This window comes from Bufo gargarizans, chromosome 11 (genome assembly GCF_014858855.1).
Source record: "Bufo gargarizans isolate SCDJY-AF-19 chromosome 11, ASM1485885v1, whole genome shotgun sequence".
In the NCBI taxonomy this organism is placed as follows: domain Eukaryota; kingdom Metazoa; phylum Chordata; class Amphibia; order Anura; family Bufonidae; genus Bufo; species Bufo gargarizans.
In genome coordinates, this window is record NC_058090.1 from 41,126,860 (window position 1) to 41,198,948 (window position 72,089).

General features: G+C 45.1%; 3 protein-coding genes across 4 annotated transcripts in view; 2 read left to right on the forward strand and 1 right to left on the reverse strand.

The window, feature by feature from the left end:
• The first annotated feature begins 4,105 nt into the window (after nucleotides 1–4,105).
• On the forward strand, nucleotides 4,106–11,794 carry LOC122921276 (uncharacterized protein K02A2.6-like). Its single transcript, XM_044271255.1, has 2 exons — nucleotides 4,106–5,617; nucleotides 9,098–11,794. The coding sequence occupies exons 1-2, from the start codon at nucleotides 4,106–4,108 to the stop codon at nucleotides 11,792–11,794; spliced, it is 4,209 nt and encodes a 1,402-aa protein (XP_044127190.1).
• A 15,099-nt stretch (nucleotides 11,795–26,893) lies between these two features.
• On the reverse strand, nucleotides 26,894–54,569 carry TRAPPC6B (trafficking protein particle complex subunit 6B). Of its 2 annotated transcripts, XR_006387079.1 has the most exons (7): nucleotides 54,380–54,569; nucleotides 51,445–51,512; nucleotides 47,697–47,814; nucleotides 46,025–46,108; nucleotides 43,133–43,226; nucleotides 39,171–39,539; nucleotides 26,894–26,930 (listed from the first exon to the last, which is right to left on the reverse strand). XR_006387079.1 is itself a non-coding variant. In XM_044272418.1 (6 exons), the coding sequence occupies exons 1-6, from the start codon at nucleotides 54,473–54,475 to the stop codon at nucleotides 39,508–39,510; spliced, it is 492 nt and encodes a 163-aa protein (XP_044128353.1). In that variant the 5' UTR covers nucleotides 54,476–54,569; the 3' UTR covers nucleotides 38,625–39,507. The 2 variants fall into 2 exon arrangements, 1 of the variants encoding a protein (XP_044128353.1); XM_044272418.1 differs by lacking the exon at nucleotides 26,894–26,930 and having other exon boundaries at nucleotides 38,625–39,539.
• An 11,069-nt stretch (nucleotides 54,570–65,638) lies between these two features.
• LOC122921629 (pinin-like) overlaps nucleotides 65,639–72,089 on the forward strand; it is an 11,843-nt gene continuing 5,392 nt past the window's right edge. The window contains exons 1-2 of the mRNA XM_044271757.1: nucleotides 65,639–65,802; nucleotides 71,689–71,766. Of these exons, the coding sequence (XP_044127692.1) occupies nucleotides 65,690–65,802; nucleotides 71,689–71,766 (191 nt within the window). The 5' untranslated portion in view covers nucleotides 65,639–65,689. The remainder of the gene's footprint in view (nucleotides 65,803–71,688; nucleotides 71,767–72,089) is intronic.

The window sequence follows — 72,089 nt, forward strand, 5'->3', positions numbered from 1 at the left end:
TTTAAATGTATGGATGACATTAGCAGCTACACATTTATAAACTGCAGACATTAGGTTTCTGTTACCCTTTAATGCAATTAATGTAAAGAAACTAAGCCTTACAAGTGGATTCCAGGAAACCAGTCTGACAGTCTTTTTAGGGAGTGTTATACATAGGGAGTGTCAAGGAGGGAGAAGGAAATAATCTCCAGGTCTAAACTTTCCTTTTGAATTTTTTAAATCTTTTAAAGGGCATCTGTCAGCAGATTTGTACCTATGACACTGGCTGACCTATTACATGTGCACTTGGCAGCTGAAGGCATCTGTATTGGTCCCATGTTCATATGTGCCTGCATTGCTGAGAAAAATTATGGTTTATTATATGAAAATGAGCCTCTAGGAGCAACGAGGGCGTTGCCATTACACCTAAAGATGGTGCTCTCTCTGCAACTGCAGCGCCTGCTGCACTTTGATTGACAGGACCAGACAGTGTAAACATCATCATGCCTGGCCCTGTCCCTGGCCACAGGGACAGAGGCTGGAGTATTAGGCAGAAGCATGGAGGCAGTAGCATGGTGAGTAGCGCGGCGTCCATGCCCACACCGGAGAGCAGGGTACTGGTGGCCATGGCCAGCTGTCCTAGCAGCAGGTATGTGCACCCCTCTTACTCTTGCAGTTGACAAATCCTTATTGGGGCAGCAGGCTCAAAATTTAAAAGCACTGTTACTCACCTTACCGATCCTCCGTCACCCGGGTCCTCACTGGTCTCTGCCTCCTGATCCTGTCTCAACTCACAGGATCTTTGCGCAGCCAATCATCAGCTTCTACTGGTCATCCCTGAGTGGGCCTTTCCAGGCATTTCCTCTGGGACAGGACAGGACCAAGAAGATGAGCAGGGGCTGCTGTGGAACGGGAGTGTCGGGGATATCGGTGAGGTGAGTATTGGTGCTTTTCTTTATTTTTTTATCCAGTATGAGCCTGCAGCCACGATTCTTTTCCCACAGAAACCCCCCATTAATATTGAGCGAAACTCTAGATAAATTTGTAGTGAGAAGTGCCACCATGTTTTGGCCTCAACTTGAGATTTTTCATAGTAATATCAGCAGCGTCCCTTACGATAGTGCTACACAGCAACTTTTTGTTGGGAGTCGGGAGATTGGCCATGATCTTGTTTCCCATAGGCAAACATTGAGGTTGCTTCACAGTCAAGCCATTACTTTGTCTTTATTTTACTGTGCAGGGGACCAAAAGGTGCCGCGGAGCTTTGAAAGGGTTTTCCTACAGTTCCCCAGACAAGGTGATAAATATGTGGCCATAGGGGACCCCATAAATCATTAGAACAGGGATACTGAGGTGAGACTGATATGATTAAATGGTGAGGAGGTGTTTAAATGGATCTGTAGTCAAGCATGCATGCTGCCTTTCCCATCATAGTCCCTGGGACTGACAGAAATAGCCAAGCACAGTGCTTTCAGTCACTCAGTCCCATAGACTTTGAATACAGAGCCAACAGGCATGCAACCAGCGCCATAATCGGCGTGAGGAGACTTATAGCCCATACATGTTCCTCTTCCTAAAATTACAGAGGAGCATGTGTGACCTATAAGTCTCCTCACGCCAATTAAGGCATGCTCTCCCCAAAGAGTGATAGTACCCCTCAAATCCTGACTTAGGCCTTTCACCCAGTTAAGCCAGAACTCTGCACTGATGAGAGGCAATCACCCCGAAACAGCTGTCTGCAGATGAGAGGCTGGCTTACTTAATATCAGAGTCATGTCTTAAGGCCTATTTAAAGGGTCGAACATTAACTTATTGTCATGCCCTGCTCAGGTCATGTGCGGAGGTCTACTAGGTTAGCAGCACAGCACGTGTATAGCCTTTTGTTATTGTTTTGGAGTTGAGCTGTATCCGCCTCCCTTCAGGTGCACTGGGTGGGGTCGTTGGTATGAGTTTAAATTACACCCACTCCCAGTGTCCTGTGCGGGTTATAGCTTCTGTCTAGCTCGAAGGAAGGATTTGCTGTTCCTGCTCAGTATAAGATAAGTTTTTTTTTTTTTTTTTGTGATTGTCTGTTTAGGCTGTTAGAGAGACGCCTGCCCCCTCCAGGTCCTGAGGGAGCAGGCTGCCTCTTTCCCCCTTTCACCATCTTAGGGATTTTAGGGAATCTTCAGCCTAGGCACGGGGACATGTTCATTCCCACCTTCAGGGTCTGAACGTGGGCATAGCAGTCTAGGGAGAGCTGGTAGGGATTTGTCAGGAGGTGACCTTCATCCCCAGCTTCTTGCCTAGACACTTATAAAATGAACATAGGTAGATCAAAAGATAGTACGGCACTACTCCGGCTCTCCTTCACACATATTAAAGGAACATTCCCTATGTTGGTGACACCGGGGCTCGCAAACAGACTTCAGTGGTGCTCAGTCTAAGTCAGGTCCAACGAGTGTACATATATCAAGATGAAAGACGGCACCAAAAAAAGTCCAGTTCTTAGTTTATTATTCCACATTGGCATGAAAACACACAAGCAGACGGTAGGTGTGCAGGACACCACACAGGCACCATGAGGCGACGGCCGTTTCGCGTAGATCACGCTTCCTCGGGCCTCCTAACATGGTGACGTTAATACGTCACTTTTATGCATCAGCGCCGCCGAAGCAGACATGCGCATCAGCAGCACTACTGGTAACATATCAAATACATAAAAACATAACCCTAACAATAAGGTGCAATACTACAACAATGCCTATAAAAAGACACTTAAGTCATGCCGAGACAGAGGGGATATGATAGAAACTTTTAAATACATAAAGGGAATCAACAAGGTAAAAGAGGAGAGAATATTTAAAAGAAGAAAAACTGCTACAAGAGGACATAGTTTTAAATTAGAGGGGCAAAGGTTTAAAAGTAATATCAGGAAGTATTACTTTACTGAGAGAGTAGTAGATGCATGGAATAGCCTTCCTGCAGAAGTGGCAGCTGCAAATACAGTGAAGGAGTTTAAGCATGCATGGGATAGGCATAAGGCCATCCTTCATATAAGATAGGGCCAGGGGCTATCCATAGTATTTAGTATATTGGGCAGACTAGATGGGCCAAATGGTTCTTATCTGCCGACACATTCTATGCTTCTATTACGGTCATTCAGACTTAAAGGGCCCATGGTATTGGCTTTAATGATCCAACTAGCTTCTTTACGTAATAATTGAGTATGTCTATCACCCCCTGTTGGTAAGAAGGGTACTATTTCCAGGCCTGAGAAGGTGAGAACCCTGGGGTCACCTCCATGTGTCTCTCTAACATGTTTAATTAACTGTGAACATCCTTTACCAGATGTCACCAAATTGAAATGCTCTCTTATCCTTTCAAATAATGGTCTAATGGTTTTGCCAATGTAGAAGCAACCACAGGGACACATAATCAAGTACACCAAAAACCTGCTTCGGCATGTGTCCTTCAGATAGGAGGGAATATCTTTAAGGAGTGGGCGGAGAAGCCAATCTAGGTATTCAGATAGGGGAGCTGTGGCAGAACCATGACCAGCCACAATGAGCCGCACAGGTGGGCGGTCCAAACTCTTGTGGATTTTGGGTAAAAAATACCAGGATGGTTTAGATGGGGACACCGGGATGGCTTAGATCTCGACAAGATATTATTGTAAAACCAGCAGACAAGGGGGGCAATGTGGTCCTCATGACTAGGGATTTTTATGTCTGAGAAGCCAAAAGGCAATTGGAGGACAAGAATGTCTATGAGAAATTGAACAAAGATCCTACCTGTGATGTTGTGATAGATCACTGTGACCTTTACCCTTTTTCTCCTGATGCATGATGGGGGAGGAGGAGCTGTACCAGGAAGTCAGACAGTGTGTGTGAGGGGAACTGGAAGCAGACACATGAGGCTGAGAAGGGATTACATCTGATAAGGACAGAAGCTGTTGGAATAAGACTCCTCCATGTAAGAATGCCATAATGTTCTGAGTAATAAACCTTGCTCTGGTTAAGTAGTACATCGGCCTGTGTGCGTAACTTGCTGAGCAGATACCGGCAGCATTGCCAGCAGCACCTGAGAGACACAGAGTGTCCAGGGGACATAACAGTGGCGACGAGGATTGTGGATTTTAGCACACATGGCCTTCATAGGGTTTATTCAACCATTTGATCCTGCAGCTGAGTCATGGATCTCCTGGGTGGAGAGGCTGGAACAGTATATGGAAGCGAATAATGTGACTGTTGAAAAGAGAAGTGCAGTTTTTCTCACTGCATTGGGTCAAGCTGCATATGGAACCCTTAGAGACCTTGTTTCTCCAGACAAGCCAGCCTCTAAGTCCCTGCCTGAGTTAATTCAGACGCTACATACACACTACAACCCGAAGCCGTTGGAAATCGCGGAGCGGTTTAAATTCTACGGTAGAAGGCAGCAGGCCGGGGAGGATATAAAGACATATATCATTGCTTTACGTAAACTGGCTGCCACTTGTCAGTTTGGAGACTACCTACAGACGGCTCTCCGTGACATGTTCGTCATGGGACTCTGCGACCCAGCCATACAGAAACGTTTACTCACAGAACCCGACTTGACTCTGACGAAAGCCACTGACCTTGCTACGGTCATGGAGTTGGCAACACGGGACGCCACCCTACTGAAGGCACCACCTACAACTCCTGCAAGCCAGGGTGAGGAAATATTCCACACTGCTATCACTCAACGCTCGAGACGCCCGTCCCCTGCCACTCAGCTTAAACCTCGCCACCCTAATTCTTCTGTCTCTGGGACCCCGACTTGCTACCGTTGTGGTAACACTACTCACAGTGCGCCTGCTTGCAAGTTCAAGGATGTCGTTTGTTTTCGCTGTGGGAAGACTGGTCATATTGGGCGCGTTTGCCGCAGCTCTCGCTCCCCGAACACTACCACTAAAGATAGACGTAAACAGACATTCCGTGTGGATATGGACAATAACGGTTTTAGCTCTGATGAGGAGACATGTGTCCAGCATGTTGGACTGTTTCGAGTAGCTGGGAGTACTCCAGCGATTAAAGTGGATGTCACACTCAATGGCTGTCCTGTCTCCATGGATGTTGATACAGGGGCAGCTGTGTCTGTCATTTCATGGACTGATTTAAAGGCATCGGGTCTGTCCCTGCCGCTAAAACCTACAAAGCTCACGCTACAAACCTACAGCAAGGAACTACTACAGCCCTTGGGTTATGTAAAGCCCCTTGTTACATTAGGCAACCACAGTCAAAGTCTACGCCTTTATGTTGTAAGGAATGGAGGTCCTCCGCTGTATAGAAGGGACTGGATCAAAGCCCTGGGCATGCCTCCTTTTACCATTGGCCAATGTACATTGCTTTCTAAAGTAGACCATTGGGTGGAATCCCTGAAGTCACGTTTTAAAGAGGTTTTTGAGGACTCTTTGGGCACCGTAAAAGGAAAGATGGCCCACCTCCTCTTGAAGCCTGGTGCTACACCTCGTTTTTGTAAGGCAAGATCAGTACCTTTTGCCTTGCGGAAAAAAGTGGAAGCAGAGCTGGACCACCTATTGGCTGAAAAGATCTTCTTAGTTGTACTGACACCTCAGCACACGTCTCGAGTGGCTTTTGTAGGTGCTCGTCTCCTGGTGCCTCCTTCCACCCGCGGAGTGAGATTATGGCTTTAAATGAGTTTTTCAGAGACAGCACACCAATGTAGTTTGCAATTCAATCTTTATTTTACCAGTGGTATATTCTCAAGTTATTTCATGACATTTATTGCTGTTTGCAACTGTTTCGGGCCCATTCGGTGCCCTTTGTCAAGCTATAAATGCAAGAAATAAACACAAGACGATATTAAAAACAAAAGGAAGAAAAATTCATATCTTCATAATTCAGAATTAATATACACACATATATACGTATACACAAACGTACACACACGTATACATATATATACACATACATCTCAATTCACTTGAACCATATTGTGTCATTACTCCTTAATAGATGGGAATTTCATTCATATATAATCGTTCATAATTCATATCCTTCAAAGGACTATAGTTCATATTTCAGTACTAGGTTACTAGCATGATAACACAACTGTATGGGAATTGCCCGCATACATCAATTCATAAAGAGGGGTTGCGGGGGAGGGGGTAAATTCCCTGCACGTATGTGCATCAGAATCAAACACAAACATGATTCAAGCGAAATTCATGAGAACAGTTCATAATTCATAACAAAATTCATGAGAAATCACAGTTCATAATTCATAACAGATAAGACATGATTGGACAACAGCACGTGATACATGATTCGACGGCAACCTGGTTGAGGCACAATTTAGGTAGTACATGATTCGGGTGGGATATATCAAGTTAGGGTAGAATATATACACAAAGAAAGGCTCCATGGGAGGCAATAATAGTGGCTAATTAGATTCATAATTAAACACATGATGACAGTATCAGATAGCAGGTTGTGTCCTTACACATTATATTCCTATGAGCATTTCAATGGGAAAGAGAGGGGCGGGCATACATGATCCAATAAGGTACAATGCAATGTGGGACAGCAGAGACATGTGGCACAAGCGAAAGCCGTAAGAACACCAGTTATGTGTGTCATCTATCTGCAGCGCAGGGTAAGTGGGAGTGGGGCTGGCGTACTCAGAAGCAGAGTTACATACCTGATTGACCGGTCCTCATGTTTCCACGGCGTGCGGTAGCTGCAGTGCACGCCGTGGTGTGTTTTATTCAGAGGTCCCGGCGGATATCCGGCTATTGCCGGCACATGAGGGGCGGGTCCAAGGTAGTGAGACCGGCCCTAGGGAGGAGGAGTGAAGAGACTTCAGGTTCGGAGGTTCCTGGCGCATGCGCAATGTTGCCCTGTGTGTGCTGCGCCATTTTAGTTACTGGCACTAGGATGGGAGAGAGCATAGCATATTTGCAGCGCTGCCATAGGTTCCCTATTATGATTTAGGATAAAAAGGGACTGGATCCACTAATGGATAATGACTTCACATAGGTGTATGTGGTAATCCTAAAACAATCATTAAGGAACACGATTTTCTGTGGTGCCACAGGTCTCTGTGTATCGAACATGTACATTTTCATTTCAATCTATAACTACAGGTATACTATACCCAGAGTGAGTGATGTATAAGTGAGGACTAAGGAGGTCTAAAGTAGACGTTCTATATGGGCCCCGAGGGGATTTGTGGTAAGTGATGATCCTATTAAAAAGAAAAAGGCACATGGGTTAATCATTCAAGAAAATAAATTGGTTTACGCATATTTATAATCCTTATTTAAGCCTCCAGAGCCCCATGTCCCCAGACGGCGGATCCATTGCATCTCCCTCAAGTGCAGCATTTCATCACGATTCCCCCCTCTCCTGGGAGTCGGGACCCAATCTATGACCTGGAAACGTAGTTGACTGGGCGTATGCTTGTGTTCATGGAAATGGTGTACTAAGGGGGCATCCTTTTTGTTAGTACGGATATTGGATTTATGTTGACTGATTCTGTCTTTTATTTTTTGAGTGGTCTCGCCCACATATCCCAGGCCACAAGGGCATTTAATCAAATAAATGACATAGTTTGTCATGCATGAAAAGTGGCCCTTGATGTAGTACTTTTTACCTGACGAGGGATGGGTAAAGGAATTTCCTTTTGTGACATTGCCACACTGCGCACATCCCAAACAAGGGTAGGTGCCCAGGTTGGGGGATCCCGTGATGGTGCGTTGTGCATCCATTTTTGCGGACCCAAAATCGGATCTCACTATTTGATCACGAATTATTGGTGGGCGTTTGTAAGACATCAGGGGTTTGGAATGGAAAATGCTGGGAATACTCCTTTGTAGGATCTGCCAGTGTTTGTATATGATTTTTTTAATGGAGGTACTCCAAGTGGAATAGGTTGTTACACAAGGAATTCTACCATCCTGTTTTGTACCAACTCTAGTTTTAGATCTTAGTAGATCTTCTCTTTTTACATCATTAATTCGTTCTGCGTGACCCTTCAGTATTTGTGCTGGAAAGCCACGAGCTGCGAACTTCTGGTTCATTTCTGTGAGTCTTTTTTCCGCCATTGTGGGGTTGGAAACAATTCTTTTTACCCTCATTAATTGTGAGAGTGGGAGTGAATTAATTAAACCGGGTGGGTGGTAGCTTTCATATAATAAAAGGGAATTTCTGTCTGTGGGTTTTGTGAACAGATCGTAATGTAGGTGACTATCTTCTACCTGAAGGAGGACGTCTAGGAACGGGATTCCAGTTTGGCTGGTCTCAAGGGAGAGGGCAATGGATCCCACCGCTGCGTTCAGGTCCCCATGGAAAATCTGTAGATCTTCTAGTGATCCCTGCCACAAACAAAAGATGTCATCAATATAACGTAACCAAATCTTAACACATTTGTCGAATAGTGGATGGGTGTAAACAAATTGTTCCTCAAAAGCATTCATATAAATGACCGCGAATGTCGGTGCCACATTACATCCCATAGCGGTCCCTGCTATCTGTAGAAAAAAGTCATCTTCAAACAGAAAATAATTATTTTTCAAAACAAAATTCAATAGGTCCTGAATGAACCGGTTTTCCCTAGGTGAATATTCCTGGTGTTGTACCAGGACCTCCATGACCGTCCGAATGCCATCTTCCGTGGGGATGTTTGTATATAAACTGGAGACATCCATGGTAACCAGAGTAAAGTCAGTTCCGTGGATATCTAGGCCTTTAGTCTTATTAATGAAGTCTGTGGTGTCCAGAATAAAGGATTTCCCTAATTGGGCATAAGGGCGCAACAGTTTATCTAAAAGGATGGCCGCTGGTTGAAAAACGGAGTCGCACCCTGATACTATGGGACGGCCGGGGTTTTTTTTGAGATTTTTGTGGATCTTAGGTAAGATGTAAAATACAGGGGTTCTCGGGTGTTCAAGCACAAGGAATTTGGCTAGTTTGTCTGAAATTATTTTTTCTTCCTTTGCTTGTGATATTAGATTACTTAGAATTGTTTTTATTTCGGTTATTGGATCATAGTTGATCCGTCGGTAGGTCTTTCTATCATCGAGTTGTCTAAGAATCTCTCCCCTATAATCCTCTCTGTTTAAGATTACTATTCCTGAGCCCTATTGGCTGAAAAGATCATAACGAAAGTGGATAGAAGTGAATGGGCATCACCAATTGTGCCTGTCAAGAAAAAGAATGGAGACATTAGGATTTGTGGTGATTTCAGGGTAGCTCTGAACAACCAACTTCTTGTGGATCAATACCCATTGCCTCGACTTGAAGATTTATTTGGCTCACTGGCTGGGGGGCAAAAGTTTACAAAAATAGACTTAAAGCAAGCTTACCTGCAACTGCAAGTACACCCAGATTCACGCCATCTGTTGACCATTAACACTCATAAAGGATTATTCCAGTATAACCGCATGGTTTTTGGCATAGCCCCAGCTCCAGCCATCTGGCAGCGGATCATGGATGAGGTACTGGCAGGAATACCTTTCACCCAATGTCTACTGGATGACATGCTCATCACTGGTCCCACTGATGAAGAACACAGAAAGAATGTTGAAGCTGTGCTAGGGAGACTCCAAAAGTATGGTTTACGTGTCAATCTGTCAAAATGCGAATTTCTCAAGTCTCAACTGGAGTTTTGTGCCCACACGGTGGACCGTCATGGGTTACACACTACTGAAGAAAAGGTTAAAGCCCTTACCCATGCCCCTACCCCCCGGAATGTCACCCAGCTCAGGTCCTACCTTGGCCTCCTAAATTACTACCACCGTTTCTTGCCGAACCTAGCGCACCAGCTCTACCCATTACATCGCTTACTGGATGCAAGAGCTAAATGGATATGGACAGACAAATGTGAAGAAGCTTTTCGGCTTTCTAAAGAACTCATTCTGTCTTCTCGAGTTCTGGTCCACTATGATTTAAAGAAACCCGTCATCCTGGCTTGTGATGCCTCGCCTTATGGACTGGGTGCAGTGCTTTCCCATGTCATGCCGGATGGCACGGAGCGCCCTATTTCTTTAGCCTCCAGGTCTTTAACCTCAGTAGAACAAAACTACTCCCAGATTGACAAGGAAGCTTTGGCCATTGTATGGGCCACAAAAAAATTTCACGCGTACGTCTATGGTCGGGAGTTCACACTTATCACTGACCACAAACCTCTGTTGTCAATACTGAACCCTCAGAAAGGAATTTCTACAACAACCGCATCTCGCTTACAAAGGTACGCTTTATTTTTAGGAGCTTATGCTTATTCGATCAGATACCGCTCCCATGATACCCATGGCAATGCAGATGCATTTTCCAGATTGCCACTAAGAGATGACCACCCACTAAGAGAGGTACGTGTAGTGGAAGTACACAGGCCACAATCTTGCATGTCCACCTCCCTGATTGCCAGACATACAGCCACAGATCCTTTCCTGTCTCAGATATTCTCTTATGTTCAGACTGGATGGCCAGGGAGTGTTTCAGGTGACTTTCGTCCGTACTTTGCCAGAAAATGTGAGCTTGTGACTAATGCTGGTTGCCTACAATGGGGCAATAGAGTGATTGTACCCCAGTACTTGCAATCAACCATGCTAAGGATACTGCATGAAGGCCATCCTGGTGTGGTGCGCATGAAGCAGCGGGCCCGGAGCTATGTTTGGTGGCCACAAATGGATACAGCAATTGAAGATTATGTTGCTCAATGTCCTGGGTGCTGTCAAGCCCAGCGACCCCAAAAGAGAGGAACCCTGCAACCTTGGCCATGGCCAACAGAACCGTGGTCCAGACTCCATCTTGATTTTGCTGGCCCCATCCAGGGTAAAATGTATTTGATCGTGGTAGATGCACATTCAAAATGGCCGGAGGTTTTTCAAATGCCTTCTATTACCTCAGCTGCTACCATTCTAGTCTTAAGGAAGCTCTTTGCTCAATTTGGCTTGCCTACAGCCATAGTCTCCGACAATGGAACTCAATTTACATCGCATGAGTTTCAATCCTTCCTTAGTGGTTTGGGTGTCCAACACTACAAAACAGCTCCTTATCATCCAGCTTCAAATGGGCTGGCAGAACGATTTGTGCAGTCATTTAAGAAGCACTTACTGTCCACTCTGGACCAGGTTGGACTGTCAGAAGAGAAGCTGCTGGAATTCTTGATCATGTACCGTAACACGAAACACGCTACTACTGGGCTGTCACCGGCTTTTCTTATGTTTGGCAGGCATCTCCGCACCAAACTTGATTTAGTTCGTCTGCAGGAGCAGTCACCAACACCTCCTCCGCCGGGCCGTCTGGGATTCCGTGCCGGTGATCTTGTATGGTCTCAGAATTACAGAGCTTTGCCTCCTTGGCTTCCTGGCGTTATTGATGGAACTCTTGGCAGAAGAATGTACCTTGTCCGCCTGGAGGAAGGCATTTGTGTTCGGCGACACCTTTCACAATTGAGGAAACGCATTTGCCGGCCACTAGTGACAAAACCGACCCTTCTTTCTGACCACCCACCAGAGTCTACTCTGAACTCTGCTGGTGACATATGGCATGGTGTCTGGCATGATCCCACAAGTTTACACCCAAACCCTGAACCGGTTGGTGACCATATTCCTGAGGAGCCCGGACATGTGCCTGAAGTTACAGAGACTGATTTGTCTGTGGGACGCCCACTGACATCTCCAGTACCTTTGACTGACTTTATTCCTCCCGGTGCTGTACCTCTGCGTAGGTCTACCCGTCAAAGACGTCAAACGCCTCGCTGGCAAAGTGCTGAAATATTACGGGACACATTGGAGGTCAGGGAACAGAGACAAAGGGCTCATGAAGTGCTGCGGAAATCACAGAACTGAATTGGAGATACTACTTGCTGAACTGATCTCGCTTGCCTTGTTATGTTATGTGTTCAACATTTTGTTCTCTTGTTATGTTTTTTTTTTTTTTTTTTGGGGGAGGAAAGGAGGTGTGATGTTGTGATAGATCACTGTGACCTTTACCCTTTTTCTCCTGATGCATGATGGGGGAGGAGGAGCTGTACCAGGTAGTCAGACAGTGTGTGTGAGGGGAACTGGAAGCAGACACATGAGGCTGAGAAGGGATTACATCTGATAAGGACAGAAGCTGTTGGAATAAGACTCCTCCATGTAAGAATGCCATAATGTTCTGAGTAATAAACCTTGCTCTGGTTAAGTAGTACATCGGCCTGTGTGCGTAACTTGCTGAGCAGATACCGGCAGCATTGCCAGCAGCACCTGAGAGACCCATAAAATATGTGATTTATTACAGGGTATGTTGCGCAGGTATGTGGAGTTAGACATCCTCTCTAGGAGGACGGGTGAGAGATTGCTCCCGGTGTCCCCATCTTGCGTTTGGGCATAGCCATACCTTAAAAGATAGGTTGGTTAGGAGCAGATATTCAGAAAAAAGGCCAGACACATAGCTGAAGGAATATGTACCTAGGGACAACCGTAAATGCGGGAATTGTTCATTTTCTAGATATAATCCCCAGCATGGGGTAGTATGTTTTGGAAGCTTGCAGCATAGGGTTAACCATCTTGATAATGTGACCCGATGGTCGATACTAGGTTGGCAAAACCATTAGACCATTATTTGAAAGAATAAGAGAGCATTTCAATTTGGTGACATCTGGTAAAGGATGTCCACGGTTAATTAAACATGTTAGAGAGACACATGGAGGCGACCCCAGGGTTCTAACCTCCTCAGGCCTGGAAATAGTACCCTTCTTACCAACAGGGGGTGATAGACATACTCAATTATTACGTAAAGAAGCTAGTTGGATCATTAAAGCCAATGCCATGGGCCCTTTAAGTCTGAATGACCGTAATGACTTAAGTGTCTTTTTTATAGGCATTGTTGTAGTATTGCACCTTATTGTTAGGTTTAAGTTTTTATGTATTTGATATGTTACCGGTAGTGCTGCTGATGTGCATGTCTGCTTCGACGGCGCTGATGCATAAAATTGCTGTCACCACACGTTAGGAGGCCCGAGGAAGCGTGATCTACACGAAACGGCCGTCGCCTCATGGTGCCTGTGTGGTGTCCTGCACCCCAACCGTCTTGCTTGTGTGTTTTTATGCCAATGTGGAATAATAAACTAAGAATTTGACTTTTTTGGGGGAGTGTCGTCTTTCATCTTGATATATGTATTAGGGATCGACCGATTATCGGTTTTATCGATATTATCGGCCGATATTCAGGATTTTGAACGTTATCGGTATCGACATCTATTTTGCCGAAATTGTATGGGGAACAAGGATCGCGCTGCTGTCAGCGCTCTCCGTGTTCCCTCAGCAGCACAGGGGAGAAGGAAGCAGTGTCTCCTCCCCCCTGTGCTGCTGCTGCCGCTGCCACCAATGAGAGGAGGGAGGACAAGAGTAGGGGAGGGGCTGTGGCCACCGCCACCAATGAAGATACCTCTCTCATTAATTTATATACAGGAGGCGGGAGCTGGCTGCAGAATCACATAGCCGGCTCCCGACCTCTATGACAAGTAGCTGCGATCTGCGGTAGTTAACCCCTCAGGTGCCGCGGATCGCAGCTAACGCTCATGGAGGTCGGGAGCCGGCTATGTGATTCTGCAGCCAGCTCCCGCCTCCTGTATATGAATGCCCCCCCAAACCCCAGTATTAAATCATTGGTAGCGCAGTGCGCCCCCTCTCCCCCCAACCCCAGTATTAAAGACATTGGTGGCACAGTGCGCCCCCCCCCCCCACCCAAGCCCCCCAGTATTAATCATTGGTGGCAGTGGCCACAGGGTCCCCTCTCCCCTCCTCCTCAGTGGAAGTTCTGATCGGAGCTCCAGCAGTGTAAGCCTGGGGTTTCGATCAGTTACCATGGCAGCCAGGACGCTATTGAAGTCCTGGCTGCCATAGTCACCTCCATGCTGTGTTCACAGAGCACAGAGCAGCAGGGAGAGTGTGAGGTCCTATTCACCCTGATAGAGATCTATCAGGGTGAATAGGACAAGGGTTCTAGTCCCTAAGGGGATTAATAGTTAAAAAAAAATAAAAAAAACACACCAAAATATTAATTATAAATGAAAAAGAAAGATTTACAAGAACAAAAACTACACGTTAACAATAAACATATTCATTTTCAGCAGATTTGTGTAGGAAAGTTTTTTTAAAAATGAAAATTCACAAAATATAGGTATAAATTATCGGCTATCGGCCTGAAAGTTCATAGATTATCGGTATAGGCCCTAAAAAATCAATATCGGTCGATCCCTGATATGTATTAACTTATAGTATAGCGGCCTTACATTTGGTGGCATCAGAGGCAGAACTCGTTAAGAGCTCATTTGCGAACCCTTCTTCCCTTGCATGATACACACAAAAAAGTTTGTCAGTATGAACCAGTCATAGGATGTTGATTGATGTCTTGTAACAATTCGTTGCACAATGCTGATTAAAATTTGGATCCACCCAGACAGGTGATTTCCAGTTTTACATGACTAAAACCCATTTACTGGATACTGAAGAGTAATTCTTAATTAGTTTGTAATTTGTTTCCTTTTAATTTTTTAAGACCCCATGTTTTAAAGGGAACCCGTCACCACCATAATACTTCCCCAACTGTCCACAGTACCTCACAGCTCTACTCATCATGTCTCCAATTATGTCTTTAGTCATCCGAAAAAGTTTGACGAAAAACAACTTTAGTCACTCTGCGTGGTGTACGCAAATGGACTGCTTGAAGTCACAGGGGGGCTGCGGTCTTGAAGCTCCAAATCAAGCTAGCCATGCCCCTGTCATGCCTCTTTCCATCTGAATGATGCCTCAGTGCCTATTTTCTTCAGAAGAGATGCACCTGGACTTCCAGCTCCAGCACTGGAATGTAAGGCGGTGGTGTGAGGAGCTCCGCTTCACCCTCTCCCTAAAACCTGCATGAAAACCCCCCAGCTACCTCTGAAAGTTGTGTATTTCCATGCCCCTTTTACAAACCGGATTCCAAAAAAGTTGGGACACTAAACAAATTGTGAATAAAAACTGAATGCAATGATGTGGAGATGGCAAATGTCAATATTTTATTTGTAATAGAACGTAGATGACAGATCAAATGTTTAATCCGAGTAAATGTATCATTTTAAAGGAAAAATACATTGATTAAAATTTTCACGGTGTCAACAAATCCCCAAAAAGTTGGGACAAGTAGCAATAATAGGCTGGAAAAAGTAAATTTGAGCATAACGAAGAGCTGGAAGACCAATTAACACTAATTAGGTCAATTGGCAACATGATTGGGTATAAAAAGAGCTTCTCAGAGTGGCAGTGTCTCTCAGAAGCCAAGATGGGTAGAGGATCACCAATTCCCACAATGTTGCACAAAAGATAGTGGAGCAATATCAGAAAGGTGTTACCCAGCGAAAAATTGCAAAGACTTTGCATCTATCATCATCAACTGTGCATAACATCATCCGAAGATTCAGAGAATCTGGAACAATCTCTGTGCGTAAGGATCAAGGCCATAAAACCATACTGGATGCCCGTGATCTCCGGGCCCTTAAACGACACTGCACCACAAACAGGAATGCTACTGTAAAGGACATCACAGAATGGGTTCAGGAATACTTCCAGAAACCATTGTCAGTGAACACAATCCACCGTGCCATCCGCCGTTGCCAGCTGAAACTCTACAGTGCAAAGAAGAAGCCATTTCTAAGCAAGATCCACAAGCTCAGGCGTTTTCACTGCGCCAGGGATCATTTAAAATGGAGTGTGGCAAAATGGAAGACTGTTCTGTGGTCAGACGAGTCATTATTCGAAGTTCTTTTTGGAAATCTGGGACGCCATGTCATCCGGACCAAAGAGGACAAGGACAACCCAAGTTGTTATCAACGCTCAGTTCAGAAGCCTGCATCTCTGATGGTATGGGGTTGCATGAGTGTGTGTGGCATGGGCAGCTTGCATGTCTAGAAAGGCACCATCAATGCAGAAAAATATATTCAGGTTCTAGAACAAGATATGCTCCCATCCAGACGTCATCTCTTTCAGGGAAGACCCTGCATTTTTCAACAAGATAATGCCAGACCACATTCTGCATCAATCACAACATCATGGCTGCGTAGGAGAAGGATCCGGGTACTGAAATGGCCAGTCTGCAGTCCAGATCTTTCACCTATAGAGAACATTTGGCGCATCATAAAGAGGAAGGTGCAACAAAGAAGGCCCAAGACGATTGAACAGTTAGAGGCCTGTATTAGACAAGAATGGGAGAGCATTCCTATTTCTAAACTTGAGAAACTGGTCTCCTCGGTCCCCAGACGTCTGTTGAGTGTTGTAAGAAGAAGGGGAAATGCCACACAGTGGTGAAAATGGCCTTGTCCCAACTTTTTGGGGATTTGTTGACACCATGAAATTCTGATTCAACATATTTTTCCCTTAAAATGGTACAATGGTAAAGTTTCAACTTTTGTTCCGTGATTTATGCTCTATTCTGAATAAAATATTAGAAGTTGGCACCTCCACATCATTGCATTCAGTTTTTATTCACGATTTGTATAGTGTCCCAACTTTTTTGGAATCCGGTTTGTATATCGGTGGCCCGTCCATGGAGAGATACCTGCTGAGAAGTAGCGGAAGACCGGCTAACGAGCAGGCAAGGTCTGAGTGCAGTGAAGGTAAAATGGCGCCGGACGAGCGCGTGGATGCAGGCAAGCCCGAGACGCACTCCCAAGACATGTTTTCAGAAGAACCAGGGTTGACAACTCCGGAAAGCCTGGGCACTATGCTGGATTATAAAAGCCTGGCTGTTGAAGTAGCGAAACATCTTGCCCCAGACATTAAGGACTCTCTCATTACAGTGGTGACAGCCTCACTGCAGGAGATAAGAGATGAGATAGAGACACACTCCTCCAGAATAGGAGAAATGGAGCAAAGAATTGTTAGCCTGGAGGAAGAAGCAACAGGGGCATACAATGTGATAAGGAAATAAACACAAGATAACAACACATTGCGCGACCGCGTGGAGGACTTGGAAAATAGGTCCCGCAGAAACAATGTAAGGATCTTGGGGATTCCAGAGACCATTAAACCTACCCAGCTTCAGGCACTATGCGAGAAAGAAATCCCAACTGCCCTCAACCTCACAGGTCTCAAAAGGGTGGAAAGAGCACATAGTGTGGGCCCTACTCGACCTGCACCATCATACCAGGCAAATGAGACGCATTCAACGGGGAACAAACCCAGACAGGTCATTGTCAAATTCCTGGACTATAACCATAAAGAGGAGATCTTGAGAGCATTTCGCTCCAGAAAAAAAAATAAACTAGAATTGTATGGGGAAAAGCTCCTGATTTTTGCAGATTACTCCACTGAAGTGGCAAAGAAAAGAAGGGAGTACAGTGTAATACAGATGTAGCAGGGGTAACACACACACTCTTAACTCAAATTTCTTCACTCATCGCGTTATCTTGAAACAAAAGCCATTGAAAAGCAATTGCTTAACGCATTTAGTTGCATTTAGTTTAGATAACATGTCTTATAAAGCATGTGTGTTAACCCTGCTACATCAGTATGCGCCACGATATATATGCCCAAAAAATAAAGTTTTTGGAGATAGAGATAGAGAGATAGAGAGAGATAGAGAGAGAGAGATAGAGAGAGAGAGAGAGATAGAGAGAGAGATAGAGATAGAGATAGAGAGAGAGAGAGAGAGAGAGAGAGATATTCCGACTACAAGGGGGCTCCGTACCCCTGAGAAAAGATCAATGGTTCTCCAACACCTAAAAAGATTGAAAGCAGACATTGCATTACTGCAAGAGACCCATCTTGGGGAGGAGGACTGGAAAAGGATGGGTAAACTTTCGGTGGTGTCAGTTCATGGTTCTCCAGCCCAGGGGCGTCGCTAGGTTAAAAGATTCGGGGCCTGGGCCCCGGATGTTTTGTCCCATGCCCTGAATGTCCTGCCTGCCTGCTAGATACAACTGTATTGCCGTACACAGAACGGCAATACAATTGAATCTAATACACTGGGAAGATATGAAGGACCTGTGGTGACATCACAGGTCATGTGATCAGCAAAACAGGCTGTGATAGGATGACCTGGATGATGTCACCATCATGTGACCAGTGCAGGATTGGACCGGAGTGAAGAGGAGAAGGAGCCTAATGGTGATGTCTGTACACGAGGAGAGGTAAGTGAAGGGAGAGGCAGATGCTGAGAGTTGTAGTTATTTAACTGGGATGTACAGTACAGACCAAAAGTTTGGACACACCTTCTCATTCAAAGAGTTTTCTTTTTTTTCATGACTATGAAAATTGTAGATTCACACTAAAGGCATCAAAACTATGAATTAACACATGTGGAATTATATACATAACAAAAAAGTGTGAAACAACTGAAAATACAGACGTGGACAAAATTGTTGGTACCCTTTGGTCAATGAAAGAAAAAGTCACAATGGTCACAGAAATAACTTTAATCTGACAAAAGTAATAATAAATTAAAATTCTATAAATGTTAACCAATGAAAGTCAGACATTGTTTTTCAACCATGCTTCAACAGAATTATGTAAAAAAATAAACTCATGAAACAGGCATGGACAAAAATGATGGTACCCCTAGAAAACACAGAACATAATGTGACCAAAGGGACATGTTAATTCAAGGTGTGTCCACTAATTAGCATCACAGGTGTCTACAACCTTGTAATCAGCCATTGGGCCTATATATATGGCTCCAGGTAATCACTGTGTTGTTTGGTGATATGGTGTGTACCACACTCGACATGGACCAGAGGAAGCAAAGGAAAGAGCTGTCTCAAGAGATCAGAAAGAAAATTATAGACAAGCATGTTAAAGGTAAAGGCTATAAGACCATCTCCAAGCAACTAGATGTTCCTGTGAGTACAGTTGCACATATTATTCATAAGTTTAAGATCCATGGGACTGTAGCCAACCTCCCTGGACGTGGCCGCAGGAGGAAAATTGATGACAAATCTAAGAGACGGATAATCCGAATGGTAACAAAAGAGCCTAGAAAGACTTCTAAAGAGATTCAAGGTGAACTTCATGCTCAAGGAACATCAGTGTCAGATCGCACCATCCGTCGTTGTTTGAGCCAAAGTGGACTACATGGGAGACGACCAAGGAGGACACCATTGTTGAAAACGAATCATAAAAAAGCAAGACTGGAATATGCCAAACTACATGTTGACAAGCCACAAAGCTTCTGGGAGAATGTCCTGTGGACAGATGAGACAAAAATCGAAGTTTTTGCCAAGGCACATCAGCTGTATGTTCACAGACGAAAAAATGAAGCATATCAAGAAAAGAACACTGTCCCTACTGTGAAACATGGAGGAGGCTCTGTTATGTTCTGGGGCTGCTTTGCTGCGTCTGGCACAGGGTGTCTTGAATCTGTGCAGGGTACAATGAAATCTCAAGACTATCAAGGAATTCTAGAGAGAAATGTACTAGCCAGTGTCAGAAAGCTTGGTCTCAGTCGCAGGTCATGGGTCTTGCAACAGGACAATGACCCAAAACACACCGCTAAAAACACCCAAGAATGGCTAAGAGGAAAAAATTGGACTATTCTAAAGTGGCCTTCTATGAGCCCTGACCTCAATCCTATTGAGCATCTTTGGAAGGAGCTGAAACATGCAGTCTGGAAAAGGCACCCTTCAAACCGGACACAACTGGAGCAGTTTGCTCATGAGGAGTGGGCCAAAATACCTGCTGAGAGGTGCAGATGTCTCATTGACAGTTACAGGAAGCGTTTGATTGCAGTGATTGCCTCAAAAGGTTGCGCAACAAAATATTAAGTTAGGGGTACCATCATTTTTGTCCATGCCTGTTTCATGAGTTTATTTTTTTACATAATTCTGTTGAAGCATGGTTGAAAAACAATGTCTGACTTTCATTGGTTAACATTTATAGAATTTTAATTTATTATTACTTTTGTCAGATTAAAGTTATTTCTGTGACCATTGTGACTTTTTCTTTCATTGACCAAAGGGTACCAACAATTTTGTCCACGTCTGTATGTCATATTCTAGGTTCTTCAAAGTAGCCACCTTTTGCTTTGATTACTGCTTTGCACACTCTTGGCATTCTCTTGATGAGCTTCAAGAGGTAGTCACCTGAAATGGTTTTCACTTCACAGGTGTGCCCTGTCAGGTTTAATAAGTGGGATTTCTTGCCTTATAAGGCTACTTTCACACTAGCGTTCGGGTGTCCGCTTGTGAGCTCCGTTTGAAGGGGCTCACAAGCGGACCCGAACGCATCCGTCCAGCACTAATGCATTCTGAGTGGACGTGGATCCGCTCAGAATGCATCAGTCTGGCAGCGTTCAGCCTCCGCTCCGCTCAGCAGGCGCACACCTGAACGCTGCTTGCAGCGTTCGGGTGTCCGCCTGGCCGTGCGGATCCGTCCAGACTTACAATGTAAGTCAATGGGGACGGATCCATTTGAAGATGACACAATATGGCTCAATCTTCAAACGGATCCGTCCCCCATTGACTTTCAATGTAAAAGTCTGGACGGATCCGTTCAGGCTACTTTGACACTTAGAAAATTTTTAACAATATAATGCAGACGGATCCGTTCTGAACGGAGCCACCGTCTGCATTATATGAGCGGATCCGTCTCAGAAGGATCCGCTCTGAACGCTAGTGTGAAAGTAGCCTAAATGGGGTTGGGACCATCAGTTGCGTTGTGGAGAAGTCAGGTGGATACACAGCTGATAGTCTTACTGAATAGACTGTTAGAATTTGTATTATGGCAAGAAAAAAACAGCTAAGTAAAGAAAAACTAGTGGCCATCATTACTTTAAGAAATGAAGGTCAGTCAGTCCGAAAAATTGGGAAAACTTTAAAAGTGTCCCTAAGTGCAGTCACAAAAACCATCAAGCGCTACAAAGAAACTGGCTCACATGCGGACCGCCCCAGGAAAGGAAGACCAAGAGTCACCTCTGCTGCGGAGGATAAGTTCATCCGAGTCACCAGCCTCAGAAATCGCAGGTTAACAGCAGCTCAGATTAGAGACCAGGTCAATGCCACCCAGAGTTCTAGCAGCAGACACATCTCTAGAACAACTGTTAAGAGTGTGCAAAGCAGTAATCAAAGCAAAAGGTGGCTACTTTGAAGAACCTAGAATATGACATATTTTCAGTAGTTTCACACTTTTTTGTTATGTATATAATTCCACATGTGTTAGTTCATAGTTTTGATGCCTTCAGTGTGAATCTACAATTTTCATAGTCATGAAAATAAAGAAAACTCTTTGAATGAGAAGGTGTGTCCAAACTTTTGGTCTGTACTGTATGTTAGGGCTGAAGGGAGGGATGTTATTGACATGGAACTGTGTGCTTGAGGTGGCTGGGGGAGGGAGTGATGTTATTTACATGGGACTGTATGTTGAAAGTGGATGGTGGGGGGGAATGATGTTTATGTACATGGGACTTATTGTTTAGGCTACGTTCACACTTGCGTTTGGGGATCCGCTTGTGAGATCCGTTTCAAAGCTCTCACAAACAGCCCCAAATGCATCAGTTTAACCCCAATGCATTCTGAATGGATGCAGATCCATTCAGAATGCATTCGTTTGGCTCCGTACGGCCCCCCGTTCCGTTTTGGAGGCGGACCCCAAAATGCTGCAAGCAGCGTTTTAGTGTCCGCCTGGCCGTGCGGAGCCAAACGGATCCGTCCTGACTTACATTGTAAGTCAATGGGGACGGATCCCTTTGCATTGACACAAAATGGTGCAATTGTAAACGGATCCGTCCCCCATTGACTTTCAATGTAAGTCAGGACGGATCCGTATTGGGACTTAGGATCCGTCCTGTACAAGTACAGGATCGATCCGCACAAATGCAAGTGTGAAAGTAGCCTTAGGAGGTGATGTTTACATGGGATTATGCGTTGGAGGCGGCTGATGTTATTTACATGGGACTGTATGCGGTCTTATTACTACTGGGGGCTCTATAGGAGGGTCTTATAGATCCGCCTTATTTCTACTAAGCGCACTATGGGAGCTTTATTACCACTGGGGGAACAATAGGGGGTCTTATTTCTACTGGGGACTCTGTGAGGGTATTATTAATATGGGAGGGCTCTTCTAATAATGGGGGCATTGTTGAGGAGCATTATCACGGTTGGGGCAGTGTTACTAATGAGGGCATTCTAGAAGGGAATTACTATTGGTGGGACTATGAGGAGCACTATTACTATGGGGGGCAGTAATGTTTCTTCAGGATAGTATTTGGGGGTATTGGGGGGGGGCAGGGGCGTAACTAAAGGCTCATGGGCCCCGGTGCAAGAGTTCAGCTTGGGCCCCCCTTCCCTCAGTGCTTTGTGTGTCTTCTTATGCGGCACAAGTGTCTTTGGGCCCCTTCAGGCTCCTGGGCCCGGTAGCGACTGCTACCTCTGCACCCCCTATAGCTACACCCCGGCGGGGGGGGGGGGGGGGGGGGGGGGCACAGCAAGCAGCAGGATAACACCGTGGGGACTCCAGTTGGGGGACAATGATAGAATGTGAGGAAGCTAAGATGTCTGTGTGTCACACTCTGCAGAGACGAGTGGAGAAGATGATGAGAGAGAAGATGATGACAGAGAGGAGACGTCACCTGGAGGCCCTGGATGTGACAGGTAAGTGCTGCTGTATAGCGAGTACAGCAAAGTGCGGGGGGGCAACATATTTATTGGGGCTTGTGCCCCGGATCTTTTCAGACCCTAGCAACGCCCCTGCTCCAGCCAAAGGTAGATCGGCAGAGGTAATCACTTTAATCAATAAATCTCTGCCGCATAGGGTTTCATCAGTAACACCAGCCGATGAGGGTCGTTTATTACATATGACTATTGACACACCATGTGGCCTGATAAAGGTCCTTAACGTTTATGGTCCTACTAATGATAATGGAGATTTATTTTTGAAACTAGAAACTTGGATGGCAAATCAGACAACAGGAGTAAAAGATAGTAGGAGGAGATTTCAATTCAGTGATGGATCCAGACATTGATAGAAGCAGAGATACAGTGGCACAGAAACACGACAGACAGGTCAAGATGGTAATCGGAGTTCATTTATACACAAGGCTAATAGACTCATGGAGATATCTACACCCAGAGGGAAGGGAATATTCTTTTTACTCACATGCTCATTCCTCTTGGTCTAGGTTAGACTATTTGCTGGTACAGCATCCCTTAATGTCCGGGGTCATTTCCTCTGAGATGAAAGATATTGTCATATCGGATTATGCCCCTTTAGTGCTGACACTGGCAGAAACTCAAAGAAGGGGAAATGATATCCTATGGAGGTTTCCGGCTCACTTAGCTAAGGATGAGGAATTTGCTCTACTTCTGAGGGGTTGGTGGGGGGAATTTAATATGGATAATATAGGGCACAAAGAGGACATAAACTTGTTTTGGGACACTGCGAAAGTTGTTCTCAGGTGGCGGATAATCTCATATGTTGCAAGGAGAAAGAAAGAATTGTGGCACAAATATATGCAGACTAGTCGATTACTCGGAAGAGCGTACGCTGACTATGTGAGATCCCCCTAATCAGCTCACCTCCAAACCTGAAAACAGAATTTATATAGACAAGATTGGGAGACCACACTGAACAGATATGGTAATAAATCTGGGAGACTATTAGCGGTCTGGCTAGAGATGGGCCCCCAGTCTCTCATATTGGGGCTTTGGTGGATGAAAAGGGCATTACAACAACAGAGACAAAAAAAATCACAGCCATATTATTGAAGAAAATCACATAAATAAGATCAAAACACATCTGTGCCCGTCTACCAAGCGCCAAGGTGGTCTCAGTTCAGGCAGGTCCTACGCTAAACCTACCTAAGCCATTGGAGCGCAGACGCTGCACATATGGTGTGCTGCTCCTAGTCACCTCCATGTGCTTTTTTTTGTCTATGTAGTATTTGCTTGAGGGAGTGGCACTTTCAAGTGTGAATGCGCACCTATTTTATCTTGGGGGTAGCATTCCTCTGCACTTTTGCCCTTCCTATCCAATAGAGCGCCTTGATTAGGTGGTACATATAAGTGTGCTTGCTCCTCCTCCCATCGGTTGCTTGATGCACAAGGCGGTGACTAGGAGCAGCACACCATATGTGCGGCGTCTGCGCTCCTGAACATAGAAGCCCAAAGGCTTAGGTAGGTTTAGCGTTGGAACCGCCTGACCTGAGACCACCTTGGCGCTTGGTAGGCGGGCTCAGATGTGTTTTGAGCAAAATATATTGGCTAAGTGTCTCAGATTTTATCATATCAGAGTGAGGACTTTGTCCATATATAATGCTTGCATCTACTTTATCGAGTGCATTATTATCTTATTTCTGTGATTTTCTTCATTACAACAACAGACCCTCAGTCTATAAATCAGATTGTACACAGATTTTCCCAACCCTATTCCACAGCACACAATATTAGACCAAATATCTATACCTAGGGTGTCAAATGAACAACTGGCTGCATTGAATGCCCCAGTTTCGGAGGAGGACGTTTTGGAGGCCATTGGATCCTTAAAACCATGCAAAGCACCAGGTCCAGATGGACAAACAGGGGAATTTTATAGAATCTTAAAAGACCAGATAGGGACTACCCTAACGACAATATTTAACTCTGCGTTAGGGGAGGGAGGCTTTCCAAAGTCCTCTTTGTTGGCTTACATAAAACTCTTGTTAAAACCTGGCAAAAACGAGTTACACCCAGAGTCTTATAGACCTATATCATTAATTAATGTTGATGCTAAGCTATTGTCAAAGATCATGGCTGTTAGATTAGGATCTATTATGCTTTCCTTAATAGACCCTGTACAAGTGGGCTTTACCCAAGGCAGAGCTGCCATGACCAACAAACGAACAGTCTTGGCGTTTCTAGGTAGAGTCTAGCACTGGCCTCGACAGGGAGAAGCACCAGCCCTGTTGACGTTGAATGTAGTAAAGGCATTTGATAATGTCAGGTGGAGTTGGTTGGGGTCAGTACTGGACAGGATGGGGTTTGAAGGCCCTTTCAGAAAATTGTTGGGACATATTTATAGGCAGCCACAAGCGCGGATTCATACTGGAGGTCATCTGTCAGCCCCTTTTGACTTACAAAAAGGCACCAGACAAGGTTGCCCTCTATCACCTTTGTTGTTTAACATAGCCATTGAACCTTTGGCCCGTTACCCCAAGCACATCCCTAAAATATTTGCTCAACTGACAGAACTTGGTAGGTACTCGGGATACAAAGTGAACTTATCTGACTGTGAGTTATTCGATTAAGGGGGTAATACTGGCAGCGGCACCAAATGCACAAGATTCATGGGATTGCACTAAGGGATCATATTAAGTACCTAGGAATAATGATAGGTCGTTCCCTGCTTCCCTCCCTATATAACCTAAATTATAAACCCCTATTGGAAAAGATATTCTCGGATTTGAAAGGATAGAATCAACTTCCGCTTAATTTGGTAGGGAAAGGTCATCTAGTAAAGATGTCATGTTTTGCTAGGCTTTTATACTCATTACAAACAATCCCAGTATTGATGAAACACAAGGACATAACATTAAACTCACACTCCATATCAAAATATAGAGAAGGTAATCAGTGGCGCTACACCGCACCTATAATTATTTTGGATGCCAATACCGAGGAGTGATGCCTCACGGTGGTGCTCAGCCTGTAGCAGCAGTGAGTATGCAAAATATCTTCAAACGAAGGAGAAAAACAAAACGAGCGGCACTCACCGATTGTAGAAAGGTACACTTTATTCCATGGCAGGAGGTAGGTGCATACGGTGCAAACACAGCATTAAGCAACAGCCGTTTCGCTATGTTAACCACACAGAGAGGGGGAACTTCTGAGAAGAGAAACAAAGTGGATCCTACGCACAGATGCAATGGGTCCCTTGGGATTAAATGAAAAAATAGACATGAGCGTATTTCTGTAATGAATTATTCCTGTATGTATTGGAATTTCGTATTTGTATTGTTTTATTGGTTTATGTTTTTGCACATGCACTATTGATGGGGTCCCGCTATCTATCAAGAATCCCTGCCCTCCGTTGTGGAATCTCAAGTGTTGATTAGGTAAGTAATTACTGCGATGATGCGGCTTCCTGTGCACATTTGAAAGTGCTGTGACCCCGCCAATAGTGGAAAGCCAGAAGAAGAGCGCACACACACGCGCGAAACGGCTGTTGCTTAATGCTGTGTTTGCACCGTATGCACCCACCTCCTGCCATGGAATAAAGTGTACCTTTCTACAATCGGTGAGTGCCGCTCGTTTTGTTTTTCTCCTTCGTTTGAAGATATTAAACTCACACTTCGTTTCTTTCATATGGGCTGGAAAGAGACCTAGGATTGCCTGAGACAAACTTATGAGACCCAAGTTTGAGGGGGGAGTGAACTTCCATAATGTGAGGGGATATAATTTGGCTTGTTTATTACGTCATATTTTAGACTGGAAAAAGAACACCAGTTACTACTCCAACTTGCCATTGGAGAGAAGTATGGGATATCCATGGGAACTAATGACTTTGGTACACTCCAGAATTCCTGATCTTCCACCAGAAGTGAGACGCTCTATCCTTCTTAGATATACACCTATTACCTGGAAAATTCTACGAAAAGTATTTAATCTCTCCTTTCAGTGCTCTAAGCACTTACCCTTATGGGTATCACTGGATTTTAGGGAAGGCATGACGAGTCGTCTGTACCAAAGCTGGAGGGAAAAAGGAATTAATATAGTAGGGCACTTGTTACATGATAAGGAACCCAAGTGGTTAACACTGGAAGAACTATGTAGTAAGTATGGTCTCCAAGACCCTCAATACTTTCCCTACCATCAAATTCGGCACTGTTGCAGGACAAAATTGAGGGATATCTCCAGGGAGGCCCCCTTAAATGCTTTTGACACTCTTCTTTCCTCAGACTCCAAATATTCGGTTTCGGATCTATACTCCTTCCTTAGAGGCAGGTTGCTTCCAGGAAATATCCACAATATTTAAAGGTTGGGCACAACAGTTGGGGGAACTAGAGGTGGGAAAAGAGATTATAAGCGGATGATCAGATTTTAGAAAACATATCATATATGAAAATTGGAGAGAAACTCAGTTAAAAATCATGCATAGGGCAATTTACGCTTTTAATTTACCTCCTTCGGTCTCCATGCCAGACAAACAAAATGCCCAAAATGTTCCGAACAAAATTCCGATCTATACCCTGGCCTATGGGGGTGCCAATCATTGACAGCCTTATGGAAGTTAGTCTACTCTATAATCCAAAACGCCTGTACCCTGGTGAAACCTATAGATTGTAAGATGGTACTGTTTCACACATGTGGAGGGAAACCCGATGCCACAGTGGGTCAATCTACTCATCTGCCTTCGGTGGCACACACTATTATCATAGCAGCCAAAAATGCATCTAAACAAACTGGCTAATAAACACTTATTTAGGCCACATTCATATCAGTAACATAAGAACTGAGCTATAATGAGTGTTTATAAGGTCAGAGATAAGCAGCCCGTCAGCTCCCTGAATGACAGAGCATAGAGAAAATTCAGAACAAGCTACTAGATAAACTCAAAGCTGAGCAGGGAAAACAGCTCAATATTTTTTTTTTTTTAATAACTTTCTTTATTTGGATGTAAAAGGCAAAAAGCATACATTTAAGAAATCACATTGTATGCAGTATACAACTATGTCTCAGACATATTACATCATGTACATCCTTTTATAGCATATGATTACATTTGATAAAGATAATAATGTCAGTTCTTATACCCCCCAACACAGGTTGCTCATGTTGATCCTAAACATCACCTCTGAAGACCTTCTACCTCATGATTCTATATGTGACTTCTCTCCTATACCTCAAGTAGTCCTAGTGTGCCCGTAACTTTTGCTTCCAGATACCACTTGGTTTGCACAAAGGGGGACATCAATTCTTTGATTTCCTCTTTCAGCTCAATATTTTTAACACAGACAAATTGAAAAAATGATTAAAATTAGTACAATGCAACAATAAAAAATAAAAAAAATGGACATCAAAAGGTGCACATAGCCTTTAATTCACTTTACATTTTGTTTAATTACACCCCCTTTCAATTACTGACTTTTTTAAACAGGGGATAACATTTACCATCACCAGGGTAGGACTAGTGGTGGTGTTTTGTACTCCACATAAATGTCATACAAAACCTGTGGTGGCAAATAATATTATATGTTTTTATATTTTTTATTGTGGTCATAGTTAAAGGAGAACAGCAACTACCTGCCATGCACTGCAGCGCTGATCAGGGTATGCTCAAACCCAGAAGCTTGTGCAGTTATCTGATCTGTATGCACAGCGATTAAGCATCACAGGGATAAAAAAAATAAAAAAAAAAGTCTGCCTTCTCAATGGGGAGCCTCGCTTTTCTTGGAAAATGGGCTCCCTACCCCTGCAGCCGCATGACCTCCACGAAGCTACTAATTCTGGAAGGACAATCAGAAACCTCCAGAATTAAATGCAGATCGCCCAGAATATGGGCAGCTAACAAGTTGTCAAAATGATTCTTATTTACATTCAGTGTAAAAACCCAATAAATCATAATTACCCTGCCGCTCAGCACTTATGCTCAAATGCTCTACCACTGTTCTTTGTTCCAGGAGCAGTCATGTACTTTACTTACTGGCATCACTGCTGCAGGCTGTGATTGGCTGCAGTTTTTAAAAAGATCGCTCCTGGAATGTAAATGAAGACTTGTGAGGAACCACCAAACCATTAACAATGATGTGACAGGGTATATTATTAGGATATAATATTATATTTTATCTTCAGCTGAATCTCTGTAGGAATGGAGTCCATGAGGAGACATAAAGTACAGAGAGGAGGTGGGGATGTGGATAATGAGCAGCAGCTCTTGTATGGAGTCTCCATTACCACAGCCCCACATTACCACAGTCTGTCCTGTCCGTCCTCTGTACTTCATGTCTCCTCATGAACTCCATTCCTACAGAGATTCATTATCCCTGACAAGCAGAGCAGAGAGGAGGATGAGGCAGCTCTTTAGCTCAGTGTTGTGAAGTATCTAGTGCTGTGTGTGATTAGGACACATTTTGTGTGTACTAATAGGGCGGCCGCCATTTTGTTTCCCTGAAGATTGCTCCGTAGACAAAACGAGCCATTATAACTAATGAAAGATATTTTGAAAAATATTTATTATAAAGTAATATTTAAGTATTTCCTTAATTCCTGGAGAACCCCTTTAATAAGAGAAATAGACCCGTCAACTCAACTTGCTGATTATTTCGAAGAAGAAGCAGGACATTTATTTTTTTCTACTTCCATACTGTAAAAAAAAAAGTTGAACAAATGAAAGTTCTATGAAACATGAATATATTTTATAACAATTGTAGAGCTACATACCGTAGATAGTATTATGCAAAAGTGGGGATTTAATTTAATTTAAAGGGAACCTGTCACCAGGATTTTGTGTATAGAGCTGAGGACATGGGTTGCTAGATCACCACTAGCACATCCCCAATATCCAGTCCCCATAGCTCTGTGTGCTTTTATTGTGTAAAAAAATCAATTTGATATGTATGCAAATTAACCTGAGATGAGTCAGAGCTTGACAATATGACTCTTCTCTGGTCACACATGTAAGATATGACTCTTATGTTAATTTGCATATGTATCAAATCTTTTTTTTTTAAACAAAAAAAGCACACAGAGCTATGGGGACTGGGTATTGCGGATGTGCTAGCGGCCATCTAGCAGCCCATGTCCTCAGCTCTATACACAAAATCCCGGTGACAGGTTCCCTTTAATCTGTTCTGTGGTTATTTCAAGATTATCTCAGAAGCCTGTGTGACTTGTGTCTCTCTCACACACACGTATGTTACACAATGAAATATATTTATGGTTTCACTGCGTCACAAATATTGAAAGTAAGAAAACGATCTGCCAGTATTTCATTACAACTAAAGAGGTACCGTAATTAAAACTAAATCTCTGAATTTACAGTAAAATAAAACACGTTTTACAAGCTTCTGTCTTCGCTGAAGGGAACCTGCCACCTCGCCTGACACATTGTATTCAGCATGAAATAACAATTCTGGAGTTTTATTTGTATTTATTTTTACCTAAAAGGCTTTTTTTGTTTATTTTGTGAAGACCATCATTTTTACATCTTTGTACTTTTTGTTGTACACATGGAAGGGGTTTGAGCTCACCAACAAGGGGAATCAAGTCGCTGGAAGAAAAATCAGACAAAGCTAAAGGGAGGATAAAACATATAAAGGAGGAGGAGAGGGTACATAAAAAAATGTGATAAAACAATTTTAGACATATTTGTCTTTTTTTTTTTACACAAAAAACAGGAAATATTTGGTGGCAAAAAGGTTAGTCTAAACTGCTAAAGGTAGGTCACATAGTGGCTTTTTTTTTGTTTCTGCTGATCCACACGGTTGAGCCATGTTGAGAATAGAGGTTTTCTACACTTAAGCTAAAACATATTAGAGCAACTTCAAATCACGGTTTATTAAGTTGTTCTTCTGACTGATCATAAAAGAAAAAAAAATGGATCCTGTATTTTAAGCATCCGCTATGCACATTTGACATCCATTTTATCAATTTCTGTCTGAGATCAGTTATTTTAGACCAGTGATGCCCAACCTGCGGCCCGCGAAGCCGTGTCATGCAGCCCGCACAGTGACCGGACTTTATCAGCGCAGGGCGCGCTGCGAACGGCACAGGCAGCAAAGCGATGCTGCCTGTGCCCGCAATTTCCCCGCCCAGCGCCGCCTCCTAGCTAATTTAATCACTGCACTTGCCTCTGTATAATTGAAGAGAAGCGCCGTAATCTCGCACAGGCGCACTGGCAGAGGCATCGAAGTGCACATGCACCGTCTTCCTGGCCTCTGCCAGTGCGCCTGTGCGAGATTACGGCGCTTCTCTTCAATTATACAGAGGCAAGTGCAGTGATTAAATTAGCTAGGAAGCGGCTCTGGGTGGGGAGGGGATATCTGTGGACGACACTGAAGGGGGAGGGGATATCTGTGGACGACACTGAAGGGGGAGGGGATATCTGTGGACAACACTGAAGGGGGAGGGGATATCTGTGGACGACACTGAAGGGGGAGGGGATATCTGTGGACGACACTGAAGGGGGAGGGGATATCTGTGGACGACACTGAAGGGGGAGGGGATATCTGTGGACGACACTGAAGGGGGGGGGGGATATCTGTGGACGACACTGAAGGGGGATCTAGGGAGGGCTTTGGGGATGTTGGGGTGTTTGGGTGGGAGCTCTGGAAAGGGCGGGAGGTCCGATAGGTATGTGGGAGATCCGGGAGGGGGGGCCCATAATTTTTTTTTGCTATGGGGCCCAGTCATTTCTAGCTACGCCCCTGATTGTTAAGATTGGGCGGGCACTGGAGATAGAGCGCCCTGCTGTAGGAGAAGCCGGCGGGAGATTAATGGAGGAGGGGCCAGCTCCTGGTGGTGTCGGGCACACGGCGTAAGTATGGCGGTGGAGGATCTGACTGAAGCCTAAAGACCAGACATGGAGGTAGACCTGCAGAAGAAGGTGACAGCGCAGTATGTGATGTATACATGTGTGTAATGTATGTAGTGCAGTGTGTGATCATCACATACATTACACACATGTATACATCACATGCCCCCTCACAGTAATAATGCCAAGATATGTGCCCTCTTCACATACGTAATGCTCACACATGCCCCCTCACAGTAGTTATGCCCAGATATGTGCCCTCTTCACAGTAGTTATGCCCTGATATGTGTCCTCCTCACAGTACTTATACCCTGATATGTGCCCCCTCACAGTAGTTATACCCAGATATATGCCCCCTCACAGTAGTTATGCTCACTCGTGCCCCCTCACAGTAGTTATGCCCGGATATGTGCCCTCCTCACAGCAGTTATACCCAGATATGTGCCCTCCTCAGCAGTTATACCCAGATATGTGCCCTCCTCACAGCAGTTATACCCAGATATGTGCCCTCCTCACAGCAGTTATACCCAGATATGTGCCCTCCTCACAGCAGTTATACCCAGATATGTGCCCTCCTCACAGCAGTTATACCCAGATATGTGCCCTCCTCACAGCAGTTATACCCAGATATGTGCCCTCCTCACAGCAGTTATACCCAGATATGTGCCCTCCTCACAGCAGTTATACCCAGATATGTGCCCTCCTCACAGCAGTTATACCCAGATATGTGCCCTCCTCACAGCAGTTATACCCAGATATGTGCCCTCCTCACAGCAGTTATACCCAGATATGTGCCCTCCTCACAGTAGTTATACCCTGATATGTGCCCTCCTAACAGTAGTTATGCACAGATGTGCCCCCTCACAGTAGTTATGCCAGATATGTGCCCTCTTCACAGTAGTAATGCTCACACGTGCCCCCTCACAGCGTTTGCATTTCTTTCTGGCAAAGCTACCTGGTTCCGGCCCGCAAAATCTATACCAAGTCTAGTGCGGCCCTCAGACGAAAAATGGTTGGGTACCACTGTTTTAGATGGAAAAAAGCCCAGCAAAAGTCTTCCTCACCCCAATGAAAGAAACATACAGTCTGCACAGGCGAGTAAAGCACACCAAAAACATACCAAGCAGACAAATCACGAGGAGTTCTAGAAGGAAATGTAACACAGACATCAGCGACAGTCAGACATACACTTTATTTTGTCTTCGGCTTCATTTAGAATTTAAGTTTTCAGTGAGAAAGAATACAATAGGCCGATATTTGATATGTTGCTTTTAATATTCTCAAATTTGATAAAAATAAATATATACAGATTGAGTTATCATGATTTCTAGGATCCTTTTCCCAATATCTACTTCATGTATTCGTACATTTGAAACACACCTTCTGTTAAAATTAAAAATAAAACATGCATATAATAAGGTACAGCATAATACTGGCACAATTTACATTTTCAAATATGATAAAATCATGCAAAGGTGTACAAATGGTAGGACTCAGACTGTTTTCTATAGTTTTTCTACTGCTCAAAGAGGTCAGGCCCTCCTTATAGATTTTAATGAGCCTCTGTCGGCAGTTTTGTACCTATGACACTGGCTGACCTGTTACATGTGCACTTGGCAGCTGAAGACATCGGTGTTGGTCCCATGTTCATATGTGCCCGCATTGCTGAGAAAGATGTTTGAATATATGCAAATGAGCCTCTAGGAGCAAAGGGGGCGTTACCATTACACCTAGATGCTCTGCTCTCTCTGAAACTGCCACCCCTCTGCACTTTGATTGACAGGACCAGGCAGTGAAAACATGATCTCACCTGGCCCTGTTAATCAAACTGTAGAGGGCGCGGCAGTTGCAGAGAGAGCAGAGCATCTAGGTGTAATGGTAACGCCCCCGTTGCTCCTAGAGGCTCATTTGCATATATTAAAACATAATTTTTCTCAGCACTGCGGGCACATATGAGCATGGGACCAACACAGATGCCTTCAGCTGCCGAGCGCACATGTAACAGGTCAGCCAGTGTCATAGGGACAAAACTGCTGACAGATGCCCTTTTAATGAAAGTTCTGCCTCTTGTGGGACTGCTTTACTGTACTGTATTTCAAAAAGTAGTATAATGTTGCAGGAAGGTAATGGTAATGACCTGACATCCACAAAGCAGAGAATGATTATCGCAAGTAAAAACATCAAGCACAATAGCAAACTCATCATCTTAATCATCAATGGTGCAACACTATACATGGTACGATACAATATAGCAATGTTCTTACAAGGCGGTATTTCTTCTTTCCCTGTAAAATATCTTTAAAAGCTATGGACACTTTGGGGGCATTTTTTTTTTCTTTTTAACTATTCCAATCCCATCCTATTGGGATAAAAATCATTTTTTCAATTGGTATTCAAAAAATTTCAACCGTTTTTCCTCTATAGCTTTCACTTTCAGAGCAGACAGCACAAACTGCAGCCCTCATCTCCAAACTTCTGACAGCTCATAAACAGAGTGAGCCATAGGAGCAGTTCTCTGGCGGAGAGGAAGCAGTTTGCAGATGCTCTGAAAGTGAAAGCTGTAGAGCAGGCATCTCAACCTGCGGCCCTCCAGCTGTTGTAAAACTACAAATCCCACAATGCCCTGCTGTAGGCTGATACCTGTAGGCTGTCCGGGGCATGCTGGGAGTTGTAGTTTTGCAACAGCTGGAGGGCCGCAGTTTGAGATGCCTGCTGTAGAGGAAAACTGTTGAAAATTTTAACAAAGACAAATAGAAAGTTTCTTAGCCTTTAAAGTCTCTCCTATCTATTACATTATATGGGCCCACCTGCAGGGCAGTAGCGCTCAATCCTACATCTGAAGCACTAGCTGAGCCCTCCCTGTTAAAGGGTTTGTTGTCCTATCATAGACAATTAGCTTTAATGGAGAGATCACCATGGGTCCAGCTCCCGAGAATCTTGACAAACACTTGATTTTGCTGAGGAAAGATGGCACCTTTATCTCTGCAGCAATTCAAATGTAATACATGAATGGCTGTAGTCCGCAAAAGAGCTGCTTATTAGAATGGGGGTGACCCGAGCAGAGGGCCACTCTATGGCATCCAAATGTGCTAACAGGGCATACGGGCAAGGGTTCTTCTGATGACCAAAAGTATATGGATATACACACATCACATCCATATTTCATATATGCTATATTAAAGGGGTTGTGCAGGGGTTTTAGATATCCCCAGGATAGGTCATCAATACCTGATCAGCGGGGGTGCCGGGTGTCTGTTTGAAGAGGAGGTGGCGCTCCATGAAAGCGCTGGTTCAACTTTATTACACTGCACGTTGTCTTCCCTGTAGCGGCGGCGCAGTGCAATTACAAGGACTCGCTCCATTCAAATGCACGGAGAGCTGCCTACTATTCAAATGGCTGATCGGCACAAGTCCAGGGTGTCGGACCCCCACCGATCAGATATTGATGACCTATCCTGAGGACAGGTCATCAATATAAAACCCCTGCACAACCCCTTTAAGGTCCATATAGATATTTCTATGCCCTAATAGGCCATATGGATGGCGCACTACCACGGCTTCAGCAAGTGGACTGAAGGGCATTTTACCATCATGCTCTGGTGACTCCGGACTGGAAAAACCCTATTCCTTTTACATGTGCCCTTATCCACCTCACAAGCAATAGAGCAGGAAAACAACATTATACGAGAACCCCATCCACAAAACACACAATAGTGTTCCTCCACATAATTATAGGAAGAAGCCTCCTTAATCACTTATAACTTACTTTAATGGACACCTATCATCCCATTATAAATAACCTGTAAACAATGGAACCAAACAGCACCTTCACGAGAACGGAAATATGCTTGTTGAAGCTAAAAAAAACAAAATATAAACACTAAAAACTAAAATATCGAGCAACGTGTGCAGAAACGTATAAAAACGTTGTTCCATGGCATGACAGTACTGTATAATTCTGATACAGATATACACTGTGCATCGCAGTCTATTCTGTACACGATATATAACGTGTACCTCCGATGACTGTGTAAGCCATGTCTCCGGCCACAAGGGTAATACTGAGAGTGGAAGATGCAGCCTTGGCACATACAACGCCAGAGGTCTTTGCAAAGAAATTTTTAAAGAAGAGCCGTCACCTCTCCTGACATGTCTGTTTTAGTAACTACTTGCATTCCCCATGTAATAACAATTCTGGAACATCTATTCTTATGACTTTGTTGTGCAATACCTCTATTATTCCTACTAGAAGCTATGAATGAATTGCCAGCAGCTTGCAGTAAAGGTACAGGTGGGTGTTACCATTTGGGGTGTGTCCCTGTACAGTCCGACATCAGCAGCTACTGGTACTTTTACTGCAAACTGCTGGCAATTTATTTAAATAACCTCTAGCAGGAATAATACAGGAATGGCACATCATAGAGTCATAAGAATAGATGCTACAAAATTGTTATTACATGGGGAATGAGAGTATTTACTAAAACCAGAAGAGATGGCAGCGCCTCTTTAAAGAAGAGGCTTCTGGTGCCATATAATTGTCTGGGTAACCCAATCACCTATTTGTCAGCAGTCTCCCAAAATCACTTTCATATTTCTGGCAGGAGACACAGGTCACGCACGCACGCTGCTGTGTTGTTGAATATGTCAGTGTTAAAGAGTAGGAGAGAGCAGAAGTAGCGTGAATATGAACTTTTATTCTGCCAGATTCTGCTCCTGCAAGTGCACTGAAGGTAGAGTGACAGCTGTAGCATCCAACCGGGAGACCACTACAGCTGTCACTGAGCAGAGGGGCGGGGCTGTGGAGGAGCTCAGTGCAGATGGCACGTCACAGTAAAGTTCCACATCCTGGGCACTTGCAGAAGCAGAACCTGTCAGAATAAAACCTCATATTCTTACTATTCCTGATAATAATAGCTCCACAAAAGTTATGTTTTGCCATTTCTCCCCAGCCCCTACCCAGTGTTGTCAGCAATTTAGCATAATCAAATTCAGTGTTCCTATACTTGTTTATCATAAATGCTTTGGTACAACTTGATCAGTAGGGCTGCAGTAAACTATTATTTCAGTGATCGAGTATTCTACTGATTATTTTTACGATTAATCGAGCACTCTAAGAAAAAAAAATTTATAGACTGTTTTCCCTTTATAAAAACACATCAGACCCCCTGCCATCAAAACCCTTCGTTCCCCCCTGTGCGATCAGCGCAAGTGCATCAGCTCTCCCCCACCCCAGTGCCTTCAGCTCTCCCCCCACCCCAGTGCCATCAGCTCTCCCCCAACCCCAGTGCCATCAAGATGACATTATACTGCATGGGGCCACAAGGTGACATTATAGTGTATGAGGCGGCTGGGGACAAGGTGACATTATACTATATGGGGAGGATTACACTGCATGGGGTGGCTGAGGCCAAGGAGACAATATACTGCATGGGGCGGGGCAAATGGTGACATTATACTGCAGGGGGCAATAATTCCCCCACCTTACAATACAATATCAATTCAGTGTCTGCAAGGCATAAATAGCTGAGGGCTTGCTGGGCTTTGTAGTGCATTTAAGGCCACAGATTGCTTCCTTAACATTAGCTTATTGTATGATGCAAACACAAAGCATCACCTACCTCAGGCAGTAATGGTGACAACCCCATGACAGCAGCACACAGGGTGCTGCACTGCAGGTAGTCACCAGCCCCAGTAATGTACAGCAAGCCACACTAACCTGAAACCACTACACTTCCCGGCTGTGCTAAGCCCCGCCCCCAATCCGTTTATAGCCAATCAGCATTTGTCTTACCTCTAACCAATCGGTGGGCCTGTTATGGCTGTTCTCACATGAGGTATGTATGAGAGAAGCACTGGGATTGGCTGGGAGCAGCTGCCTGAGGGATGGTCATACTGGTATGGAGAGTGCCGACTCCTGCAATCGCTTCACCCCCGCTCCGTGGTCACGTGACACAAACGAATCCTCGATGCAAAAAATTTGCATCGAGGATTTTTTTGTGTCGAATTACTCGATTTGATCAAGTACTCGTTGCAGCCCTATACTGCACCTGGCATATTTGCTTTCATTTCAGCAATAAATCACTTTATAATTTAATGTAAGATCACTGGTAATTTTTTTTAGGCCATAGGCGCACTGGTCTATAGCACAGCGGACCATGATTTTACTCATAGCTCTTCTCCACCAGTTTGAGTGTTTTTTTTTTTTACCATATATTCAAATTAAACCAATAAAATAACCAGCTGTGTCACTATCACATAATAAAACTAATAATAAAGGAAATAAAGCAAAAACGGCTCCTATTTTATCTGCCTTCCCTACTCTGCACCAGGGGAGGGGAAAACCGCTTACTGCACAAAGTCTAGTTTAGTTGAAATATGCAGATGTAGTCACATCTTTATATCGTTAAAGACAAGTAAGTATATATATATATATGATTATCTCTACCTTGTGACTGGAAGATATAATCTCTGAGGATCATTTGTTCTTCTGAGCCTCAAAATCTTTCAAAAACAAAAACATAAGTCAATGGATAAAGTCAGTCACATGCTTAGGCTACTTTCTGCTCCGCCAGACGATCTCAATACCGGAATTAAATGGATCCATTTTGATTTAGCACATCAGGATGGCTCCGCTCCGTTAGGATGCGGTTGTGTAAAATAAAAAAAATAAAAAATAAAAACGGATCCATCACTAAATACGTTGAAAGTCAATGGGTGCCGGATCCGTTTTCTTAGGCTCCATAAAAAACGTATTCCTTCACTATTGACTTTCTTTGTTTTCAGTGCCGAATCCTTTTTTTCCCCCATTTTTCTGACCGGACACAAAACCGCAGCTTGCAGCGGTTTTGTGTCTATTCACACTATGGAATGCTGACGGAACGGAAGATATCCTGAGCAGTGATGGCCAGTTCGCAGTGTTCGCCAGCGAACACATGCGGGCTGCCACTCACAAGTCCGGCAATGCACAGGTAAGCGCTTACCTGTTCCAGGAGCCGGTCTGAAATCAAATGCAGTCACCGGGAGCAGGCAGTTCCGAGAACAGCCGCCGGGGGCCTTCATCGGAACTGCCTGCTCCCAGTGACCGCATTTGTTTCAGACCGGCTCCCGGCACAGGTAACCTGTGCATCGCCGGACTTGTGAGTCAAGATGGCAGCTCGCATGTGTTCACTGGCGAACACTGCGAACTGACCATCACTGATCCTGAGGCATCCTGAACGGATCTCTTTCCATTCAGAATGCAGGAGGACTAAGCGGAAACGTTTTTCTTTTCTTTCCAGTATTGAGATCCTCTTCTGGATCTCAATACCGGAAAACAATGCAAGTGTGAAAGTAGCCTTAGGGCTAGTTCACATTCACACTTTTTCTTTTGTGAATTTAAAGCATTTTACATAACTTTTTTATGGCGTTTTCAAGTGAATAGAGAAGCCTATGGGAAAAATGGCAGAAAAAAGCCCACCATAACTAAAGTTTGCTGCGTTTTGGGAAAATATTTCTTTATATTGATGACACGTTAGCTACGATCCACCTGGCTGTCGCTCATCTCCAAGGAATTTGGCTATTATGGGGAAGGTGGGCTACAGGCAATGATTCTGAAACTTAGATTATACTTGGTCCCTAGGAACCTGGGTCTTATCAACCTTTGCAAATGCTGAGGCCTGGGCCTAGTATTGAAGAATGAGGTGCAATGTCAAAGGCTCAGATTGAATATACTTTAAAGGTAGTGGACGGCAGAACATCCAAGAATAAGGCATTGTTATGTCTGCCTTACCTTTCACTAGGCAACTTCCATCACTCGCATTTCATAGGCAGTGGAGGCAGGAGGCCACATTGCTGAGAGATGTAATTGAAGGCTTCTTATGAGTTCAGGATATGTTAATGTGCTTGTGTACATAGTCCGGTGTTCTCGTGTGGTCCATTAGATGGGTAAGACTTAAACTATCTCATGACATCCTGGTTTTAGGGTTTAAGACTTGTGCAAGGCGCAGGCTCTGGATGACTCAAAGGCTTGATGGTAAGAAGGTGATCATCTTTTACGTGAGCCAAAGATACTTAAGGTCTTCTGATTCGTACAGTCAGTTACGTCGATGGAATTCCTCCTTTACGTGCTACAACTTCTGGATCATCACCTGGAATTTACCTATAAAAAGAGAAACCAGTTCATGGCAGGTTCGCAAAAATATCATTTGCTGTAGTAAACTTAACAGCGACTGACGACATGCAGAGGACATCTCTGTGGGTGGATTTTATGGAGAAGACATCACCATGTGCACTGCAGGATAATGTATGTACCATAGCATTGAGACAAGTCAGAGTACAGCAGGTCTATGGTCCCTGGGACAACTTTTTCCACTGAAGATTAGATGCAGATTTCACCCTACACTTTGCAAAGGGTAAATCGCGTGAAAACCTGATGAATTCCATGGAAGAATTAGAGCGCGCATGTAGGCTATCGTGTCCTGACAAGTTTTTAAATACGTGAGCGATATTGGATTTGAACCCTGATCATGCAATTTTTCATGTACAAGTCTGACTCTGAACATAACATTATACTTAGGTATAAATTAGAGATGAGCGAGTCAATTCGCAACGAGAGAGAGAGAGAGAGAGAGAGAGAGAGAGAGAGAGAGAAAGAGAATTAGAAATGAGCGAGTCAATTCGCAACAAGAGATAGAGATGAGCGAGTCAATTCGCAACATGAGATAGAGATAGAGATGAGCGAGTCAATTCGCAACAAGAGATAGAGATGAGCGAGTCAATTCGCAACAAGAGATAGAGATGAGCGAGTCAATTCGCAACAAGAGATAGAGATAGAGATGAGCGAGTCAATTCGCAACGAGAGATAGAAATAGAGATAGAGATAAGCGAGTCAATTCGCAACGAGAGATAGAAAGAGAGATAGAGATGAGCGAGTCAATTCGCAACGAGAGATAGAGATGAGCGAGTCAATTCGCAACGAGAGATAGAGAAAATTAGAGATGAGCGAGTCAATTCGCAACGAGGGATAGAGATAGAGATGAGCGAGTCAATTCGCAACGAGAGATAGAGATAGAGAGAAAAAGAGAGAGAAGGAGAAAGAAAAAGAGATGGCAAAGTTGCTACTATTCAGTGAACCCGGCCTTAAAGGGATTCTCCGGGCTTTTAATATTGTTGACCTATCCTCAGGATAGGTCATCAATATCAGATCAGCGACACCGGCATCTCTGTGATCAGCTGTATGAGGAGACGGCTTGCGTAGTGTGCACGTGCTGTCTCCTGTCTCTCTTCCTGCTGATGCTGCCGTCTATGGCAAAGCAGCAGCAGGAAGAGAGGGCAAGTGCACACTGCACACTCCGTCTCCTCATACAGCTGATCAGATATTGATGGCCTATTCTGAGGATAGGTCATCAATATTAAAAGCCTGGACAAACCCTTTAAAAAAAACATAAGAAAAAGATACGCAAATTTGCTTTCCTTCCACAAGGAAAAGAAAGCTTAATCTCTCACGCCACCAGATGTAAAGGCGGGTTTACACGTCCCAATGTAACAGCCAAATCTTGGGAAGGAAGAATCAGTGTTTCTGGACAGCAGATCTGCAAAATCTGCTGCCCAGAAACGAAAATTGGTGTGCCTGCATGAACGACAGGATCACCCAATGAATGAGAGTCTAACTCATTCATTGGTGGCACATTTAGAGAGGCAGATTGTCAGGACCGAGTGTTCACAGGAACGTTCCTTCCCAATAATCTGCCCCAATATCGGGCAGTGTAAAACCACCTTAAGATATGGTAACTTGCAGATCTTTTTCCCAGAAATCCAGAGAAGTGTTGCCTGGCCTACAATATTCTTCACACCTATTAGGCGCCAAGATGAGAAGGTTCAACCAACATTTACCCAATGTGTATGGGCCCTTTTACAGTAAGTCCACCAATTGTAACTAATCATCCCTTATGTACATCTGCTTGTTGAATAAATGTACAAAAGCTCCCAGGCCTGCATCAGGACACGGATTTGACAAGACTACTGACTCAAAAGTAGAGTGCCGTGGCCTTTCTTCATCTGAATTGCACAGATGTTCGAAGACTAGTGTGAAGCAAATATTTAGCAACCGGCAAAGTATGTGACAGTCAGTTATAAAGTATTGCAATTCTCACAAGTGCTGACATCTAGTGGCCAAACCAGCTGCACTGCAGTAAAGTATCTTTTCAAAGAGGTCATCCAGTAAAAAACATTTAGGACTTATCCTTAGGATAAGTCATCAGTATCAGATCTGCGGTATCAGTATCAGACACCTGGGACCCCCAGCGATCAGCTGTTAGAAGAGGCCTTGACCGCTGCAGCCTCTACCTATGCCAGTTACATCACTGTATATCGTTGCATGGCCTAGCTGCAGCTCAGCCCTATTCAAGTCAAAGGGGCTGAGCTGCAATACCGGCGCTGTCCTTGGAATAGCTGCCAGGAGCCTACCATAGAGCACAGCGGATCGGCGGGGATGCAGGGACTTGGAGCCCCCCCTCCTTACTGATGTGATAATGATGACCTACCCTGAAGATAAGTAATCATTATCTTTTCCAGGATAACCCCTTTAAGACTAGGGTGACATGGAGATCTTGACCACAAACCCATTGCACAACCAAAGATCTCTGAAAAGGGTCGTGGAAGAATCACACAAGTTATTGTGACCATATAATCTAAAAAAAAAAAAATAAAAAAAAAAGAAATGATTTTTTACGATTATGGGGTCACACCAACTTGCGAGTTGTGCTGCGAGCTAATTCAGTTTAATAGCTGCACTGCTACACAGAGATATTTGGTTGTGTGAGGTGTCACCGCTATGATCGCTGTGTAGACCCAGCCTTAAAGAGTCACTGTACTTTCACACAATTAAATTTACTAGAGAATGGTGCAACTAGCTAATTTCTAAATCATTTCATTAAAAAAATGTGCCAGCATCCAGCTGAAAAAAAGATGCAAAGTCATGACCACTAGGGGTCTCACTGCCACCTAAGTTGCAGTCCTCTGCCTGTTGTCAGTGAAGATCCGTCCCTGATAACAGAGACATTGAAGATGGTTGAGAGGAAGGGGGGGCATGTCAGCGCTAGCTGAGATCCTGATAAAACAACGGCTTCTACACCGCTTCTGATGATCACAGGAGGCTGATGTGTTTCTGTAAGTATGATTTATCCCTTCTTATCTGTTCTGTGAGCTCCAGAGCTGAAAACAAATGTAGAGGGAAGTAAAGGAAAGGACGTCATACCGGTACAGTGCTGGTAGACTTCTATAAAAGAGGCGCCCCCTGCTTCTGAGTGAAATGCATCTAGCTGTGCAGCTGAAGCAAGGAATAATTTGGCTGAAAAACAACATTAGGGAAGCTCAAACATAACTTTTCCTTCACAGTTATGATTGTACAGCTATTATGCAAAGTTTCTTAACAACTCAGGTACACTAACAGACAAAGGGTGGATGACAGAATGAAAGGATCAGATAACACTCCAAAGGAGAAGTATAAACTGTAAGGACAAGATTATCTGGGAGAGAAGTGGTGATGCCAGCCTGCCAAACCTCCTGACAGTAAAGAATTACCACTGCAAAAAAAAAAGAAAAAAAAGAAGATTGGAAGGATAGTCCCATCGAGACCTACTTTCAGCAAGTAAAGAAAACATAATGCAAGGTAAATGTGCATACACTACTAGTACTAATAAAACATAAACCATAAGCTTTGGAAATACGCATCAAGAAGGGTCATATACTCACACGCAGGCATTACTGAGACTTCTGCTGTTACAATACTTCTTATTCCCAAATTCGATAGACCTCCTCGAATTAACCCACACGTGAATGCCAAATACTAAAAGTAATAAACAAAATAAGACGGTGAATAAAATCTTTTTTAGTCAACATTTTGATGAGAAGCATCTATATGCAGGGTCACTGGCATCAGTTAGTAAATGCTAGGGGTCCAACATAGCCTGCATGCCCTGCCCAGGGGGTAGAGTAATACATGGTCTTAACTAACTGATACATTAATCATGTATTAACCAGGTAACTTACTCTTACTGACTGTCTGTATCTATTGAAAACCATATGTTTGGTGTGAAGGATCAGTAGTATGAACTGTAAGGACAAGATTATCTGGGAAAGAAGTGGTGGTGCCAGCCTGCTAACGCTCTAGACTTAAAGAGGTTGGCTCATCTGAGACAATGGGGGCATATCGCTTGGACCCGCACCTATATCGAAAACGGAGCAGGCCAAAGTGGTGGCTGGAGGACTCCGGTCTGGTCACCACTAAGCGCTCTCCCCATAAAAGTGAATGGAAGCGCACCGCGCACGACCGCTCCCATTCACTTCTTGGGGCAGAGCCAGCTCTCAGCTATTTTCGGCGGACAAATAGAAAATGAATGGAGGGCGGCTGTGCATGCACAGTGTGCCCTCCACCACTTTCAGGGCTCCTTTCTCGATACAGGTGCGGGTCCCAGCGGTGGGACTCGCACCTATCAGACAATGGGGGCATATCCTAGTGATATGCCCCCACCGTCTCAGATGAGACAACGGCCATTTTATTTCCCCTGATGACTGCTCCCTAGAGAAAACGAGCCATTATAACTAATGAAAGGTATTTGGGAATATATTTATTATAAATTTATATTTAAAAGGGGTTGTTCAAGTTATATTTAATGATGACCTATCCTCAGGATAGGTCATCAATATCAGATCGGTGGGGGTCCGATAACCGGCACCCCCGCCGATCAGCTGTTTGAAGAGAAGGCGCGCCGTGCCAGCACAGTCTCTCCTCTTCACTGTTTACCTTCTCGCCGTTGCATCTGCTAATTACACCCAAGCCGTCCCATTCATTCCAATGGTACAGATCGCTCCTATATATAAGTGTATGGGAACGATCCGTCCCATTGAAATGAATGGGACAGTTAGGTGTAATTACACCTACTTACCGCTGCAGATGCAACAGCGAGAAGGTAAACAGTGAGGAGGAGGCCGGGCTGGCACGACGCGCGCCTTCTCTTCAAATAGCTGATCGGCGGGGGTGATGGGTGCCGGACCCCCGCCGATCTGATATTGATGACCTATCCTAAGGATAGGTCATCAATAAATATAACTTGGACAACCCCTTTAAGCATTTTCCTTTTCTTAACTCCTGGAGAACCCCTTTAAGCTGGCCATAAACTCTATACTCCTGTCCTAAGCCAACGAGAACGGCAGGTTTGCCCGACACGCTAATGTGTGTGGGGAGCTTCTGACGGATGATGTGAGGGAGACAAATATGAATTTCGCCCAATCCTTTTGCTCTCCGTGGAGGAAAGCCACAACCAGAACTGCCTGGTAGCAGCTTTCTCAGCTCTCCACACAGACATATTGAGCTGAGCCGAACGTGTACGTGAGAAGAGATGTCAGCCTAATGACTGTTAGGGCGACAGCTATTGAATGTTCACGGCGAGCTTAGGATGTTTATGGCATATCCATAGAACATGTCATAAATGTCTGATAGATTTGTATTCCACCTCTGGGACCCGCAATTAGGTGGAGAACAGGGGCCCCAATGCGTTTGGCAAGACAGCAGCTAAATCTAAGCAGAAAATTAATGGAAAGGTGGCTGTGCATGTGTGCGGCTCTCTTCATTTACCGCTATGGGATTTACGGAAACAGTCGGGTGTGCTTGAGAGTCCATCTATCCACTCATACTCCCACTGGAAGCAGGAGCGCCTCACTGGGCAATCAGGGGTAAAATAATGTGAATTGCCGTACTAAGGTGCATATTTTAAAATGTTTTTTAGATGGATCAATGTCTTAAGGCTACTTTCACGCTTGCAGCAGAGTGATCCGGCGCCGGAACTGCCTGCCGGATCCGGCAAAAATGCCTGATCAGTGAAAAAAATGCACTAAAATGCCTGATCCGTCTTTCCAGTGTCAGCCGGCAAAACGGATCCGGCATTTATTTTTTTCAGTGTGCGAAAGCGCAGACCGGAAGGACGGATCCAGTCTTCCGGTATTTTGAATGCCGTATCTGGCACTAATACATTCCTATGGAAAAAAATGCCGGATCCGGCATTCAGGCAAATCTTCAGTTTTTTTGCCAGAGATAAAACCGTAGCATGCTGCGGTATTATCTCCATCCTGATCAGTCAAAAAGACTGAACTGAAGACATCCTGATGCATCCTGAACGGATTATTCTCCATGCAGAATGCATTAGGATAAAACTGATCAGTTCTTTTCCGGATTTGAGCCCCTGTGACGGAACTCAGCGCCGGAAAAGAAAAACCCAAGTGTGAAAGTGCCCTAAACACACTCACGGCAACCAATCTAGAGGACATTAAGTGGGACAGGAATTTGCGAGCCCCCTAAGCAGATGGCTTGGCAATGCATCATATTAAACTAACCCTCTTTCAGTTTTTGGAATAAATATCGCACTTACTACATGGTGAATACAAGATACACATAGCCAATGATATGAAATATATGGGCAGATTGTTGAATCGGGCACTGCCATTCTGCTTCCCTCCGAAGAGCCTACATACACACAAATCCTACCTGTCACTGTATCCTTTGTTCCTCTCATGTTACTAAATCTGTAAAGAAGGGTGCCGCATTTATATTCCATGCCGATATGTTACAGGATCTGGAGATCATATTACCTTGGGGACATGTTCCATATACTGCTTCCCTGCAGACATCTGGGCGATAAGTCGGAATTTGTTGTCCTGGAGCACATAAATTCCCTTTGCAAATAGAAAAAAAAAAAAAAAAAAAGGTCAAAAAAGAGGAGTCCAGACATGCCGAGGGACAAATGCTGCAAATGTGGGAGTCTTGGGGACGTGCACAAATAAATGCATCTCGAACATGTAGAGTTCTACTTTAGATCAGGAGAGTAACTATGAAAATCGTTGCTACCAACTGCAAACTCATTCCTGCTGCATTAAAGGGAATCTGCCACCCTGATTTCGGACCATTGTCTACAGTAACACATGAGTAGCACTGCAGACATGGAGTCCAGATCACTGTTTGTTTTATTACTGCCCCCTGTTCCCCCGCTGTCAGAGCGGCATTTAAATGCATTGTCAGGACTGCTGTGCATGCGCACACGAGTCCTCTGCATTATGTTAGCACAGCACAGCAGTCCTGACGGTGTATTTCAGTGCAGCTTTGATTGCTGACAGCGGGGGAATGCAGGGGCAGTAGGGAAATAAAAGAATAGTGACCTGGACTCCATATCTGCAGTACTACTCATGTATTCCTGTAAAGAATAGTCCAAGATCGGGGTTAGAGATTGACAATGTCTGTATGCCCCACACTTCTGCGCTGCGCAACACAGTGATTGTGGAAGCCCCATACAGATTTCTGCCGCTTTTAAAGAGATGCTGTCCTATCAGAACCCCCATGGGTATGGCGATTTCCTTGTCATTCAGTTGATCATGGAGGGGGGTCCAGGTGTTACCGAGAGAAGAACAGACAAGATGAAAATGAAATCAGGGTGCGGTCATGTAATACATATTTGAATTCGGACCCCCTAACGGATAGGCGCTGTTTGTATTGGTGAAGGTCTGCCATGACATCCAAATGCCCCTAAAGAAAGGGTACTTAAAGGGGTCTTCCCGGACTTGGTCTGTCCAATATTAGATCGGTGTAGGCCTGACCCCTGATACTCCAAATCAGTCATATGAATGGGTCTGAGGAGCCGCTACAAACTGTGCAGAGGTGAAACTATGAAGGGACACTGCGGCCCCCTTATTCAGCTGATTGTGGGGGTGCTGGGAGTTGGACCTTAACACTTTGAGATTGATAGCTTATACTAAAGGGGACATTTACACAGGGTAATAATTAGGAATGAACTGACATGCAGCAATGAACGCTGCTGTATGGGGACTAATGATCTTTGCTACCATTTTTCGCCCCCCACCCATACAGATTCACTGTTTGTCGGCAGCCCGTCCCGATTGACACAGGGCGATGTAAGTGAATTTTTGTGCCACATAAACAATTGGCACTGGGTCAATTATCAGGAATGAGTGTTCACGTGAACATTCGTTCTCAATAATTTGACAATAATCCGTCTACATCAATGTGGCCCTAAATCCTGGAAAACCAGTTACCTCTGAGAAATAGTCCTATGTGCCCAATAGACCGACTCCTGGACCGCTGCTATTGTTTTCTATGCACTGACCAGTGCTAAGAGCCTGGAAACTAGTCTGTAGACGACTTGTGTATTTACCATCGGCCGTTACCTGCACAATGCATGACCGCAAACAGCCCTGAATACCTATGGAAAAGTAAACTGCGCGGTGGCAGCGCGAGCCGTGAGAGCTTCACCTGGTGATTGGTCCGCAGGTTGTCGATTTGTTTCTTGAACACTGTCGTCCAGAAATCTTTGCAGACAAATTTCATAATATCCAATTCATCTTTGAACCTGGCTGTATCCTTGGTAATTCTAAGGAGGCGAGAAAACAGTTTGACGTTACCAAGATGAACACAACGTGCCAACAATGATTTGATGTTCTGCACTTTCCATCCCGTTCCCCGTTAGAGGAGTTCTCCTGGATGTTGTAATTAGGGGTAAAGTGAGCCGTCCCTTCAGAGGTTTCTTAGTACGAAGGAGGAACAATCAATAGACCTGCCGAAAAGTCACCCGGCTTTCTGAGCGGTAACTCTGGACAGTTGGGTAGAGGAGCAGACAGACTGGAGGACAACCCTCCTGAGAAATGCACTGGTCGTCACCCAGGTTGCACGGACACAAGAGTAGGGGTGCATCACCGCATAATTATACAGATGCCACTCAGCTTTCCTAGAAGATAATACTTAGAAAAAGCCGAAAACATTTTAACAAGAAGACAACTCAAGGATTTAATGGTTCTTCACTCTTAGGTGGACATGCATTTTCAAGAATTAGATGTTGAAAGTGGTTGCACTGAAATTTGCATTACAGGACTCACTGACAGCACCGTCAGCGGAGCCCCTTCGTTCTGGGCACTGGAAAGTGTTCCGGCTAGTGGAAAACCCCTTCAAGTAGGGCATACACATGAAAGGGCTACCGGTCTGAAGTTGTACAGTTATTACGGTCTATCTTGTCATGAGTATACTTACTGGACACTTTGGCACCAAAAAGAAAACTTATGGGCCGATTGATATACATGAGTTTGTTAATAAATGCCCACCTTTAGGGCTCATGCATACGGCCGGGGGCGTAGCTATGGGGGTGCTGAGGTAGCAGTCGCTACCGGGCCCAGGAGCCTGAGGAGGCCCAAAGACCTTTGTGCCACATAAGAAGACATCTGTATTATAGAAAGTGCATGCTGGGAGGGCTCTGTCATAGATTTTGCACACGGCCATCACAGCGCCGGGGCTAGGGTGTTCGCACATCTGTGGCGGAGAGACTTTCTAAGTGTATAGCCGCTGCTACCATTGTCGCTCCTGATGAAACGTGGGGTCAAACCCACGTGGAAACGAGTTCAGCATAATTGACCAGAGCTGCTGGTAAGCTTAAAGGAGCTTTACCATCACACACAATGGGGGCACCTACAATGAGAACGGAGCGGGGAAATGAACGGAGGGCACACTGCGCATGCGCAGCCGCCCTCCATTTATTTCTACGGGGCCGCCGAAAATAGGCGAGCGCTGGCTTGGCTTTTTCCGTCTGCCCCATAGAAACGAATGGGAGCAGGGGCCGCACGTGCGCGGTGCGCTCCCATTCAATTCTGTGGGAGCAGCACTTGGTGGTGGATGGTCGCCTATCCGACGACAGTATTGCACAGTGGATGCACCTCTTGTATAAGGCATAATTATTTTTGTCCCTCTATATACGTGGTGCACCTTAGGCTACTTTCACATTAGCGTTTTTTGCGGATCTGTCATCGAATTGCAAAAACGCTTGCGTTACAATAATACAACCGCATGCATCCGTCATGAACGGATCTGGTTGTATTATGTCTTCCATAGCCATGACTGATCCGTCATGAACACCATTGAAAGTCAATGGGGGATGGATCCGTTTTCTATTGTGTCAGAGAAACCAGATCCGTCCCCATTGACTTACATTGTGTGTCTGTTTGGCTCCGCAGGCAGTGCTTTGCTATCCCCCTCCAGAGCAGAATGGAGACTGAAAGACTGAGCGGAGGCAAACTGACGCATTCTGAGCGGATCCTTTTCCATTCAGAATGCATTAGAGCAAAAATGATCAGTTTTGGACCGCCTGGGAGAGCCCTGAACGGATCTCAGAAACGGAAACCAAAACGCCAGTGTGAAAGTAAAAAAAACAAAAAAAAAAAAAAAAAAAAAAAAAAAAAAAACACACCACACATGGTGGCATGCACTTGGCTGATATCTGTGAATCGCGCAGATTTAATTTTTAGTTTTTTTCTGTTCCGCTTTCACCGCATAGGAATTTCTTTTATATTTTAATAGTTTGGACTTTTCGATCGTGGCAATATGTAATGTTTATTTATTGTTTATATATTTTATATGTAAAATTGGGAAAGGGGGTGAATTATACTTAATAATTTGGTGGGGTTTTTAACTTTTTTTTTTTTTTTACTTTTTATTTAATAACCATTTCCCCCTTAGGGGCTAGAATCTGGGATCTTTTAATCCCTTGTCCTATTCACCCTAATAGATCTCTATTCGGGTGAACAGGACTTCACACTGTCCCTGCTGCCCTGTGCACACAGCAGCAGGGAGATGACCATGGCAGCCAGGGCTTCAGTCCTGGCTGCCATGGTACCGATCAGAGTCCCTGGATTACACTGCTGGGTCTCCGATCAGAAGCTGCCACTGCCACCAATGAGGGGGAGGGGACCCTGTGGCCACTGCCACCAATGAGGGGGAGGGGACCCTGTGGCCACTGCCACCAATGAGGGGGAGGGGACCCTGTGGCCACTGCCACCAATGATTTTAATACTGGGGGGGTTGAGGGGGGGCACACTGCGCAACCAATGATTTTAATACTGGGGACGGGGACGGGGGGGGGGGGGGGTGCACTGCACCAATGTTTTTAATACTGGGGAGGGGCGGGCACACTGCACCACCAATGATAATTAACCTTTAATACAGGAGGTGGGTGCCGGCACCAGAATCACATAGTTGGGAGCTGCGATCAGCGGCAGTTAACCCCTTGGGTGCTGCACCTGAGGGGGTTAACTGCCGCTAATCGCGGCTATGTGATTCTGCTGCCGGCACCTGTATTTGTATTAAACGTTAACTTTCATTGGTGGCGCAGTGTGGCGGCCCCTCTCTCATCTTATTGGCAGGGAGAGAGCGACTCCTCCTCCCCTGTGCTGCTGAAAACACGTGAGAACAGCTGTCAGCGCGCTCCATGTTCTGATGCTAGGCTGCTCCTAGTATCGATAAATGTCAAATCCCGGTATCGGGAAAAAAGTATCGATTGGGTATCGATATTTTGATACCCGCAAAAACCCTACAATGCGCTGTGAAGTGTCCAGGACACGTACCGCCAGCTTAGTTCATTCCATTTCCACCGCGCCACTGCTCCTTGTATCAGCTGATCGGCAGGGGGGCAAGGAGTCTCACAACCATGATCCGATATAAATGACTTATCCTAAAATCTCAGAAAACCCCTACAAGTCAAATTACTGAGAGCAGCGCAACATCAGTCCTCCATTGGGTTGTGAGGCAGTTACAGCATCGCATCTGGCGCCACACATACTCTTTACACTCGTCATTAAGGGCTCATTCACACGACTGTGGTTTGGTTTCTCATCCGAGCCGCATGTTTTGCGGCTTGGATGTGGACCCGTTGACTTCAATGGGGCCGCAAAAGATGCGGACAGCACTCCGTGTGCTGTCCGCATCCGTTGCTCTTTTCCGTGGCCCCGCGAAAATGATAGATCGTGTTCTATTCTTGTTCGTTTTGCGGACAAGAATAGGCATTTCTATAATGGGCCGCCCGTTCCGTTCATTGCGGAAGGCACACGGGCGGCTTACGTTTAGTTTTGTTTTTTGTTTTCACGGATCCGCGTTTTGCGGACCGCAAAAAACAGAACAGTCATGTGCATGAGGCCTTACAAATACGTTTTAAAACCACAACTAGACAGAAGAGCCGACCTACCTTTCTATTAAGCCTTGTCCGACACGAAAACCCATGCTTTCCAACTTGGTAATGCACCTTCCATTTTCCTACAAAAGAAATGCATTTATTACTTTTCCATTTAAAAACAGATAAGTGCTGTTAAAAAAAAAAGCAATAAATTCTGTTATCGGACTTGGGTCTTATTTCTCATTTAGAACATAGCACATGTGACATAATGTTTGTACTGCGTGGTTATTATCAGGACTGCCGTCTTTTCAAGTCTGACATGGGAAGGGGGGGGGGGGGCGCATTTACTAATGAAAGTGCAATGAAAGGCATTTGCATCTCATTCAACAATTTTCAGTTTCAGACTAATTCTGGCGGCGTGAGGTTTTTTATGCTCATTTTTTATTTATTTTTCCTCTATTTATGTAGCTGCGCCATTTTTACGCATGAATTAGGAGCAAAAAATAATAATCTAATTTTTACTCCACTCCAGGGCTGGTGGGTAGACATGCGCATTTTCACAAACATAAACAAATGTATATGACTGCGACTTTTTTAAATCTAAGGGCTTGTTTACACGACCGTGTGAAGCCCGTGCTGTGGACCGCAAATTGCCGTGTGGCAGCTGCCTAGGGTTCGCGGCTCTATCTTTTTGCGGTGCGGAAACACGCAATGAAACCTCAGAAAGCACTCCGTAGTGTTACATTCCGTGGTTCCGTTCCGCATCTCCGGATTTGCGGACCCATTAAAATGAATGGGTCCGCATCCGTGATGCGGAATGGCCACGGAACGGGACCGGTGTATTGAGGATCCGCAAAACGGTCACGGTCTTCACACGGTCGTGTGAATGAGCCCTAATACGGGACTTTTTATCTAATACGCGATTTTTTTAGCCGCACTTTTGCACCCAATTTGTGAGTGTACCAACAAGTACTCAACGCGATCCACCTGTGCCTTGACGAATACAAAGACGCATGGCCTAATTCATCACTTGATGAGCCACTAGAAGTAGGATTCAAAATACTGACAAGCTAATCCACGAAGCCGGGCTAATCGCAGTCTAAAACACAGACGAGCATGATAAATGACCCCCCAGCCTCAAGGGGACGCTCATCTTCTGTCGCAGCCTGCTATTGGCTGCACCCCCCCCCCCCCCCCCCGGATGTTTTGATCCAAGCGACGGAGGGATGCGTGGCAGCCATGCAGGGATCCGGAGCTATGCGGGTTAGGGAGCAGGTAAGTATAATCCATACAAGGGCCGCGGACATTGGGGGGGGGGGATATTTTTTAGATATTGGATAACCCCTTTAAAGGGAACCTGTCATCAACCTTGTGCTGCCCATACTAACAGCAGTATAAAGTAGAGACGGTGAGCTGATTTCAGAGGTCTGTCATTTAAAAGTTAAAAGTAAATGGTTGCCGAGAACCAACATCACAATCATTGCAGACTTGGCCTGGTAAAGAGTCCCGGCCTCCTGAGAAGAGTCCTGGTTATTCCTGATCTCCTGCCCACCTGCTGATGGCTGACAGTCTTCTACCTAGTTTTCCCTCTTTCTCTCTAGGAGAGAACTGCCAATCATCAGCAGATGGGGAGAGAGCAGGAGATTAGGAATAACCAGGACTCTTCTCAGGTAGATGTGACTCTTCTCAAGGCCTGGGCTGCAATGATTATGATGCCGGTTCTCAGCGACCACTTACTATTAGCTCATGACTGACACAGCGCGGACATCTGCATTTCTGTCACTACTTTATACTGCACCCAGTGACATCAGCATATAGTGGATGACGGGTTCCCTTTAAGATTTGAACAACATACAGCATCTTTAAAGGGGTTCTTCTAGCTTTTTACAAAACCCTTCCTTTCCACTGTCCTGTGGAAGAAAGATCACTTGGTTAATACCCACCCATCCATCAAACCGCTGATACCGCCATCCCCGTCGCGCTCACATACGCCGCGGTTTCTTTTGCTCGCATCCCGCCCACATTTGTTCTCCAGTCTTCCTGCTCAGCTGCATTTACACTAGGTTCACATCTGAGGTCAGAAATTCAGAAGACTGTTCTGGCAGAGGAACCGACTGCTGGCGTTCACCGTACCAGGCATAACCGGATAATGCTGTGAACCTCCGGATCCCATTGACTATAATGGGATCTGATGGGGATCCGGCCAGTTTCCAGCATTAATGCTGGTCCTGCATCTTTATTCCACAGGGTAGAGGAAAGGACGAGATTTGTAAAAAGCCCGGAGAACCCCTTTAATGAACCCTATGTATTGCAACGCACATTAATATCTTGCAACTCACACACCGGTAATATTTAAAGCATCGGGGGGGCTTTTCCGACAACTGCCATAAATCCCACTGCTGTGACCCCACCCATAATGGAGCTTGGCATTTAGGGCCAACATGACATCACTTCTTTGATCCACCGTTCGTTAGAATAAAGGGGTCCGTACTATCCGAGGAGCACGTGTCCCATCATGCACCTGACACAGGACGGATCCCACCGGCTTCTATGGGGGCTTGTCACAGTCAGCCGCAGGATCTGTCACTTTGGTGGGAGGAATAGTGCTGCATGCTGCGCTATTCTTCCCGTCAAAAAAGATGGAAACGTGAGCAGCGCCGTGTGCAGGGAAATACGGAAGGGATCTCGGTCCCTCCATTCTCAGGACTGGCAGGTCCACAGACCATAGCACGACTGATAAAGGAGATGTCAGAACCTGCAACTGGAGAGAATACTCTGTGCATGGATTTTGTACCAGTAAAAGCCTAAAAACAACATGGGGGGGGGGGGGCAGACACAGACCCCCCCCCCTTAAAGGGCATGTTCATATTACAGTAAATAGGTCCATATCGTGTGATATCTGCTTCTCGGAAAGCTGGGTGCCAGCCATCATGGCTCCCGTGCCACCCAGCTCTCCTAGTACCAACCTCTAGCCCGTGCAGCTCAGGGTCACCCAGCTGTCACTTACCGCATCCCCCTGCTCCAAGGACTTGTACACACAGGACACGATCTCATTGTGCAGCAGCAGGAACAGAGCCTCGTCTGCCAGGTCCTGCTTGTTCATGACTGCCAGCAGCGGGCACACCTGCCGATAGCCCTACAATACAATGCCAGACCCCAGGCACTAAGCACCGACTGGCATCAGCCTGACATCCTGTGCAGGCACTCACAAACGCCACTAGAGGGCGGAAGCGCCTCTGATGACGTCACGGCCATGTGATCGGTCACATGACTGGGAGGAGGAGAAGGTTGCTGGCTCATCACAGAAACTGTGTCCAGCCATTGTGAAACTACAACTCCTAGCATGTCCTGGTAGTCTGGGAGATCCAGAGCACCCTGGGAGTTGTGGTGTAGCTGGAGAGCAGCCAGGCATTGGTGTCTGTTTCATATTCTCTATGACAAATTATTACTTTAATACTGGGTTGTGCACACACCTACCAACTGAGCAATCACTGAAGCCAAACTGGGGTCCTTAAAGGGGAATTCTCATGGATGAGGGGTCCGGCTGCTGCGACTCCCTCCAAATAAAAGAATGGGGTACCCGTACCTCAAAATGAAGGCCGAGGCTGGTTGGGCATGTGCCCTGGCACTCCATTCATTCTCTATAGGACTGATGTAAATAGCAGAACACGGTGCTCAGCTATCTTTGTGTATAGGACAAGGTTCAGCAACCTCTGACGCTCCAGCTGTTGTGAAACTACAATTCCCAGCTTGAGGTGAGTGCAGCATGCTGGGAGTTGTAGTTTAACAGCTGGGGTGCCAGAGGTTGTTGGTAAAACTCAGGGATGCCCAACCTGCGGCCCTCCAGCTGTTGCAAAAATACAACGCCCTGCGTGCCCTAATAGCTGTAGGCTGTCCAGGCATGTTGGGAGTTGTAGTTTTGCAACAGCTCGAGGGCCGCAGGTTGGGCATGACTGGTATAACTATAGGGGATAATATCTTGTAATTAATACATCCCTTTAAGGCTGGGTCTTCATTGTTTTACAGTGTTCCCTCAAAATTGTGTACATGGATGTCATTAGTAGAGTCAAAGGATAAGGAGATAATCCCACGGCGCAAAGAACCAGGTTTATTATTATAGCAGGTGGTACAACGCGTTTCGGGATAAACAGACCCCTTCATCAGGCACAGCCTGCTGATCGCTAAAAGGACACTACACATTTAAAAGGGAACCTGTCACCGGGATTTGGGGTATAGAGCTGAGGACATGGGCTGCTAGATGACCACTAGCACATCCGCAATATCCATTCCCCATAGCTCTGTGTGCTTTTATTGTGTATAAAAACCCGATTTGATACATATGCAAATTAACCTGAGATGAGTCCTGTCCATGAGATGAGTCAGGGACAGGACTCATCTCAGGTTAATTTGCATATGTATCAATTCGTTTTTTTTTCCCACAATAAAAGCACACAGAGCTATGGGGACTGGGTATTGCGGATGTGCTAGCGGCCATCTAGCAGCCCATGTCCTCAGCTCTATACACAAAATCCCGGTGACAGGTCCAAAGCCTGCCCACATGTCACTTAGTAATAAACAAATTGCTTTAAAACATACAATAAAATATTTCTGGTACATAAACATTGATGGTGCAAGTGGGTGCAATATAGAAACTTTGCTAAAACACCCTATTCCAGACCCCTATTGCCTACACACAGCCCCTGGGATCGCTATATCCCCTGTGTGGCCGGCACGATCCTGCCTCCAGCTCGCCCATCCATTCTAACTGGGCTCTGCCCTTAGCGTCCTGTTGCCAGGACGCCGAGTGATCACTTGACCGCTATTCATGTCACGTGATCGCACTGTGTGCAGCGATGCTTCCGGCATCTTTTTCCAGCCGATCATCGCTGCACAAACTATATAATCACATGTTTTAGGCAGGCTTTGGACCCCCCTTTCACTCCATTTTGTGCCTTTTGGCGTTTTAAATGTATTTAAACATGTGTGTAGTGTCCTTTTAGCGATCAGCAGTCTGCACCTGATGAAGGGGTCTGTTTACACCAAAACGCGTTGTACCACCTGCTATAATAATAAACCTAGTTCCTGTTGACACCAAAGGCTGGTTCTTTGCGCCGTGGGATTATCTCCCTATCCTTTGGATCCATTTGCCTCCTCGGGGACTCCAGGCATCCCTACGTGGAAGTGCTCGTATCCCTTGCTGCATGACCATCCAACTTTTGGGGTTTATCACCCTCTACTAAGCTTACACTAGCGTTGTGCCTATTTGCACAACCTGACAAGGTGAGCCTCCAATTTGGAGTCATTACTATACTATCTGTCTGACGTTATTACCCTATGGTGCGCCTGTCTCGTTTTTCTTAGAAAAACACTGCCTGCTACACCATAATTATTAGAGTAGCAGTATGACATCACCGTGCAGATTATCCCACTATTATTACATCACCGTGTGCATTATCCCTGTACTGTGCCATCACCGTGTGCATTATCCCTGTACTGTGCCATCACCGTTTGCCTTATCTCTGTACTGTGCCATCACCGTGTGCATTATCCCTGTACTGTGACATCACCGTGTGCATTATCCCTGTACTGTGCCATCACCGTTTGCATTATCCCTGTACTGTGACATCACTGTGTTTGTTATCCCTGTACTGTGACATCACTGTGTTTGTTATCCCTGTACTGTGACATCACTGTGTTTATTATCCCAGTACTGTGACATCACTGTGTTTATTATCCCAGTACTGTGACATCACTGTGTTTGTTATCCCAGTACTGTGACATCACTGTGTTTGTTATCCCAGTACTGTGACATCACTGTGTTTGTTATCCCAGTACTGTGACATCACTGTGTTTGTTATCCCTGTACTGTGACATCACTGTGTTTGTTATCCCAGTACTGTGACATCACTGTGTTTGTTATCCCTGTACTGTGACATCACTGTGTTTGTTATCCCTGTACTGTGACATCACTGTGTTTGTTATCCCTGTACTGTGACAGCACTGTGTTTGTTATCCCTGTACTGTGACATCACTGTGTTTGTTATCCCAGTACTGTGACATCACTGTGTTTGTTATCCCAGTACTGTGACATCACTGTGTTTGTTATCCCTGTACTGTGACATCACTGTGTTTGTTATCCCTGTACTGTGACATCACTGTGTTTGTTATCCCTGTACTGTGACATCACTGTGTTTGTTATCCCTGTACTGTGACATCACTGTGTTTGTTATCCCTGTACTGTGACATCACTGTGCTTGTTATCCCAGTACTGTGACATCACTGTGTTTGTTATCCCAGTACTGTGACATCACTGTGTTTGTTATCCCAGTACTGTGACATCACTGTGTTTGTTATCCCAGTACTGTGACATCACTGTGTTTGTTATCCCAGTACTGTGACATCACTGTGTTTGTTATCCCAGTACTGTGACATCACTGTGTTTGTTATCCCAGTACTGTGACATCACTGTGTTTGTTATCCCAGTACTGTGACATCACTGTGTTTGTTATCCCTGTACTGTGACATCACTGTGTTTGTTATCCCTGTACTGTGACATCACTGTGTTTATTATCCCTGTACTGTGACAGCACTGTGTTTGTTATCCCTGTACTGTGACATCACTGTGTTTATTATCTCTGTACTGTGACATCACTGTGTTTGTTATCCCTGTACTGTGACATCACTGTGTTTGTTATCCCTGTACTGTGACATCACTGTGTTTATTATCCCAGTACTGTGACATCACTGTGTTTGTTATCCCAGTACTGTGACATCACTGTGTTTGTTATCCCTGTATTGTTGTAAGAAATTATTATATATAAATATATATTAAATATATACTATATACAATACACCCTCTTACTGGGTCTGATTCGAGGTTGGATGCAAAAAATGAGACACAAGAGTGAACGTATAATAAAAGATGTATTGTATAGTGTGGAAAATTGATATTACAGTATTATTGATGAGCATGGAGTTATAGTGAAACATAAATATTACATAGAGAAAGACCTATAAACACATAACAATAACTACAATTACTTCACCAATCCAAAACTTATACAGACAACTCTTTAAACCCTACAGTACATATTTACCACACATGGCCTTTTTAGGTCTGTCCACCAGTCTCCTCTCCTGTCCCCTTCCACGTTTCTCCAAGCCTCCTCCCCCGGCTTCCCCAAAGCATGGATCTTATATTCCCTGAAAGCTCTCAACCCCCAATTATGCCAACGCCCCAGATCGGTTATCTGAGAGTATGTGGGACTACCCAAAAACTGAATCTTGATCAGCCAGTTATTTTACCATTTTAGGATACTTCTCCACCATTGACACCTTTTGGCTGCCTTTTGTTCTTTGCCAATCAGCATATGTAAGAGATGCAAATCCTACAAGGCCTTTATCTGTGAGAATCAGAGTAAGAGAAAAGGAGCTAGATACATACTGATGTGTACAATCACCTACCCGTCTCTGATTCACACTAATAAATCTTCATAATCTATAAAATATAATGCAACACAATGCATATATTATTTCCAAAACCTGTATTTCTTACGTTGCGACATCACTGTGTGCATTATCCTTGTATTATTCCTGCACCGAGACATCACAGTGTATATTATTCCTGAACCGATCAGCAGGTTGAGAAGGCATCGGTGCTCCTGTGAGCGCTGCCGCCTCGTCTCTGCTCACCAAGCACAGCGCCGTACATTGTATAGTGGCTGTGCTTAATATCGCGCAAACAGGTGATCTGCGGGGGTCTGACCACCACCCCTTACCTGTCACGATCAGTGGGGAAGGGGGGGGGGGTACTCCACACTGAACACAGGAGGGAAGGGGAACAGTAACTGGGCCTGGAAACTAGGGAAGAAACAGGTCACCTCCTAAACAACCCTAATCCGGGCCCTAACTACCCTATCAATATGAATAGACCCTGAAGGTAGGAATATTCATATGCAGGATACCTAGGTCTTTATATCCCTATTAGGCCCTGGAAAAGGTTAGGACCAAAGACAACCCATTCCTCCCCAGATGGATGAATGGAAGTCTCTGTTTTAGGCCCAGATACAAACAGGGAAAATAACAAACACAAACAAATGCGACACTTAACTTCAATAGAGACGGACGAGCAGGAACACCAGAGACGACCTCACATCAGCTCAGCCAAACCCAAATGAAGCTATCAACCGAATAGTAAGAAGGGTGGGGTCAGACTATAAAGGGTAGAAGTGATGACCACTGAGCAACAGCTGAGAAAAGGGAAGTGGTCATTAACCCCATCAGAACTGACTCAAGAGAAATCAAGGAGGCTGTTAGATTCCTCCATGTTCAGCCAACCTCCTAGATTTCCTGACATCAGTCACCTGAGGGACCGTGACACTACCAATCAGATACTTATGACCTATCCAGTGCATAGGTCAGCAGTATTACAGAAAACCCCTTTAAGTATTTTTAGTAATTTTAGTTCCCTGAGAACCCCTTTATTAGTATGTGAGTGGTGGTGGTCTGACTCCCAGCACCCCTGGCATTGGATAGCAGCTGTGCTTGGTATTGCAGCTCACCCCCTTCTGTATGAAAGAGACTAAGCAGCACTTAGGCCATGTGACTGATGGACATGGCGTCACTGGCCTAGGAAGGCGCTGCGGCGCTCATGGCGCACTGCAGTCTCTTCCAACAGCGGGAGCAGGAGCTGGACCCCCCCCCAGTCAGATATATTGTACACAAATGTCCTCAGCTTCCAAACAGTTTGCTGTGCTTATTCTACGTATTAAAGGAGAAATCAGATCTTGACAACTGTAGATTAGTGTTCAAAGTCTGAATTGAACACGGTCACCAATGTCATCACCCAGAGCTGATCGTGTCTACATGTCTTGGTCAAAGTTCACCATGAAATGAGATTATGAGTGTAAGATTGAGTGCCTGTTGTTATAAGGGCTGGAGAATCTATGTCAAAAACCTACAACTAAAGTGCAGTATAAGGCTACAATGACACGACCGTAAAGTGTTTTTGCGGTTTGCAAATTACAGATCCTGTTGGGGGCAAAACCTCCCACCTCTAGGATTGTCGGGGTCCCAATTAATGTGAATGTACGAGCGCTCGGAGAGCTGACACAGACACTGCTGAATCAGAGTCTCTCTTTATTACACACAAGCATACATCTTTATAACAGCTACAGATAAACATAGGACAAATCAGGCCCCCGCCATTAGTTATTCAAAGGCAATACTTCCGCACCATACTAACAGAAGTTTTAGTGGTAAAAACTTCTGCAGCATCTTATATTCTTTAGCAGCGCATCCCGAAACACAGAAAGAACATAACTCTCTTGCACGTCAAACTCTGATAAGGGAGTGGCTACCTTGGCCTTGTAGATAGAACATACACAGGAACTCCCCACAACCTTCCAGTTGGCTCATTAATTTTCCACATATGCACAAAATGGAGGAAATACTTATACAAAATGGATTCTCATCCCTCACAATCCGTGAAACATGGAAGAATAGGACATGCTCTATACTTTTGCGGGGCCGCAGAACTGAACTACGGATGCGGACAGCACACGGTGTGCTGTCCGCATCTTTCGCGGCCCCATTGAAATGAATGGGTCCGCACCCGTTCCGCAAAAGTGCAGAACGGATGCGGACCCATTCATACAGTCGTGCGATTGTAGCCTAATGCAAGGGAATGGAGTTTAAATGGAATGTAATATATATATTGTGGGAGATTAGCTCGTGGGGATCACCTTTTTCTGAAACAGACAGTCCGTAAGCAGGCAGTTTCCTTGAAAATCTGGCTGGTTGCCAGGTTTATTTAGGCAAAAAGGTTTGTACAGCAGAAAACAAACAAAACATAAAAGTAAATCCTTGCCATCCGGCGCTAGGCTATACAGTCGTGTCCTGACTATACGGTGTGGGGCTGCTTCCCGACACCGCCAACACAAATGGTAAAGCAAACCTTTTGTTTTTCTCGCATCCAAACATAGCTCTCTCTTCAGAAACACAGGTTACAGTCCTGAGACTCAGCACATGAGACCTGTTGTGCTCTCTTCCTGTTTATTTAAAGTCCACCTGGAGGTGAACTCCAGTGGACCACAATCTCTGGACCAGAACCAAGCCTGCCACAGAGGCTGGAAAAACCCGGGCCGGATTCCGGTTCAGTCCCTAACAACAGAGCGCATGCAAGGTGAAACATATCTATCATCCACCACCTCGCCTCGCATATCGTCACAATATAGATATACTGTGTGTGTATATATATATATATATATATATATATATACAGTACAGACCAAAGGTTTGGACACACCTTCTTTTTCAAAGAGTTTTCTTTATTTTCATGACTATGAAAATTGTAGATTCACACTGAAGGCATCAAAACTATGAAATAACACATGTGGAATGATATACATAACAAAAAAGTGTGAAACAACTGAAAATATGTCATATTCTAGGTTCTTCAAAGTAGCCACCTTTTGCTTGATTACTGCTTGCACACTCTTGGCATTCTCTTGATGAGCTTCAAGAGGTAGTCACCTGAAATGGTCTTCCAACAGTCTTGAAGGAGTTCCCAGAGATGCTTAGCACTTGTTGGCCCTTTTGCCTTACTCTGCGGTCCAGCTCACCCCACACCATCTCGATTGGGTTCAGGTCCGGTGACTGTGGAGGCCAGGTCATCTGGCGCAGCACCCCATCACTCTCCTCATGGTCAAATAGCCCTTACACAGCCTGGAGGTGTGTTTGGGGTCATTTACCTGTTGAAAAATAAATGATGGTCCAACTAAACGCAAACCGGATGGAATAGCATGCCGCTGCAAGATGCTGTGGTAGCCATGCTGGTTCAGTATGGCTTCAATTTTGAATAAATCCCCAACAGTGTCACCAGCAAAGCACCCCCACACCATCACACCTCCTCCTCCATGCTTCACGGTGGGAACCAGGCATGTAGAGTCCATCCGTTCACCTTTTCTGCGTCGCACAAAGACACGGTGGTTGGAACCAAAGATCTTCAAATTTGGACTCATCAGACCAAAGCACAGATTTCCACTGGTCTAATGTCCATTCCTTGTGTTCTTTAGCCCAAACAAGTCTCTTCTGCTTGTTGCCTGTCCTTAGCAGTGGTTTCCTAGCAGATATTCTACCATGAAGGCCTGATTCACACAGTCTCCTCTTAACAGTTGTTCTAGAGATGTGTCTGCTGCTAGAACTCTGTGTGGCATTGACCTGGTCTCTAATCTGAGCTGCTGTTAACCTGCGATTTCTGAGGCTGGTGACTCGGATGAACTTATTCCTCCGCAGCAGAGGTGACGCTTGGTCTTCCTTTCCTGGGGCGGTCCGCATGTGAGCCAGTTTCTTTGTAGCGCTTGATGGTTTTTGTGACTGCACTTGGGGACACTTCAAAGTTTTCCCAATTTTTCGACTGACCTTCATTTCTTAAAGTAATGATGGCCACTCGTTTTTCTTTACTTAGCTGCTTTTTTCTTGCCATAATACAAATTCTAACAGTCTATTCAGTAGGACTATCAGCTGTGTATCCACCTGACTTCTCCACAACGCAACTGATGGTCCCAACCCCATTTATAAGGCAAGAAATCCCACTTATTAAACCTGACAGGGCACACCTGTGAAGTGAAAACCATTTCAGGTGACTACCTCTTGAAGCTCATCAAGAGAATGCCAAGAGTGTGCAAAGCAGTAATCAAAGCAAAAGGTGGCTACTTTGAAGAACCTAGAATATGACATATTTTCAGTTGTTTCACACTTTTTTGTTATGTATATAATTCCACATGTGTTAATTCATAGTTTTGATGCCTTCAGTGTGAATCTACAATTTTCATAGTCATGAAAATAAAGAAAACTCTTTGAATGAGAAGGTGTGTCCAAACTTTTGGTCTTTACTGTATATATATATATATATATATATATATGAAAGAAGAAATCCACGGCACTCCTCATAGCTGTAAATCGAGTGGCGCCAAGACCTTGGTGTTCAACGCTGAGGTCTTGGCGCCGCGCCATGCGATCTACATCTACAGCTATGAGGAGTGCCGTGGATTTCTTCTGTTATTAATACACTTATGGTCAAGGGTTGAAGGGAGGCACACAGATTGCTAAGGACAAGGAGTGCTGACCTATTTTTGAATCCTATATATACATATATATATAATTTAGGCTACTTTCACACTAGCGTTGGAAGAATCCGGTAGATCCGAAAATCCGTATGCAAAGACGACTTCTTTTGCCGGTCTTAGTTGTTTGCCCTGCGTGCGTCTCATCATAAATTAGGGGCATATATGGCGTTCCGTGTGCCTGTCTGGCAGCCCCTGGATGACATTGTTTTTGTCTACCCTTTTGCCATTTTCCAGGAAAAAAAGTACTAAATTTGCCGGGGCCTCGTGCTCAAAATAGTCACGAACATACCCTCTGAGGCTATTTTTACATCACACTAGTATAATAAATGACCCTCATTGTTTTTGGACAAAATTTTCCATTTGGGCCTAAAACTGAACATTTCTAAGTGTCCTGTGAGTAAACAACCTCCTTGTTACCCTTAGCAACCTACTTTCTAAGGCTACACACTGGCGTTTTGGCTTTAATTCATTCTGAATGGAAAAGGATCCGCTCAGAATGCATCAGTTTGGCTCCGTTCCATCTCCATTCCGCTTTAAAGGCGGTCCGTTTTGGTGTCCGTCTGATGAAACTGAGCCGAATTGATCCGTCCTGACTAGGGGTGCACCGAAATGAAAATTCTGGTCCGAAACCGAAAATTCAGGATACCCCTTGACCGAAACCGAAACTGCCTTTTTGCCCAAATACTTTTAAAATACTTTTTTTTTTAATGTTTTTATTAATAATTCTTTTTCATGAATTTAATAAATCATATTACCCACCCACCCCATAACAGTGCCATCCACAGACCCCCACCCACCCCATAACAGTGCCATCCACAGACCCCCCCACCTCATAACAGTGCCATCCACAGACCCCCACCCACCCCATAACAGTGCCATCCACAGACCCCCCCCCCCATTGCCGCTCCAGTACAGACTAGTTATAAAATGTGTACAATTAATAGAAAATAGCGGGGAGGGACTGGGAGGAGGAGCTGGGGGCCGGTGCGTTCACTGTGCTCCGGCCCCCAGCTCCAGTAGTTATAAAATGTTGTACAATTAATAAGGATTCTATTCATGAGGCCCCCTCTGCAGTAGAACATTCAATATAGCCACATCCTACTCACAGGGCTGTTATCTTAATGCTGGCCGGCCGGGCAGACGAGCGGCAGCGTCACAACTGACGTCATGTGCCCGGCCTACTTTCTGAATGAAGGAGGCGGCGCAGGCATGTGACGTCAGTCGTGACGCTGCCGCTCGTCTGCCCGGCCGGCCAGCATTAAGATGACAGCCCTGTGAGTAGGAAGTGGCTGTATTGAATGTTCTACTGCAGAGGGGGCCTCATGAATAGAATCCTTATTAATTGTACAACATTTTATAACTACTGGAGCTGGGGGCCGGAGCACAGTGAACGCCCCGGCCCCCAGCTCCTCCTCCCAGTCCCTCCCCGCTATTTTCTGCCGATATGTAAAAATATCGGCCGAAATGGATTAGGTGCATTTTCGGCCGATATTTTCGGCTGCCGGAATTTCGGTGCACCCCTAGTCCTGACACACAATGTAAGTCAATGGGGACGGATTCGTTTTCACTGACACAATCGAAAACGGATCCGTCCTCCATTGACTTTAAATCTAGTTCATGACGGATCCGTATTGGCTATGTTAAGAACGGATGCAGACGTTTCTATTATCTGAAGGCATCCGTCTGTGCAGATCCATGACGGGTCCGCACCAAATGCGAGTGTGAAAGTAGCCCAAGACAAATTATAAAAAAACAGTACGGAGGAAAATTATCTAAACTGGTGTAAAGAAAAACTGTCTGGTTGCCCATAGCAACTAATCCGATTTCACCTTTAATTTTTCAGAGCTGCTTTAGAAAATAAAAGGTGGAATCTGATGGTTGCCATGGGCAACTTGACACCAGTTTTGATAACTCCCCCCTACAGTGTTCTCCTGGTTGCTAGGTGTTAGGAGGTGACTACTTGTTCGGGACGGTGAGGCGTTTCTCTCAGAGAACGAATCCGAACGCTAGTTTGCGACGCGTTCCACTCAGGGGACGAAACGCCCCGCCCCGCCCCTTTCTTCTAATTGGCCGAGAGCTGTCGGCGCGGTTCGTTGCGTCATTTCCGGAACAGCACAGCCAGGTCACCTGTTCACAGTCACAGTTCTCTAACCCGGAAGTGGTTCTTTCGAGCGAGTTGGGCGGACAAGATGGCGGTAGCCGTGCGCACTTTGCAAGAACAACTGGAAAAGGCGAAGGAGAGTCTGAAAAATGTGGACGAAAACATACGCAAATTAACGGGCCGCGACCCGAACGATACCAGGTAGGGAGGCCGCGGTGCCTGGGAGGGGACGTGGGAGCATGGGGATGGAGGGCTGCCTGCAGACAGGAGGCGCATGGCTGAGCAGCGGTGCCCCCTCGGGGCTGGGTGCTCAGAGTCCTGTGTGACTGTGGTGCTCCTAGTATTGAGGCATTCCTCACACGTGCTCCACTGGATGAGGCTGACTGGGGTTACCAACAGGAAGTAAAGAAAATATGGAGTAGATGTACTAATCCTGTAGAAAATATAGACTGACGTCTTAAAGGGGTAGTGCCGCCAATAACACTTATTTAAAGGGCAGGGCGGTAAGTGATTGCTGGGGGGTCTGAGCGCTGGTGAATACAAGAGCAGCGGTGTGCAAGTGCCGCCGTGATTGTGGAGTTCCATTTTCTTCTATGGGATTGCTGGGGGCTGTACTCGGGCGACCGATTGTCGTATGGGCCAAAGCAGAATTTAGTATCCCCCCCCCTGTGCTGCGGCCTCCAACGTGCGTGGAGGAGGGGAGGGGCTGTGGCCACTGCGCCACCAATGATAACTAACGTTTAATACATTACAAATGCAGCCACTGGCAGAAACACATTGCTAGTGTTCTGCCGGAAGTCACGTGGTGCACTGCACAAGTGTACATCCGCAAATCATTCCTGCAGCCTCCACTGCAGTAGTTCGCCCACCGTGTGTGCGCGCACTTAAGGGTATAGACAGTCTCTATACCCCCCCCCCTGCGCTCATTAATCTACATTAATTTGTACCCTCGTGGGCTCGCTCGCCACGCATCGGGCTCGGCCTTGCTGCGCTCTGCATTTAGTAAAACTGACTCTATGCCGCCATTGATAGTAAAGAAGGAAATGGCGGCACAGAGCTAGTATTAATAAATGCAGAGCGAAGCGAGGCCGACCCCGATGTGTGGCGAGTGTACAAATTAATGTAGATGCTGTATTTTACTGGAGATGACCGTCACTTTAAGACGATTATTCCAATGATTCGCGGAAGTGCGCTTGCGCAGTGCACCACGTGACTTCCGCTATAGACTTTCCGCAGAACACCGGCACCCTGCCTCTGACAGGGGGCCGCAATCCGCAGCAATTAACACCTCAGGTGCAGCACCTGCAATGTGTTTCTACCGCCGCCTGCATTTGTATATTAAATGTTATTGTCATTGATGGCGCAGTGTGGCCCCCCCCCCCCCCAAGTATTAAAAACACTGGTGGTAAAGTGTGCCCCCACCCGTCCTTAGTATTAAAATCATTGGTGGCAGTGGCCAGAGTCCCCTCGCCTCCTCTCATTGGTGACAGTTCCCATAGGAGCCCCAGCAGTGTAATCCTGGGGCTCCGATCGGCTACCATGGCAGCCAGGACACTACTGAAGCCCTGGCTGCCATGGTCAGCTCCCTGCTGCTGTGTGCACTATGCACAGGGCAGCAGGGAGAGTGTGAAGTCCTAGTCACCCGAATAGAGCTCTATCAGGGTTACTAGGACAAGGGATTAAAATATCTCAGGTTCTGGCCCCTAAGGTGGGAAATAGTTATTAAATAAACTGTAAAAAAAAACAAAACACCAAATTATTAAGTATAAATCACCCTGTTTCCAAATTTTACATATAAAATATCTAAACAATAAATGAAATATTACATATCGCCACGTCCAAAAAGTCCAAAATCTTAAAAAATATCTCCTATTTGGTGAACGCTGTAAAATAAATTAAAGGGAGCATGTTATGTGGATATTTGATTATAATCGAACAAATTATATACAATCATTAACTACTAAAAAGTACCTTAGATGTATTCACTTATTGGTGTGACAGATGGTTACCTCATTATATACACACAAAGATGCCGCATGCTAATGAGCTGATTTGAGCCCAACGTGATGTCATTGAGTCCAGCGTATATTTAACAGCTATAGCCACTCCCCTGCCCACCTGCTGCTGATTCATATGGAAAATAACTGTCACTCAGCAGCAGGTGGGCGGGGGGAGTCAGGAGCTCATGAATATTCAGGACTCATCATTATCAGCTGGAGCTTTTCAATACAAGATGTTGGCAGATTGACTGGGTCAATTAAAGAAAGTGACCCAGCATTTTGCTAAGAGAATCAGTCACTTATTTATGTTGCTCTTAGTTAGGACACCATAAAACTGGTGACAGGTTCCCTTTAAGAACTGCCCGATTCTCAATTTATTTTTTATTTTTTTTAGTCGCCTTGTCTCCCCTCCCAAAAACAGGCTAGGATTGTTCTATTATGGGCTGGACGTTCTATATAATGCGGAATGCACGCAGCTTTTTTTTTTGGCGTTTTATTTTTTTTTCCGCGTGGTATCGAGTATCGCAATGCTTTTTTATGGTATCGAAACCGAATCAAAATTTTGGTAGCCAAACAACCCTAATCGGCACCACTAACACATTTGTGCCTAGTACCTTCTGTGCGTTCAGATGTACAACACAAGTTGTCAGCCTACTACGAGATGGTCTTCCCCTGGCTGAGAGCTTTCCATATTGGCCTTTCCCTTCACTGGCCCTGAAATTAGTATAGAAGCTTGACCGTACACTGCCCCTAAGATGGATTCCCTGGCCGACATGGCATAGACCCATCCACCCTTCTTCACCGCCCAACACAATGATTTTCTGCTAGGGCATCTCCTTGCCTGCTGCAGCACTGATTGGCTCTTCCAGGCTGTCGACCTGTAAGCCACCCAGGGCGAGCCCCCCTTCCTCTTAGGGTCATGTCTGTGAGAAGAACCCTTCTTCCTCCCTCGTGCCTTTTCCTGCCAACATGCAGTCAAATGGCAGTGGGTTGTCTGTCTGAGAGGTCTCTAGGGATGAACAACCCCTTTTAAGATTTTTGGTACATTGAATAAATTTTCTGGTTCTTGGAAATTACTGTATTTTTGTTGAAAATGTTTAGCAATTGCATCAGCTTTGTTTCCGGTTAGTCTATAATGATCGCTTTATGGCAAGTGTGCAGAAGCTTTGGTAACCGTTACATCTGAGCCTCTATAAAGCAGGCCATATGTGTTAGATGTATGTCAGCCCAGCCTGCCAAGTTCACCAGGTTATGTTCTTCCACATGCCAGTGGCAAAGGTCTAGGTGCATAGATTAAAGGGCTGACTAGTCTGCCCAGTTAGATTTAGACAACAGAAAATAAAAAAAATGACATATTTTTCGTTTTATAAGATGCACCTAAGTTTGTGAGGAGGAAATTAGGAAAATAAAATATTTTAAACCAAATGGTGTGCTTTTGGTGGGTTTTGAACTAATGGGGGTGTCTGTGGATGGCACACTGTTATGATGAAGTGGGCGGGGCTTGAGCGTGACTGAGTGACGCGCACTGACCGCTGCGTGCATAGTCAGTACTGCTTACAGATAAGTGATTAGTGCTAGTTTAGCAAACCAGCACTGCTAGGGGCTGCTGCATACACTTTACAGGTAATGGCTGCTCTTTCCAGCTTAATAAATATCAGCGACTGCGTCGGGCCCCACCTCCAGTGCAGCTGCTACTACCCTGATAGCGCCCCCTGTTTACATGTCACTGGTACATTGCAGGCCGCTATTCCTATGCAGCACAGCAGGACCTGCGATGTTCCGGCCATGTAATAATGCTCTATTTGCTTTATAAGACGCACAGCCATTTCCCCCTTTTCTTATAAAGCGGAAAATAAAAATACAGTATATATTTTCTACACATCCGCATATACCCTTTGCTCCCTGAGTCAGGGGAAACTTGCTTTTACTTTCACCTGCTATCATTCCCAGTGTTCCGTAAAATTGTGGTACCTGTTTTAAATCTGGAACCCTCGTCACTTCCGGTAGTGACGTAGGCGCACCAGAAGCTTCAAAAGGAGGTGTGATCTTAGAGCCCAGCACCTGATTGGCTGAAAAGAAGGCGTGTTGGCGCCTGCACACAACCAACCTGGGTACCGTCATTATACATGCTGCGTCTGTGAACGCGCACAGGGAAGGGAGGAAGGGCGCCAACACGCCTTCTTTTCAGCCAATCAGGTGCCAGGCTCTAAGATCACACCTCCTCTTGAAGCTTCCGCTGCGCTTATGTCACTACCGGAAGTGACGAGGGTACCAGATTTTAACAGGTACCATAATTTCACGGAACACCGGCCTGGTACTTTCACTTTCCGTTTGTGCCAGTCATCTAATAAACCTGATCTCTAAACTACTAAGAGGTCATAAATACTTAAGGGGCTTATCCAATCCCTAAAATGCCCGTGCCCCTCACACTGGTTATAGTTACCCTGGCACCTGCGTCGCTTCTGATGTCTGGACGGCCATGGCTGCATCGCCTGATGTTTTGATCCGCGCGACTGGGGAGGGGTGGGGGGCAGCCAATAGCATGCCACGGCAGGAACAAGCCCCTGTTGCCGGATGTTTTGATAAGTGTAGCTGGGAGATGCAGCAGCGGCCGTGTGGGCATCAAAAGTGACTTGGGTGCCGGGGAGTGGGGTAAGTGTAACCAGTGTGAGGGGCCAGGGCATTAGAGGGGGCATTATAGGTGTTGGGTAACCCCTTTAAGCCACATTCTTATGAGTAAGATAAGAGCTGAGCTATAATGAGAGATAATGTCAGGGATAAGGAGCCCATCAGCTCCTGGACTGACAGAAAAGACAGAAAATTCAAAGGGTGCTACTAGAGCATGTCAGCTCTACAGAAAAAAGGAAGCCATATTTTTGATGACAACATTAAGGCTGAGTTCACACGGGCGAGATTTCCGCGCGGGTGCAATGCGGTAGGTGAACGTATTGCACCCGCACTGAATCCGGCACCATTCATTTCTATGGGGCTGTGCACATGAGCGATTTTTTTCACGCATCACTTCTGCAATGCTTTAAAATCGCAGCATGCTCTATATTCTGCGTTTGTAACGCAGGACAGGCCCCATAGAAATGAATGGGGCTGAGTGAAACTCGCAAGCATCCGCAAGCAAGTGCGGATGCGGTGCGATTTTCACTCATGGTTGCTAGGTGACAGTCTATTCACTGTATTATTTTCTCTTATAACATGGTTATAAGGGAAAATAATAGCATTCTGAATACAGAATGCTTAGTACAAGGGCAATTGAGGGTTAAAAAAATAAAAAATAACTCACCTTGTCCTCTTCATCGCGCAGTTCCCGGTCTCTTCTGATGAGCTGTCGGCTAAAAGACCTTTGGTGACGTCAGATCACATGCTCCAATCACATGGTACATCACCACGGTGATGTACCATGTGATTGGAGCATGTGATCTGACGTCACCAAAGGTCCTTTAGCCGACAGCTCATCTACCAGACCGGGAACTGCGCGATGAAGAGGACAAGGTGAGTTAATTTATTTTTTATTTTTTTAACCCTCAATTGCCCTTGTACTAAGCATTCTGTATTCAGAATGCTATTACTTTCCCTTATAACCATGTTATAAGGGAAAATAATACAATCTACACTACAACTAACCCAAACCTGAACTTCTGTGAAGAAGTTCGGGTCTGGGTACCACAGTCGGTTTTTTATCACGCGAGTGCAAAACACATTGCACCCGCGTGATAAACACTGAACATCGGAACGCAATCGCAGTCAAAACTGACTGCAATTGCGTACCCAATCGCGCGGGTTTGCCGCAATACACCGGGACGCATCCGGACCTAATCCGGACACGCCCGTGTGAACTCAGCCTAAAAGCCTGATGCTGCAATGATTTTACTAGAGTAAAGTTGTCTTTACTAAGTCCTATACATGAGCCATTTAGGAATTAGTTGGAGTGTAGAAAAACTAGAACTTGGAGATGAAAGTTTGGCTTACCGACCCCATAGTCCTGCTCATGAGAGAAGCCCTGCAAGTGTTCAAAAAGCAGCAATTGTGCTATCCAGTGTGTTACTTGCATTAACACTTGTGACTTTCTTTCTAGACCGGCACCCACAAGGCGGATGACCATCACAGGACCAAATGCTGTTGGAGGTAGAGGCCGTGGTGGCATTGTGCTACGGTAATTATTCCCATTGACATATCAAATTTTTTTTTCTCTTAGTTTTCTTATATTTTATATACTTCAACTTAAACCAGAGACAGATCTCCTTGGTAAAAGCGTGGTCGCTTTATTAAGTTGAGCAAGGAGTTTTTGCTCCAGCGTGAGGAGATCTGGGCAGAATGAGCTGCTGTCCTGCATTAACAGTGGCACCTTTACACAGGGCAATTATCTGGAAGGAACACACCGACCTGATGATTGCCCTGATCATTGGGCAATGTAAAGGGGCCTTAAGCCTACTAAAATATTCAAGAGGGAAACATGAATTGGTGTTCTATGGAAAC

Excerpts from the sequence above, each read along its gene's own strand:
- TRAPPC6B (XM_044272418.1), bottom strand. The coding sequence starts at position 54,475 with ATGAACAAGCAGGACCTGGCAGACGAGGCTCTGTTCCTGCTGCTGCAC. Across the intron at positions 51,513-54,379 it reads CCTTGGAGCAGGGGGATGCG|GAAAATGGAAGGTGCATTAC; the intron begins GTAAGTGACAGC and ends TTTCTTTTGTAG. Across the intron at positions 46,109-47,696 it reads ACCTGCGGACCAATCACCAG|GGAATTTATGTGCTCCAGGA; the intron begins GTGAAGCTCTCA and ends CTATTTGCAAAG.
- LOC122921276 (XM_044271255.1), top strand. The coding sequence starts at position 4,106 with ATGGCCTTCATAGGGTTTATTCAACCATTTGATCCTGCAGCTGAGTCA. Across the intron at positions 5,618-9,097 it reads TGCCTCCTTCCACCCGCGGA|ATCATAACGAAAGTGGATAG; the intron begins GTGAGATTATGG and ends TTGGCTGAAAAG.